The sequence below is a fragment of the Sturnus vulgaris genome, chromosome W (assembly GCF_052056855.1).
Source record: "Sturnus vulgaris isolate bStuVul1 chromosome W, bStuVul1.hap1, whole genome shotgun sequence".
NCBI lineage: Eukaryota > Metazoa > Chordata > Aves > Passeriformes > Sturnidae > Sturnus > Sturnus vulgaris.
In genome coordinates, this window is record NC_142282.1 from 41,834,858 (window position 1) to 41,906,946 (window position 72,089).

Sequence of the window (72,089 nt, forward strand, 5' to 3'; positions counted from 1 at the left end):
CAGTCTTGGGCCCAGTCCTGTTTAATATCTTTATCAGCGATCTGGACAAGGGGATAGAGTACACGCCCAGGAAGTTCACAGATGATGCAAAGTTGGCTGGTAGTGTTTTTTTCTTCTGGAGGACAGCAGGCTCTGCTTCTTCTTCCTCCTTTTCAGAGGTCGCTGCTCCCTCTTCATCCCTCATTAAGTGTGCTGATTTTGTCACTTGGATGAGAAAACAAACAATTTTAGCAACTATACTAGTGGCAGGGTACAAGAAAGGATGAGTTCACATGAAATCCCCCCCCCCAACAACAGACAATACCTGATGGCTCCTCTGCCCATCTTACTGACTACACCCGAACACACTGTCCCCCAAAGATACTCCCTTCTCCCTGCCCCCAGCCATGATGTGAGATGGAATAGAATAACTAAGATTAAGATTCTCCCTATGTAAATCCATCATACTTCGATTCTGGGAAAAAAAATTTCTTGAAGTTCTATCATTTCAGATCATTTGAATTTGAATTCGCATACAAAAAATTCTAGCCAGAAACTCATGACAATATTAATAGCCCATTCTAGAATGTCTGAGATGATATACACTTCTTTCAAGAGCATGTGATACCTCACGTGGCTTCTCCAGAGTTTCAATGAACAGCGGGAGTAGTCTACAAGATTCTTGTTGCCATCTAGATTTCCTGGTATTTGGCTGGTCTATGTAAGCCAATCAGCTATTCAGCAGAGGGAATATTAGTGTGATACTTGATGGTATGTGAGATGGAACACAGTAAGTTATGGCTTTTTGCATAGTGATGAAGCTGTAAAGAAAGCTCCATAATGCTCCGACAAGGAGGCTGCTGGACTTGAAGCAGCAAAGGCCCAACACGAAACAGTGAAAAGGTGTCATTGAAAAAAAAAAAAGCCAGGTGGGGAGCAAAGTGATACTTAAGGGCAGTTGACTGAAAGAGGAAATCGAGTGAAAAAAAAAGTCCAAGAGTGTGTGTGCCCCCGATAACTCTCTACTCCAAGACACACTTGACCTAGTGGTTAAAGTTTTAACCTCTGCTGGATTTGAATTGCAGGAGGACAAAGTCCAAAGGATGCCACCTTGGAAGTACCTGGGCTTGGAAATTACTGCACGGACCATTGTTCCGCAGAAATTGGAAATTAATTGTAATCCAAAAACCTTAGCAGATCTCCATTCCCTGGGTGGGTCATTGAATTGGGTTAGGCCCTGGCTAGGCCTCACTAATGGGGACCTAGAACCTCTCTTCAATTTATTGAAGGGGGAGAGAGAGCTGCTTTCTCCCAGGGAACTGACCCCAGAGGCAAAGGCTGCAATCAAAAAGGTTCAAAAGACTTTAGGAGAGAGGCAAGCTCACGGTTACCAGCCCGATCTGCCCTTCAAATTCATTGTCCTAGGAAAACTACCACACTTACACAAGTTAATATTCCAATGGAGCCAGCTGCAGAGAGAGTCACTCTTAATCATAGAGTGGTTCTTCCTCTCCCACCAAAGATCCAAAACTATCACTAAGCCACAAGAGTTAATAGCTCAGCTGATTCAGAAAGCAAGGATGAGGCTGTATGAACTAGCTGGTTGTGACTTCACATGTATTCACCTCCCTGTTAAACTGTCTGAGGAGGGAAGGAACTCTCCTGAAAGATTGACTAAAGAGATGTTTGAGCACTTGCTCCAGAGCAATGCCAGTCTCCAATTAGCCCTGGACACCTACAGAGGACAAATATCAGTCCATGCCCCGTCTCACAAGCTGTTTAATGAGGAATTCCACCTCATTCCTCAAGAGAAGAGGAGTCAGAGACCACTCAAAGCTCTCACAGTGTTCATGGATGCATCCGGGGCGTCCCACAAGAAGGTGATGACTTGGAAAAATCCCAAGACTCAGCATTGGGAGGCGGATGTTGAGTTTGCGGAGGGGTCACCCCAGATAGCTGAACTGGCAGCAGTTGTGAGAGCCTTTGAGAAGTTCTGAGAGGAAATCAACTTGGTAACAGACTCAGCCTATGTAGTGGGGGTAGTGTCCAGAGCGGAGCAGGCAGTGCTCAGAGACATCGAGAATGAGCAGCTTTTCAGGTTGCTTTCCAAACTAATTTATTTGATTTCTCATAGAGAACACCCATTCTATGTGATGCATGTGAGGTCACACACAGATTTGCCAGGCGAAATTGCAGAAGGGAACTGTCAGGGAGACTCCCTTGCAACTCCCGCAGAACAAGCACACCTTCCTGACATCTTCCAACAGGCAAAGCTGAGCCACCAGCAGTATGACCAAAATGCACCAGGTCTAATGTGTCAGTTCCAGCTAACACGGAGTCAGGCTCGAGCCATTGTGGCCACCTGTCCCAACTGTCAGCTGCACACCATGCCCTCAATGGGCATGGGGGTAAACCCCCGAGGTCTAGGCAGTAATGAGGTATGGCAGACAGACATCACACAGATTCTTAGTTTTGGTCGCCTCAAATATGTGCGTGTTAGCATTGACACATATTCAGGTGCAGTCTATGCCTCTGCCCACGCAGGAGAAAGGACATTGCACGCCAAAAAACACCTAGTGCAAGCCTTTTCAGTATTGGGGATCCCTAGGGAAATCTTAACTGATCAGGGCGCAGCATATAAGTCCAAGGAGTTCCTGGAATTCGTCCAGCAGTGGGGAGTGGAACATAAAACTGGCACCTCCCACTCCCCCACAGGCCAAGGTGTAGTTGAGCGAGCCAATCAGATGCTCAAGCAGGTTTTGGCTAAACAGAGCAATTCAACTGCGTGGATGTCTCCACAGCAGAAGCTCTGCAAAGCCATGTTTACTATCAATTTCCTGAATTGTTCATTTGAGAACATGAGTCCACCTGTGGTACGTCACTTTAACAGTGGTAAACAGTTCAAGTTATCCCAACATCCTCCAGTTTTGATTAGGGACCCAGAAACCTGGGAAATCAAAGGTCCCTATGAGCTCGTAACCTGGGGACTTGGCTATGCGTGCGTATCCACTCCCTCAGGCCCACGGTGATTTCCCCAAATGTGGGTAAAACCGTATGTCCCCAAACATCCTGCTCCAACTGAGGGGAACGATGAGCAGGTGGCTGTGGCTTCAAAAAGAAGACTCTGCCAGAAAAAAGAAAAAGAAATCCTCCTAAAGGATGACATTATGGCAGATAGAGTCTTTTAACAGGTTTTATAATGATTGTCTTTCCTTTTAGAGAAAAGCTTCCCTTCTCTAGGTCCTGTGAGGAACCCCATTCAGTTTGTCTTCCTGTTAACACTGAACAGTTTAGCAGCGGCATCAATCGTCCTTCATCCACGTATGAACATCTGGGTGACCCTGGCACAAACTCCAAAATCGTGCTGCTACAGATTTTCTCCTACTACTGCACGGACATGAGTGCCAGGAATTTGAAGGACTTTGCTGTATGGACCTAACCTCGAAAATTCCTAACATCCATACTACCCTAATCTGAAGATTGGTTCAATGGACTGTTTAAAAGCTGGGGACTCACAGGGTGGTGGGAAAAATCATAATTTGAATGAAACTAATATCCTTCTTTCAACTTTGTAAAACAAAAAACAGGGAGATATTGCATTTCCTGGGTGGATTGTAAATGGTACATTCTGTGACCCCTGCTATGCCCTGTAGCTTGGTCGCTTACCCTCCTGGCCATAGAGGGCTGCCTGGGATCCAATTTCTCCCCACCGAACTTTTCAGACCCTAGAAAAGATCTGTACCCCCTGAGCTCTGTCTCTTTCTCCCTCTCTTTCTCCCTCTTTTCCTCGCTACCCATGAGAAATAAACCCTGCAACTTCATCAGGGAAAAGAGCGTCTTATGTTATCTTATTTAGGTCCCTGAGCTAGACCAGAGGAAAAGCTGAAGACCCCATTTTTAGGGCCAAGAAATAGCCTCAGCACTGCTGCTTGTGCTGCTTCTCGGTTCCCTTGCAGCCCGTTGTGGAAACATTGGTGGTCACTTCTAGGCGCCGAGTTGCAGAGAGCACCACGGTAATGCCGCGGAGAAGGGAAATACAGAGTGCAGCGAGGAGCTGGACGTGGCTTACGTGCAATAAATAGAAGGTGAACCTAGGCACTGCCTCTTCAATCTGGCCCCCTCTGCTCTGGTAGCAACTTTTGCAAGTAGGCAAAGGGAGCTGCAAGTATGTAGAATAGAGGGCAGCAAGACGCCTTGTGTTATGTGCCCTTTCTGGGATGCTGACAGAGGGCTACTTTAAGAACACCTTCTTCTTCCACGCGTCCTTCTCGCTTCGCTCTAGCTGCATGCAGAACACCACAGCGAAGGTGTAAGCAAAGGCACTGCCCCAGGTTTTGCCCTTGGGTGCAACGGCTGTATGCTATTTTCCAAGCAGCAAGAGCGCTGAGAAGTGAAAGCAATTGTGAAGAAACTCGTTGACTGCTCGTGTGCTCTTCGCTGCTCTGCGCTCGCAAGCCCGGTGCCCTGCGGCTTCGTTCTTTGCCTTCATTACCATTTAAAGCAGATTTGAACCCCTTGAAGACTGGTGGGGTGAACGTCAATATCCGTGTGAGGGATTGGGAGAAGATTTCACATGCTGCCACTTCCTCACTGTAAGTACCATTATTGAAGTAGCCCCAGAAACACACACTTAGAGTGCGATAGCTCTGAATCCATGTGGCCATCTTCCAGAGAAAATTAAAAATCCATGAATTCCTCAACTGATCAATCCACAAAGTGAACCGGATAATAGCCACAGTAACCTTGGTTATGAGACTCATGTTTAAAAAAGGGCTTGCAAATGGGAGAGATATAGCAGTGACCACATGGAGGCCAATCCAGGGTAAGCTGGACAGCATGGTGTCACCTACCACAAGCTTGGGTAATTCAAGAACTGTTATGCCCTTTTCTACCCCTCTCTCAATACCCTAGGGAATGCCTCACGTTCCGGGCGCCAAAATATGTCTTGGTTTGAAAGACAGGTATGGTCTAAGGAAAGGCAAGACCCCCTTTCCTGTGATGCAGAGTGCAACCCCCCTCCCTTTTTATTATTTTAGTTTTAAATCAGAGGCCTTCAGGCAGGAGATGTGGGGATAAGGGTAACAGTTCTTTACTGATATCTAACAAGGCAGAAAACAACAACAGCTATAAAAATTGACAACAGAACAGTGTAACTCACTTCCAGTCCCTTTTGGCCGCAGGCCATCTCCCTGTACTCAGTTACCGGTGCTGTGGGGGCAGGGCAGGTCCCAGGCAGTTGAAGAGGGCTGGAGTGAAGGCGGCAGCGGCCCAGGGGTCAGAGGGATGGGGAAAGTGTCTCCCCCCTCACGGTGTCGGTCGTGGTGCTCGGCAGAGTGTCCGGAAGTAGTAGGGTGATGTGGGAGAGCAGCAGAGCGATGTCCAAAGGCAGGGAGCGTCGATCTCAGCTCTAGGGTGGCAGGGGAGATGCCAGATCTGAGCACGGGGCGTCCTCTCCCTCCACGAGCCAAACGAGAGTTTTCCATCCCACCTTTCCTTTTTCCCATTTCACCCCCCCTCCCTCCACACCCCTCCCTGGGAGAGAACATTACCTAAAGATGTAGCCAATTAGCATAAAAATGGGATAAATTCCACAGAAAGAAAAGGGAAGCATTCAACCCCCAGCAATGGAGTACACCACAGCGAAGGTGTGAGGAGGGGCACTGCCCCAGCTTTTCCCCTGGCATGCAACACTGTGAGCTACTTTTCCAAGCAGCAAGGGCACTGAGAAGTGAAAGGGATTGTGAAGGAGCTATTTGACTGCTCGTGTGCTCTTCGCTGCACTGCGCTCCCAAGTGGCTTCGTTCTTCACCTTCTGCCGTCCAGACAGAACTCAACTCCTGGGATCAGTTTCAGCTCTGCCCAACAGCCTGTCCTCAGTTCTGCGGGCAAGCACACCCTGTTGTCTTGGCTCCTAGTGCAAAGTCCCTAGCAGACTCTCACCCAGTGCAATGCGCCCAGAAAGACGCTCTCGCTCGTCTTTCAAGGAGCGATTCCTAACAGCAGAAGCAGCAGAAGCACAAACTGGATGACGAGAAGGGACAATGTAGAACACGTCTATGGCCTGACACATTTTCTTGTGGGATTTGTCCCTCCAGGTCTTCGGTCTTGGCGAACCTCTATGTACTGTGAGCGCTGCTACTTGCAGCTGAGAAGGACCGTGGAGCTAGCAGCGAATTCGGAGAGCACTGAGCATGTAGTCAAGGAGCGAGAAGTGCCCCTGCAATGCGGTGCTAATAGCAGCTTCCTCGCGGTGGGGGAGAGCTCCGTCCACAAGACCTTCTCGTCCTGGCAACAGATCTTTGTGAAAGGAGTAGGCGAAAAGCTTTCGTTTTCCATTTGAACTGCGAGAGAGGCAGACTGTTGCACGGAGCTCTGAGAACAAAGGCGCACGCCCTAGGCGGGCTTGGGCAGAAGCAGCGTTCTCGGGCACTTGGCTGTGGGCATACTGCTGGCTGTGTGGCTCCTCTTCAGTGGCTTCTGGCCGCCGGGGAGTGAAAGCGGCACCAGGCGTGGTCGACGGCGGTGAACGAAGACGCACAAGTACTGTGCTTGAGCGCACCACGTTATAGGCTACTAGGAGAGGAAGGTGTCTGCCTTTCGCTTGCCATCCCAAGTGCCCTTAGCAGTCGGAAGGAGCAAGCTGAAGCACTGCTGCTTGTGCTGCTTCTCGGTTCCCTTGCAGCCCGTTGTGGAAACATTGGTGGTAACTTCTAGGCGCAGAGTTGCAGAGAGCACCACGGTACATGCCGCGGAGAAGGGAAATACAGAGTGCAGCGAGGAGCTGGATGGGGCTTACGTGCAATAAGTAGAAGGTGAACCTAGTGTCACGATCCGCTATTAATGCAGAGCGGGGGTCGTGATGGTTCTTTTGATCTCAAAGGTGCAAACAGGCAAAATGCAGGGGACAAAATCAGTTTATTCAACAACAGAAAATCAGTTTATTCAACAACAGCAATGCATTTCATCAAATGCCAACAATTCAGTTACGGTAAAGGGGAGAGGTACAGGATAAGGAAAGGGGAAGGAAAGGAAGGGATGGGAGAATAGCTACCAACAGACGAGACGGGCGTCCTCACGGGTCATCCGATAGACGAGTCCTCGTCCGTGGGGAGATCTCAGGGGTCTTCATCAGTGGAGAGATCTCAAAGGGTCTTTTCCAGAGGGTCGCTCTTTTATAGTCCTTCTCCAAAGCGAGTGGCCTCTAGCCAAAAGGTGGGAAGATTTATGGACCATTGTGTGGTGCTGCAGGAGACAGGTATGGACAAGCAGTCCTCAGTTGATGCAACACAGTCTCTGGTTGGTGCCACGACAGCACGGTCCAGTGAACACAATACACCAGCACACAGTCATGAGCATCCACCTTGGCCCGGCCAGTAAACCATTGTTCGGAGTCAGTCTGGGTGGGGTCCTCGAGGACTCCTTGCGACGGTCGGGAGGCAAAGTTGAGGGGAACTTCGGACCGACCCTTACACCTAGGCACTGCATCTCCAATCTGGCCCCCTCTGCTCTGGTAGCAACTTTTGCAAGTCGGCAAAGGGAGCTGAGAGTATGTAGAATGTAGAGCAGCAAGACGCTGTGTGGTATGCGCCCTTTCAGAGCTGCTTGACAGAGGGCTACTTTAAGAATGCCTTCCTCTTCCTCGCGTCCTTCTCGCTTCGCTCTAGCTACATGGAGTACACCACAGCGAAGGTGTAAGGAAGGGCACTGCCCCAGCTCTTGCCTAGGCCTGCCTGTGCTGCACCTTTAGCTGCACACCAGAACAATGGCATTTCGTACCCTCAGGGTAAAAAAGGCGTTCGTGAAGCCTCAGGTATGGCAAGTGCCTAGGCATAACGTAGAGAGACCACGTATGAGGGAGTCTTTAGAGGATTCCTCCCCCATGGTGCGGGTGTATTCTCATTCTCATGCTGAACTGAAATGTCCTGGCATGGCAAGTCCGGCCTTCCTTGTGCAGGGATGAACACAAATGTGGGGCTATGATCCTCTGTTCCGGAGCTCTGTTTCCGGGTGTGTGGGCCACCATGAGCCTGCAGCTGCCGCCGAGGACACTGTGCATTGTGGATGTGGCTGGGCCGGCTGCCCGACCCCCGTTGGTCTAACAGCTGCAGGAGTGGCAGCTGAACGGCATCGCCTGAGGGCCCCATGGGGGGCGGGGAGAGAGCCGGGAGTGACCCTGAGCGACACTGGAAGCAATATCGGTAGGGCCCAAAAGGCCAGCGGTGGCATCGAGTTTCACGGGGAGGAGGCTGCTAAGCTGCTTTTAAAGCTGGAGCTTCTCTGCTCTAGGACAGACTGGGAGAGCTGTGGGTGTCCAATCTGGTGAACAGTAGGCTCCAGGGAGACCTTCGAGCCCCTTACAGTGCCTGCTGGGGCGCCAAGATAGATGGGGAGGGACTTTCAAAAAGGGTCTGGACTCGCAGGACAAGGGGGAATAGCTTCAAACTGCCAGTGAGCTGGGGTAAATGGGATATTGGAAAGGAATTCTTCCTTTTGTGGGTGCTGAGGCCTGGCACATGTTGCTCAAAGAAGCTGTGTGGGAGCCCCATGGCAGGAAGTGTCCAGGGCCAGGCTGGAGCGGACATGGAGCAACCTGGACTAGTGGAAAAGTGTCCCTGCCCATGTCAGGATGTGGGAAGAAGATACTCTATCATCTCTAAGGTCGCTTCCAGTCAAAACCATTCTGGGATTCTAGGATTCATGGAAGGCCCTTTTCCAAGTGAAGTCTTGTATCTCTTGGCTCCCAGCTTGTAGTTGCCAGTTCTTCTGTAAGCAGGCCTTGCCAAGCAGCTGTGATGAGCCATGGGTTCTCAATAGGACGACTGTGATATATTTGCAGAGAGGAAGGCTGCAGACAGATCTTCAAGGCCCAGGTAAAACAAGCAAAGGATTGAATAAAAGCCAAAGTTTGGTTGTGTTAGTCAGTTTGCTGGCTGTTGAAATGGCCCCAAGTCATTTTCAACATTTCTAGTTTGGATTTGTTTGAGTAAAAAATGAATGTGTTACCTCCAGCGTAGGCTCTCCAATGCATCTCCATGTGCTCCCATCTCTTTGTTGTATATCAGGTTCTATTAACTGAAGACAGAATCATAACACAGTAGTAAAACATTTAGAGGTGTAGTTAGCCAGCTTCAGGAGTTTTCAACTCTGCTGTTGACTTTTCTGGTAACTGTAAGCAAGGCAACACAATCAGGTTACTCCACTTTTCCTCTCTGAGGAAAAGATGATTTTTTTTTTTCCTCATTTCGAAAATAGGCTAGAATGAAGAGTGTTATGTATTTGGCATGTAGGATTCATTATTTTACCTTTCTCTTCTGCTGTCTTTCGCGTACTAGTTTTTTTAAATTTTTTTTGTGGCTGTTCTCCATTCAGTAGATTTGAAAGAATTCTAATTGTTGAGATGATGGTTCTTTGAAGGCTCACTTAGCCCACCTTTTGGGTGAAGGAAAGAAGAAGACAAGGTCCTCTAAGAAGAGTAAAAAGCATACTTTAAAGAGACATTAAGATATGTCTGCTGATGCCATGCAATTACCGTGTAATCAGCAGAAATGTGTTGGAAAAACACCCATCAGTGTCTTCACAAGAAAGCCACACTCAAGAGAGGTAAAGAACAGAAGCATAAAACCCCAAAGGTATGAAATGGACAGATTTTCATTGGGAATGAGCAACTCCCGAATACTTGGTTCTAGAACTAGGGGCTTATAATAAATAGACTGTCTCCTCGCCAAACGTAAATATGGTGTAATGAACTGCTCACTGCCCGTTGAAGGGCAGGGCTAGTAGACTAACATTTGCCATGGCAGGCATATTGTATGGCTTTCCGGTTAAAAAGAAATTGGTTTTGCTCATAGCAATCTAGATATGTACCCAGTCTGACACCTATTTTTTAGGCTATATTTCCAAGTAAATGGTTTCCGTGATGATGCAGTAAGTTTATGTCATGAACAGGAATGAAGTGATTGCATGCATCCTTTTTTCCCCTAAGCCAGTTGCTGAATGAGACAGAGACTCTCACTGACGCCAAGGAGTGCCCAAGCTTTTGGGAAAAGCACTGGGCAGATAAAGCCTATTTCCACATTTCTTGCTAGCGTCTCCTTCAAAGTTCATGGGTTTGTTCATCTTTTAGAGCTGTTCTAGATGTCTTTGTAGTTTACATGTACTAAATGTAGCAGGTATTGCTTTCATGCCGTCCTAATAGATTTGTAGTTGGGATATACTCAGTCTTCAATGTCTCAGAAGAAGCAACGTTGATTCTTTGAATTCTATTCTTGAACGTGAGAATGATACTTATGTAGTTAATGAATTAATTAAATTGAATTCACTTGAATGGAAAAATTGTCTTGTACATGTAGATTTTAACTTGGGAAAGTGATATTTGAGTTCTACTTTTCATTGTTGTTGCTTTTCTGTATTCTTTGATTGCACAGATAGCAGATGTACTGACCAAGTATTCTGTGAAACTGGAGGAAATGTCCTTCCTCTTGGCAGCTGATGTTCACAAGCTCATTAGCACTAAGGCTATGGTAAATGTTTTACCTGGGGCAAGACAGCAGTCTGAATATTCCTAGAATGTCGTTCTATCCCCAAATGAAATTCATTTTTTCTGCCCATCAATCACTGAAATATAGAAGAAATTTTTACTTGGCATGGTATTGGTTATCATTTGTGTTCTTTTCTCCCCTCATTTTCTGTAGAAGAGACAATTTTTTGTTTGTTTTTGCATGTTGTATGCTGCTTCTACTTCTGGTTTTCTTTTTAAATACACAGAATGTAAAGAGAGCACTGCTGGATAATGAGAGGGCAACTGCCAAGCTACTCTTGAATCGAATGAAATCAGAGCTTGAGAAAGAAAAATGGCATCAACTGAAATGGCAAGGGAGAGTCAAGGACTGGAAGCTCATGCAAAAGAAGTGTGTAGTTCAGAGTTTCAGGTCAGAAATGTGGCAGTCTTCTTTTGGACAATGAGCAACACAAAGTGGCTAGTGTTCACTTTTGGTTTTTAACAAAGTAATACTTGATCATTATTTCTTTCTACGTGATATCACATATGATATCACATATATCTTGTGATTCCATTCTACATATCTACTTTCCGTCCTGCAGAGGATTTATGGCAAGTGAAGAAATACAGAATCCCCCAACTGTGAATATGGAAAAGTTGGTAAAGGAGCAGATGTTACTTGCATTTATTCATCACTGCTATGCTGCTATACAGACAGATAGTCTGTTTATGATTCAACAATTCAATGGGACATCAAGTAAACAGCAAAACAAAACTAACTACGGAACGCACTATAAGGGCCAGAGATTAGCTTGGATCAAAACAGGTATTCTCATAGCATTGTTTACAAACAAGTCAGCATGTGAAACAGATGGCACAATGTGGTTTGTGCCTTGTTTTGGGCATGCCTGGAAGAAGGACATTCTGATTTCACATATGGGAAATGAAATGTTGACATTTGAATGAGATTGTTCATACCCCAGAAAAGGTTGCTTTGAAAGGTTGTGGAAGTCCTGTTAGGAAACATGGCTTTACAAGTCCTTTCCACCAGGAGACAACAGCTGCAGAACATCTCGGCGTGCCAGTGTTGAGAGCACCAGCAAAGATCAAAGTGGAGAAGTTGGTGAACAATGGCAGTGGCCTGGGGGAGAGCAAGTGGGGTGCTGGCTGTGGGACCAGGGGAGTCCTGACTGATTTAGGAGGCATGTGATGGTCTGTGCCAGCAAGCGGAGTAGTGCTGTGGCCTTGGGACACTGCGAATACTGGAATTCAGTGGGGTCACTGGGCAGGCTGAGTGTCGGAGCTGCTGGAGGGACCCAGTTTGCCCACATGTAAACATCCAGTCTCACTCTTGCCAGCCACAGAAAGGAGCAGGATGTGGCTGCTGGCGATGCCTGTCATGTATATGTAGTGTATACGTGTGCTATCCCAGCCTGCTGGGAACACTTCTTTGTGACTGCTTGGGCTGAGGGAGAGAAAGCAGTGGTAGTTTCTGAGGTTTCGAGTTTGCTCCAGTTTCTCAGGCTGTTTCTGGAGCCATCCAGAGTTCTCTTCCTTGAAGCATTTCAATTCCTGGTAATTTTCAAAATTCAAACAGACACAGCCCTAAGCTAGTGGATCTGACTTCAGAGCTATTCTTACGCTGAGCTGTTGGATGATCTGATCTCCTGAGATGTCTTCCATCTCAGTTTATGACCAGGTTCTTGTGAAAAGTAGGATCTCTTAGCCTGGAGAAGAGAGGTTCCTGGAGAGACAGTATGGCGGCCTTTAAATATGTAAAGAGGGTATAAGACAAATGGAGAAAGACTTTTTAGGAAGGTTTGCAGAGACAGGACAAGGGGCCATGCTGTCAAACTGAGACTAGGTTTAGATTGGCTAAAAGGAAAAACTTTTCTACAATGAAGCTGGTGAGACACTCAAACGGGTGTTCCAGAGAAGTTGTGGATGCCCCATCATTGAGAGTGCTCCTTATCAGTTTGGCTAGTCTTGAGCAATTTGACCGACTGTAAGATCTACCTGGCAAGGAAGTTGGACTAGATGATCTTTAATCACAGACTGTTGTATGATTCCGTGAAAGACAGAATGCAATAAAGTTCATATTTTAGATTTTGGCGCAGACATATTTATTATTTCTCACTTTATGCATCATTGCAATGACAACTTGTTAGCTTCAGAAATGATGAGCTGAGATTGATTTCCTTCCTTAGTTTCATTTTTCCTGTTATTCCTTCACTTGTGGACTTTTTTTTTCACCAGATTTCCTCTTTCAGTCAACTGCCCTTAAGTATCACTTTGCTCCCCACCTGGCTTTTTTTTTTTTCAACGACACCATTTCCCTGGTCCGTTTTGGGCCTTTGCTGCTTGGAGTCCAGCAGCCTCCTTGTCTGAGCATTATGGAGCTTTCTTTACAGCTTCATCACTATGCAAAAAGGCATAAATTACTGTGTTCCATCTCACATACCATCAAGTATCACTCTAATATTCCATCTGCTGAATAGCTGATTGGCTTACATAGACCAGCCAAATACCAGGAAATCCAGATGGCAGCAAGAATCTTGTAGACTACTCCTGCTGTTCATTTAAATTCTGGAGAAGTCACGTGAGGTATCACATTCTCTTGAAAGAAGTGTATATCATCTCAGACATTCTAGAATGGGCTATTAATATTGTCATGAGTTTCTGGCTAGACTTTTTAGTATGCAAATTCCAATTCAAATGATCTAAAATGATAGAACGTCAAGAAATTTTTTTTCCTAGAATCGAACTATGATGGAGTTACGTAGGGAGAATCTTAATCTTAGTTATTCTTTTCCATCTCACATCATGGCTGGGGGCAGGGAGAAGGGAGTATCTTTGGGGGACAGTGTGTTCGGGTGTAGTCAGTAAGATGGGCAGAGGAGCCATCAGGTATTGTCTGTTGTTGGGGGGGGGGATTTCATGTGAACTCATCCTTTCTTGTACCCTGCCACTAGTATAGTTGCTAAAATTGTTTGTTTTCTCATCCAAGTGACAAAATCAGCACACTTAATGAGGGATGAAGAGGGAGCAGCGATCTCTGAACAGGAGGAAGAAGAAGCAGAGCCTGCTGTCCTCCAGAAGAAAAAAACACTACCAGCCAACTTTGCATCATCTGTGAACTTCCTGGGCGTGTACTCTATCCCCTTGTCCAGATCGCTGATAAAGATATTAAACAGGACTGGGCCCAAGACTGAGCCTTGGGGACCAGCTGGATGAACTCTATTTCCCACCACTCTGTGGGCCTGGCCATCACCCAGTTTGCCACCCAGCAAACAGCCCACCCATCCAAACCATAAGCAGACAGTTTCTTCAGGAGAATGATGTGAGACTCATTGCAAAAAGGATCAGGGAGATGCCTAGGAAGAGTCTCAAGAGAATCCAGGAGACTATAGTGGAGGACTATTCAGTTTTCCAATCAATTTGTGTAAAAAACTCTACAAAACCCTTAATAAAAAATCAACCAAACAAACAAAAAAAGCAGACCAAAGAAACACACAAAAACCCCCAACCAATTATCCCCAAAGAGACAAAAAATCCCACAAAAAAACCCACCCTAAACTGAAAAAAAACTCCAAACCCAACACATCAAAAAATCAGGGTGAATGTTTTTAGTAACTTTAAAAATAACAAAACAAAACAAAAAAACCCCCAGAAAGTCACATTTCTAAAGATGCTGACCCAGCCTCTTCTCTCAGCAGGGACGACATCCTGAAGTGGAGCCAGTTGGAAGAAAGCGGGACAGGGCAGCACCCGGGCCATTGTCACAGGACGGCCCTGTGGCTGCCCCATTGCCAAAACCTGGTCACATAAATCAAACACAGGTATGCACATGTGCTTAGACACAGCAAAAATATATTTGTCTGAAAAGAATACTGGTCCATTTATATCACTGGAAAGAGCATAATGCCTCGTCTCAGCTTTCTTTTCAGTCATTACAAATGCTTCGAAAATATAGGAGTGCAGAAAATGGAAATATCCAAGATCAACATGAGGACCAATAACAAAGATTCCATTTTTGAAACTGCATTGGGAATCCTCTGCAGAAATTGACTCAGAGCTCTAAGATTTACAAAAAAACACCAAGACTATTGGAGTCAATACAACACAGTGTCTGGAGACTTCAGCTGGTTGCCTTGATTTCTCAAATATGATGGAGGAACACTTTAGCAACTACAGCTGCCAGTTCTCTCAGGGCCCTGACATGCCTCTGGGTGGGTCCCATGGTCTTGCATGCTCAGGTTCCTCAAGTGGTCTGAAAGCTGACCTGCTACTAGGGCTTAGAATCAAGTCCACCAGTCCAATAACCTGAGAGATGTGGAAATGGTGACTGGCAGTAAAAATTGAGACCAACACTTGTTGAGAACTTCTGCCTTCTCCTTGTCTGTTGTCACTAGTCCTGTCTGGCTTATGGGGGTGGGGGTTAATAGGGGAGGTGTGATAGGTTTCTTTTCATCTTCCTTTTCCCACTGAAATACCCGTAGGTACTTTTATTCTTCTTATTTTTCGCATGCTTTTCCAAATTCAGCATCAACTGAGCCTTAGCTATACTGATCCCATCCTCACACACTCATGTGTTACCACTGTATTTTTCCCATGATTTGTCTCGCTGTGTATTGTCTGCATATTAGCTACTTGCATCACATCTATTAATTATCAATAACCTTCTGGCTTTAATTTGTTGTCAAAAAAAACCTTTTTGAAGCTTTTCACCTCAGAAATTCACCTGGGAAACCCAAAATCCCCAAAATTCACCCCGAAGTCCCCCCTGGGATGCCCAGCACTCGCCTTGCAACTCCCAGAACTCCAGAAATTCACCCCAAAAATCACGGGGAATCACCCAATCCCAGGGCTTCACCCCAAAATCCCACCTGCAACCCCCAAAATCTCTCAAGTCACTCCCAAGACCCAGTCCCCCCAACACCTCCCAAATTCACCCCAAAATCTCTCCAATCCCCCTCAAAACCCACCCAGATACCTCCAAATCCACCAAATTCGCTCCAAGACCCATCTGGGACTCCCAAAAATCACCAAATTTCCCCGAAAATCCACCTGCATCCCCCGAAATTCATCCCAAAATTCTCCCACGACTCCCAAATGCTCACCTGGATACCCCAAAATCCGCCTGGCATCCCCAAAACTCACCTGAGAACCCTAAAACTCACATGTATACCCTGAAATTCACCAAATTACCCCCAAACTTCCCCTGAGATCCCTAGAATTCCACAAATTCCCCCTAAAATTCATCTGGGACACCCCACATTCTACAAATTCACCCCTGTCCTGGGGTACAATGCAAAAATCTGTATTCTATCAGCATCTGTTAAAATGTGGGAGGGGTGGTGATCCTTATCTCTGTGGGAGATATCCTCTGCTGATGTGCCATCTGAGAAGATCAGGGGGATGATCATCGTTATCTTTTCACAACCCATCCTTCCTCCAGAAGACAGATTCTGTTAATGGGCCATTAAGTCCTATTGTGTGACTGATAAGATTACATCATCCCATTGGGAGATGCTCCAGCCAGGGGGAGGAGCCAAACATTTCCTACCTAGATATAAACTGAGATTTGGAACACCAAAGCAGTCCTTTCCACTGGATCCCAGAGGAATGTCGCACCGTTTTCCACATCATCACTGGATCTTCGGAGGAAAACTGCACCTTCTACAGGAGCACTGCTTCAACTGAACCACATCTGTCATCCAGGAGGACTGCAACTGTTGTAAATAAATTTACAAGTTAACCAAGTTCCACCTAAAAGTTATTGTTTGTTAGTTCATAAATTGTTAATTGAGTTAATGTTAATTTAATTACCCCAGTTTAGCTGTAATGTTAGTTCCCCTGTTGCTCGGTCCCTTGGTTGTGTACCTCCCTTTTGTCCATTGGGTATTGCTGCTGCTGTTCCGGCATGGCACCAGAGAAGGTGACATCATAGGACTTCTATGCAAAGTGCGGAACTAAGGAATTATGGGTACCATTCGGGTAAATAAATCCCCTATAAAACGAGCCAGCTGAAGTTCCAACGAGCTAAGATGGTTTATCTGTGTCGGGAACTGTCTCCTGGAACTGCACACACATGACACCCAGGATCCTCACCATGATAAGAACAGTGCCCGGTCGGAAATGGGACCCTAGACAATGAGCCGAAGATTGTCTTCCTAGGGGACTCCTGTGAGGACGGAAGCCCCAGCTCTGCCCTTCGTGGACAAAGCTGCACTGAACCTCCTCCTCGGCATCGTCATCGGGGAGCAGCGGCGGTGTGTGCGCACCCCACGAGTACCCCCACCCACAAAAGAGCTGATTCCTAATAAAGGCCTTTCAAAGGGAGCTGGTCTCCTGGCCCATTTACTTCATTTTGGGGGCTCGTCCGGGATAGCCACACCCCTGAAGAGGACCGGGACGGGAAGGCGCCTCCTGTTCTACTCAGCCTCTGGGGGACGTCGGATATCCAGGACTCGGAGTCCGGACTTGGAGTCAGCGTGGGACGGACAAACAGACGACGTAGCGGAGCGCCGGAAAGGGTAAGTACCTGCGGCGGCGGGAGTGGGAAGCGAGCGAGTGGAGAGTGAATGAGACGGGGGCCGGCAGCTCAGACTCCCGAGGCGAGTGTGGACCCCTAAGTACCGCGTTTCCGGACTCCCGCGAGGGGGCCGGCCGGGAGCAGGGGGAAGCGTAAGAAATACTGAGTGAGTCAGGCGCTTCCCAGGGGTAGGCCCACCTCCCTGGGCTATACAGCTTGGGTGGCCCCGGGCGCGTGGGGCCCCAAGCATTGTGTGAGTCACGCGCAGGCAGGGTACCCCCTAGGTACCGCCGACACCAAGCGCTCAGAAAGGCCCTAACTTCCCAGGGTCGGGCCAGAAGTGTCGTAGGTAGTGTAGGGAGTCTCGGCCCTAGGGAAAGGGCAGGTAAACCCACGGCCCGTGAGCACCGGGGTGGGGAGTCCCCGAGGGGGGGGCAAGGCGGACACTACACATACACACACGCATCCCTACTGCTGAGGCTATTTCGTTAGGGGAGAGGTAGCCAAATCAAGTTGGTGGAAGGCAGAGGGGTCGGGCCCCGTTGGATTGATCCCAGCGGTGACGCTAACTAGGGGTAGGTCCTCTTTCTTTCAGTAAAATTACAAGGTGCTATATTCTGTTGTCTTATTGTGTTTCTAAATAGCTTTTGGGTTTTCGTTGTTTTAGGGTTTATTTCTTATTAGTGTTAGGGTTTAGTTCGTTTTTGGGGTTAAGATATCTCTAGTTTGTGTCAGGATTTTTGTTTGTTTAAGGAAATTTGTTTGTGGTAAGGACCTATCCCTAGGTGTCCATAGGAGCCGGGAAGGGATATCCCCGGGTAACCCCTGCGGAGTCTCCTCACCCTCCTACCTCCGCGTCAAAAATTCAGTGAGGGTACGGCACCAGAGCGGGGCGGTTGCAGTCCGGGGTGCAGACTAGTGGGTCCGGCTCGGCGGGAGGCTGGCCAGGGAAGGCTCCGTTGTCTAGGGAGAGGCCTCTGGTGCTAGGGACCCCGTCGTGCGTCGAAAACTGTGCTCAGGAGTCCCGCTGGGGGCGAGGCGCGGGGGTACGGGGGGGGTGATAGCCAAAGTCACCCCCAAGGGGGTCGGTAGGGAGTCCGATCCCTGTGTGTGAGTGGCGTGATTGGCCAGCCAGGAGTGAGTGAATGTCTAAGGAGTAGGCGTGAAAGGTAGTGTGAGTGAAAAGGAACAAAAGAGAGGTTTTAGTTGTTTTGAGAGTTTGTGTTGCCCGTCTGTAGTCTTCTGTTTGGGTAGGGGCACCTTAAGATTTTGGATACCTGTTGAGTTACTAAATTTGTGTTAGGTGTATGTGTTTTGTTGCCCGTCAGTAGCTTTTTGCTCGGGTAGGGGCACCTTAAGTTTTCAGTTAAGAGAGAGTCCCCTTATTGAGTTGTTAGAGATTTGACTTTCTTGATTGAGCAAGGGACTCTGGAAGATAAGGAACTATCATGGGAGAGTATGTGAGTAAAAGGAAGAGATCTGGGAAGGATCAGGACCATAAGGTAAAGAATATTCCCCCTGATAGCCCCCTAGGGCAAATGTTAAATCGATGGGACGTTTGGGAGGCCACAAAGAGTTTGGATAGAATCAAAATGATCCAATACTGTATGGAAGTCTGGCCAAGGTTACGTCTTCAAGGGGAGTGGCCATGGTATGGAACACATGATTTATGGATGTGTTCCCAGTTAAATTATCACCTAAAGACCCAAGAAAGTCCCGATGCTGAGCAACTCTTATATGCTGCCTGTTGGCAAGAGAAAGCTACAGGTGAAGGAAGTATAAAAATCTGTAAGCTAAAAGATAAAGAAAAGAGTGAGGAAAGCAAAGCAGTAAGGGAAGATAGAAAGGATTGGGATCCCTTGGACTATCTACCACCTCCTCCTCCTCCAGTTTACCCAGAAGTACCCCAACTCCCTCTCCCAGCTCCCCTAGTAACTTCTTCAATTTCTCCTACCCCTTCTATCGTGCCCCAACCGGCATTCCCAGTTCCTTCCCCAACTTCCCTTTCCCTTCCACCAGTAACCACATCACCACGTCTTCCCGATATCCCAGTTTCAAACCCAAATCCCTCACCTGTCCTGACCAACATTCTTCCACCTCCCTCTAACCCCACTATACCACTAACTTCTCAATCACCATCACCAATTCCATCCCCGGTGTCCCTGGCCTCAGGTTCAGTTTCTTCTCCCTCAACTGCATCGATCCCCTTGCCTCCTCCCAGTTGGGAGTTGAGGTTATCCCCTACGAATTCCAGCATGTCATCAAACTTTCTCTTTACCCCTCTACAGAAATCTCTACCCCAAGCAGTTTTCCCAGCTAATCATCCTTCTGAAGGTCCCTACTGCAACACTAGGTCACGGGCTAACAAAGCAGAGAAGTTATTTCCCCTGAGAGAGGTCCCTATGGGCGGAATTCTGGGAGGTGTTGGGTTTGTGAATGCCCCATTGACAGCCTCTGAGGTGAGAACCTTCAAAAAGGAACTAGGAAACCTTGTAGAAGACCCGGTAGGGATATCTAATCAGGTAGATCAGTTCCTCGGCCCCAATATTTACACCTGGGGGGAACTAAATTCTATACTCAATATATTGTTCAGTCCCGAGGAAGTAAGGATGATTAGGACTGCAGGTATGAGAATCTGGGACAGAGAAAACAGATCAGGGCCTCCTGGGGATCACAAAATGCCTATGGCAGACCCTGGCTGGGATCCCAATGAAGAGGAGGGCAGGCAGAACATGAGGGACTATCGGTCCCTGATAGTAAAAGGCATAAAAGAATCTGTCCCCCGAGGAACTAATACAAAGTTGGCCTTTGATGGTATCCAGGAGAAAGATGAGACACCGGCAAACTGGCTTAGTAGGCTAAGGAGGAATATTCAGCTATATTCTAACATTGATCCGGATAGTCCGGAAGGCCAAGTACTTCTCAAAGTAAATTTTGTCACCAAATCCTGGCCGGGCATAAGGAGAAAGTTAGAAAAAATCGAGGATTGGCAAGAAAAGGGAATTAATGAGTTGCTGAAAGAGGCTCTGAAGGTTTACCTAAGGAGGGAAGAGGAAAAAGCAAAGAATAAGGCTAGGATTATGGTAGCTGTGGCTAGAGAAAGCGTAGGAGCCGAACAAGGTAAATCTGCTTTGTACCCATCAAGGCAAGACTGGAATAGATCAGAACTTGAGAAGGATCATGGTAAACCAAGGAAGCCAGGAGGCATAGTAAGGGACAGGAAATGTTTTTACTGTGAAGAGGTGGGACATTTCAAGAGAGAATGTAAGAAACTCCAGCGAGATGAGCAGATTCCCCGGGAGCAGGAGGCCCTGGAGAAGATATTAAGGGGAGAAGATTAGGGGTGTCAGGGGCTTTATGTGTTAGGGGACCCAATGCTCCACCAAGAAGAGCCCCTGGTAAACTTTGAAGTGGGTCCCCAAAGTCAGGACTTCGAGTTCTTAGTAGACACAGGCGCAGAAAGATCGAGCTTAAAGGTTCTCCCGGTAGGTGTAAATATTGGAACTAGACTCTGTGAAGTGATGGGAGCAGAAGGAAAACCATTTAAAGCCCCCATAGTGGAAAATGTTGAAATCAAGGGAAACTATAAGCAGTGCGTGGTTGATCTTATTTACTTACCACACTTGGAAAATAATTTGCTAGGAAGAGACTTACAAGTCCAGCTGGGAGTAGGAATTATTCCAAAGAATGGGAGAATGATAGTTCAAATCATGACATTGACCTCAGTGGACATCGAAGAAGTAAACCCAGAGGTGTGGGCACAGGAAGGAAAATATGGCTACTTGGATATTCCACCTATAAAAATAGAAATGCAAAAAGATACCCCTTCTATTCGGGTACGTCAATACCCAATATCCCCAGAAGGCAGGAGGGGACTAGCTCCCGTGGTTGAACACCTTTTGAAGGAGGGCATTTTAGAGCCTTGTATGTCCCCACATAACACCCCCATACTAGCAGTCAAAAAGGCCGAGGGGAAGTATAGATTGGTTCAAGATCTGAGGGAGGTGAATAAAAGGACAGTTGCTAGGCATCCTGTAATGCCTAATCCCTACACATTACTGAGCCAAATCCCAAGGGAGCATGCATGGTTCACCATAATAGATCTGAAAGATGCCTTTTGGGCATGCCCTTTGGCTGAAGAGTGTAGGGACTGGTTTGCCTTTGAATGGGAGCACCCAGACAAGAGTAGGAAACAGCAACTGAGGTGGACACGCCTACCGCAAGGTTTTACAGAGTCACCCAATTTGTTTGGGCAGGCCCTGGAAGAACTATTAAATCAGTTCACCCCTGAGACCGGAATACAAATCTTGCAATATGTTGATGACCTGCTTATATCAGGGGAGGAAAAAAGCAGAGTCAGAGCAGTTAGCATCCGACTACTGAATTTTTTAGGAGCAAAGGGGTTAAAAGTATCCCGGAACAAATTACAATTTGTGGAATCCGAAGTCACATATCTGGGCCACATAATTGGGGAAGGATATAAAAAACTGAGCCCTGAAAGAATCTCTGGGATCCTGTCAATTACAGCTCCTAAAACTAAAAGAGATGTGAGAAAACTTCTTGGTCTATTCGGGTACTGCAAATTGTGGATAGATCAGTATACACAGAGTGTAAAATTCCTCTTCAATAAATTAGCAGACCAGGATCCAATAGAATGGACAAAGGAGGATGACAAACAGCTACAGGATCTAAAAGATAAATTATCTTCAGCTCCGGTCCTAAGCCTGCCCAACCTTAAGAAAGGATTCGATCTGTTTGTAAATTCTGAAGAAGGAGTGGCGTATGGTGTGCTAACCCAGGAATGGGGAGGATGTAAAAAGCCAGTTGCCTACCTTTCCAAATTATTAGACCCAGTGGCAAGGGGATGGCCAACTTGTTTACAGGCAATTGCTGCTGCAGCTGTCTTAACAGAGGAGGCCCAAAAATTAACCTTGCAAGGGAAGATTAAAATACATACACCCCATGATTTAAGAACGGTTCTAAGCCAAAAAGCTCAACAATGGCTAACTGATTCCAGGATTTTGAGGTACGAAGTTATCCTAATGGCTACAACTAATTTGGAATTAATTACCTCCAAATGTCTAAACCCTGCGCAGTTTCTCTCAGGGGAACCTGTATCTAAACTAGAACATAATTGTTTAGAGCTAATAAACCTACAAACCAAAGTGAGGGAAGATCTAGAGGATATACCTTTGCCTTATGGAAGAAAGTTGTTTACAGATGGGTCATCAAGGGTAGTGGAAGGAAAGAGAATGTCTGGGTATGCTATAATTGAAATCACTGAGGGAGAGAACATGAAAATAGTAGAAAAGGGCAAATTACCATCTAACTGGTCAGCTCAATGCTGTGAGATTTACGCCCTAAAAAGGGGACTTGATGTATTAGAAGGAGACCAAGGAACCATCTATACTGACTCGCAGTATGCCTTTGGGATTGTTCATACCTTCGGGAGGATTTGGGAAGAACGGGATATTTAAATTCAAAAGGAAAGAACTTGATTCACACAGAGTTAATAAAGTCAATCTTAGAGTCCCTGCCTAAGCCCATAGAAATAGCAGTAGTACATGTTAAAGGACATCAGAAGGGGGATACCATCCAGGTAAAAGGTAATCGATTGGCTGACCAGGTAGCCAAAGCTGCAGCATTAAATCCAGGGGAGCCAGTGAAAGTTCTCAAATTTAACGAAATACCAGAAAAAGAAGAAGAAGAGAAACCAATATTTAGTGAAAAAGAACTAAAAATAATAAAAGAACTAAAAATGCAGCCAGGAGGGCAAGGGGGATGGGTAACGCCTGATGGGCCCAAATTTTTAAATAAGGCTCTAGCCCGCAAGATGCTAACAGAAATACATGAGCTGACCCATTGGGGAATTCAAGGACTGTGTGACCACTTTCTAAGGGAAAACTTCTGTATAGGAGTATATAACTTAGCAAAAGCAATAACAAAGGGATGTCTAATTTGTCAAAAAGTAGACCAGAAAGTAATGAGAAAGACCAAACCTGGGGGAAGGGAGCTAGCCCTAAGACCATTCCAAAATATCCAAATAGACTTTACTGAAATGCCCCCAGTGCAAAAATACAAACATTTGCTAGTCATTGTGGACCATCTAACTCATTGGGTAGAAGCTTTCCCAACTGTAAGAGAAACAGCAGATGTGGTCATAAAAATAATTTTAGAACAAATTATTCCCAGGTATGGTCTAGTTAATAACATTGATTCAGACAGGGGTCCACATTTTACTTCCCAAATTTTGCACAAAGTGATTGAAGCACTGGGGATGAAATGGAGGCTACATACTCCATGGCATCCCCAGAGCTCTGGAAGAGTAGAAAGAATGAACAAAACTTTAAAGAATGTGTTAACTAAATTAATTGAAGAAACACAAATGAATTGGCTTAGATGTTTACCCCTTGCTCTTTTACGAATCAGGACAAGACCTCGATCAGACATAGGAGTCTCCTCTTATGAAATGATGTTTGGACTCCCCTTCCTAATAACTCCCTATAGCACAGGGAGCTATTTAGAAGGAGAAGAAGCTACCCAAAAATATCTTGAAGCCATTGGAAAGACCCTAGAAGGGCTCAGAAAAAGAGGGTACCTCCCCCAAACTTCCCCTCTAGATTCAGATGTACATGGGATAAGCCCGGGAGATTGGGTATTGATCAAGTCATGGAGTGACACCCCATTAACCCCCAAATTTGAAGGTCCCTTCCAGGTGCTACTTACAACACACACTGCCGTGAGGACCCAAGAAAAGGGATGGACTCATATCACCCGAGTCAAAGGCCCAGTATCACCACCAAATAATTTGCCCCAACCATCTGTGAGGTCAACAAAGGAGACCACATCTACAAAACCATCAGGGTGGATGGTGGCTCAAGGACCGGGAGACTTAAAACTAACTTTGAAAAGAAAGCCAAAGGTTGGATCGAACTGAAAGCAGACTTTTGAAAAATTCTATGAACTGATAGAAGGACTGAACTTTTTGGTGAATATTAAGTTAATAAGTTATTATAATAGTTGTGTTGTTTACAAGCTCTAGAGTTAATAAGTGTTGGGTTGTGTTAAGTAAAAGGATACCCCCTCAGGAGTCAGTACAAATCTCCCGCGGAACATTCCTCAAGAGGCAACTAAAAACAGTAGGGAAAGGGAGTGAGTTTGCCGAACAGGGAAAAGGACTCGATTAAGACCCCTGAAAAACCTCTCTTACCTAAGAGGCAAGACCGGGTGAGCAGGATCCGAAAGGGATGGCCCATACCGGACTCTTAGGAGGGCTGGTGTTAATACTGTTGGTCAGTAACACCATCGGTACTGACACAAATGCCTGTACTAAGTGTTACCATCCAATATATGAAGGAGAGGACCCCAGGTCTTTGTTAAGAGTCCATACACACTTGAACCCTGGCTGTTACAACCACTCCAAGTTGGTCACCTGTCAGGAGGACGGGAAAATTTATTGGCTTGTCAGAAATACCGCCTCTTATAGGCAGCGCCTGCTTGGGGAGTGTCCCGTAGGAGATGCCTGGCTCTGTTTTGAGGGCAATGATCATCGAGAGGGAATGGAAGACCTAGTTAAAGAAAAGCAATTGATAACTGCCACTGAAGGAGATGAACCAGAAATACCGGTGGGGAAAAATTTATTCATAGATTTAGTGGAAAAGATCAGCAAAGAATTAAATCTCACCAACTGCTGGGTTTGTGGAAACACCAAAATGACAGAAGTTTGGCCTTGGGAAGGAACCAGTCTGGGACCATTGGAAATTCTGAGATGGGAATTATCAGGGCAGAAACCTCAGATTATGGGACAAAGAAGGAAAGAACAGTGGGACTTAAAATCCAAGGTGATTGGAGAGGAATGTATCATGAGAACAGGAAAGAGGTACAACACCCCAGTGGGAAGAATGGCTTGCAGGAGGTATTTAGTAATTAAAGACCTAACCACCAAATGGGTTCCACAAAAGCCAAGTCACTATTGGTCTATTGGAAAAAAGGAAAAGGGTTGTATCCACCATGAGGGGTACAAACTACACAAATGTGTGGAAAGGGGGATAAACCCCTTCTGGGGAGTGAGACAGATCTCAAAATATTGGGAATATCCTTGGGAAACTCGAGACACATTTTGGGAGGCCCCCAATTACCTATTCTGGATTTGTGGAAATACCGCCTACACCAATCTCCCAGGGGACTGGACAGGGAGCTGTACAGTAGGCATTATTAAACCTGCTTTCTTTTTACTACCAAAGGAATCCGGATCAAGCCTAGGAGTCCCGGTATAGGATAATTTAAGGAAGACCAACAGGAAAAAGAGAAATATAATGGACATAGGAGGTAACCAAAAATGGAAGGGAAAGATCTGGACCCCAGAGGAGATAATTAAGACCTATGGACCTGCAACTTGGGCACAGGATGGGTCTTGGGGGTATCGCACTCCAATTTATATGCTTAACAGAATCATTCGACTCCAGGCAGTACTCGAAATAGTATCCAACAAAACAGCACTCACCCTCGATCACATTAGTAATCAATTGGCACAAACTAAAACAGTCATATATCAAATTCGGCTAGCAGTAGATTATCTATTGGCTGATGAAGGAGGCATATGTGGAAAATTCAACTCATCAGAGTGCTGTCTGGAAATCGATGACAAAAGTGAAGTAATAAGAAACATCTCCAGTGAAATAAGGAAAATAGCCTATGTTGGTAATCAAGAGTGGACCCCCATAATAGATACCAGCTGGTGGGATGATTTCTGGTCCTTAAAAAGCAAGTGGTGGAAGAAAGTAGCCTTTGTGGCAGTAGTAGCCTTGACAAGTGTATTGTTTCTACCTTGTCTACTCCCATGTCTAATAAAAGTTATATCCTCCACAATCCAAGCTAGTACCCACATTCCTGGAATCACTGCCCAAACCCAAGCTAAGTTAATGATAATGGAAAGCCAAGAAAAAGAGCACAAAACAGCCAAAGAAGCATATAATCAATACCAAAAAATAAGAAAATTCTACTCCCAAGAGCCAGAAACAGCGGGTTGATGCGGGCCACAGGCCGATCAAAGAAATAGAGGGGGGAATCTGTTGTAAATAAATTTACAAGTTAACCAAGTTCCACCAAAAAGTTATTGTTTGTTAGTTGATAAATTGTTAATTGAGTTAATGTTAATTTAATTACCCCAGTTCAGCTGTAATGTTAGTTCCCCTGTTGCCCGATCCCTTGGTTGTGTACCTCCCTTTTGTCCATTGGGTATTGCTGCTGCTGTTCCGGCATGGCACCAGAGAAGGTGACATCATAGGACTTCTATGCAAAGTGCGGAACTAAGGAATTATGGGTACCATTCGGGTAAATAAATCCCCTATAAAACGAGCCAGCTGAAGTTCCAACGAGCTAAGATGGTTTATCTGTGTCGGGAACTGTCTCCTGGAACTGCACACACATGACACCCAGGATCCTCACCATGATAAGAACAGTGCCCGGTCGGAAATGGGACCCTAGACAATGAGCCGAAGATTGTCTTCCTAGGGGACTCCTGTGAGGACGGAAGCCCCAGCTCTGCCCTTCGTGGACAAAGCTGCACTGAACCTCCTCCTCGGCATCGTCATCGGGGAGCAGCGGCGGTGTGTGCGCACCCCACGAGTACCCCCACCCACAAAAGAGCTGATTCCTAATAAAGGCCTTTCAAAGGGAGCTGGTCTCCTGGCCCATTTACTTCACAACCACCATTTATACGGACTGCTACCAACACCCTGACTGACAGGGTGTCAGGTTGTATTTCTGACTTTGTTGGTGGTTTTTCTTTTATATTATTGCATGTATTTTATTTTTTCTCTTTTCTCCTATAAAATTGTATGACTGACTTGGAGTCTCGCACTGGTTTTGCTTTCAAACCAACACATTTATTGGCGCCCAACGTGGGGCACGAAGGGTACTGAGAAAGGTCAGTATTACAATTTTGTATGCACCATGATTCTCAACATGCTTACATGGGTTTTATATCTTGTTCTCTATATTTTTCCGCACATGGGGGACTATCTGCCAGCTGTAATGCTCCTGTGTAGACCAGGATATGGTATAAAAATTGCTTTATTGGCCTATTATGTCTACTGCATGATAACCTCTGAGGCAATGAACATAATTCGGAATATATACTCGACTTTGTTTGCTTGTCCTACTCTAGGTTGCTGCATCCGGGGTTTTAACAATCACACCCAGCCCTTGGGAGGGGTAAAGAATGATTTTTTCCAATCTTTCCGGCCTGATTCAGTAGTTTTTGGAAATATTGAGTTCCCTCTGGATGCTAAGGACAGCATAATATTGTTGTTAGTTCTGCTTTGTCTCCTCTGCACAGTCTACAACATGCTTAGAAATAAAACACAACATGGTGTATTGCTGCATATTCTTGAGGAAGAGGAAAAAAGAAACAAATCAACTTCGTCCACGTCTGCACACATTGTCACAAAGAGGAGAAGAACCAAACCCAAAGCAACAGTGTCTGTGTCTACGCAGACTGCCACAGAGGAGAAAAAAAGCCAGAAGCGCCATCAGAATCTCCACACAAACCATCACTGCACCAGAACAGCCTAGAGCAGTAGCAGTTGCCCCCGTTCAGAAGAAGAAATCAAAGAGCAAATCAGTCCGCATAGTGACTGACAAGGACGTGGCAGGACCTTCGCACCCAGCGGAAGAGACAGAGCCAGAAATCATCACTTGCTCTCTATCCCTGGGTGAGCTTCGTGACCTGCGGAGGGAATTCAACCGCCAGACAAATGAGTCCATCTTGACCTGGCTGCTCCGCATCTGGGACGCTGCAGCCAATGACACCATTCTGGATGGATGTGAGGCCAGGCAACTGGGATCTCTGTCCCGGGATGTGGTCATTGACCAAGGGATTGGGAGAACCCAAGAAACTCTCAGCCTCTGGCGGCTACTGCTGACAAGTGTGAAGGACAGATACCTTTGTAAAGAAGATCTCCAGGTGCACCAAGGAAAATGGAGCACAATAGAACAAGGTATCCGATGCCTGAGGGAATTGGCCGTGCTGGAGATCATTTTCTCAGAAGATGAGAGATTTCCTAAGAGCCCAGACTGTGTCCGGTGCACGTCACAGATGTGGTTGAGATTTGCACGGCTTGGACCAGAGATGTATTCCCGTTACCTGGCAACGCTGCAGTGGAGGGAAGGTGAGGACATGGTAGGCGTCTTGGCCAATAAACTAAGAATTTATGAGGACACTGTCACAGCTCCATTTCGTACCCATGTCTCATCCGTGGAAACAAGGCTGGTGGAGCAAGTCTGAAGATTGATTGAAGAGGGCCATCAGAAACTAAAAAAAGAACTTAAGGAAAACAACTACCAGATCTCTCCTGAACCAACAAGAGTTTCTGCCATTAGGAGCCGGCGTTCCTCAGGCAGGGAGAGAGGACACACTCCACGAGGTAACCTCTGGTTTTTCCTTCAGGAGCATGAAGAAGACATGAGGAAGTGGGATGGAAAACCCACCTCCTCCTTAGCAGCCCGGGTACGTGAGCTGAAAAGAGGGACACCTACCACAAGAAGCTCATCTAGAGTCAATGCTGCTCCAGTCTCTCATGTACAGAACTCCAGACAGTATCAGAATGATGATATGACTGATCCTCTTGAAGGGACCTCAAGAACCTATTTACAGGAAGAGAGCGACATGTACCAAGATCAGGAATAGAGGAGCCCTGCCTCTAGCCAGGTAGAGGAGAGGGATAATCGGATCTATTGGACTGTGTGGATCCGATGGCCTGGCACATCCGACCCACAAAAACATAAGGCTTTGGTTGTCACCGGCGCCCAATGTACTCTGATGCCATCAAAGTATGTAGGAGAAGAATCCATCTCTATTTCTGGGGTAACAGGAGGATCCCAGCAGCTGACTGTAGTGGAGGCCAAAGTGAGTTTAACTGGGAACAGGTGGCAGAAACACCCCATCGTGACTGGCCCAGAGGCCCCATGCATCCTTGGCATAGACTATCTTAGAAATGGATACTTCAAAGACCCAAAAGGACATCGCTGGGCTTTTGGGATAGCTGCAGTAGAGACAGACGACATTAGAAAACGGAACACCTTGCCTGGTCTTGCAGATGACCCCTCTGCTGTGGGACTACTGAGAGTTGAAGAGCAACAGGTACCAATCACCAGAACAACAGTACACCGTCGGCAATACCGTACTGACAGAGACTCGGTGATTCCCATCCATGAAATGATCCGTGAGCTGGAGAGCCAAGGGGTGGTCAGTAAAACCCACTCACCCTTCAACAGCCCCATCTGGCCTGTGCGTAAATCTGAAGGAGAATGGAGATTGACCGTAGACTATCGTGCATTGAATGAGGTGACTCCACCGCTGAGCGCTGCTGTGCCGGACATGCTGGAACTCCACTACGAGCTGGAGTCCAAGGCAGCAAAGTGGTACGCCACCATTGACATCGCCAATGCATTTTTCTCCATTCCTCTGGCAGCAGAATGCAGGCCTCAGTTTGCTTTCACCTGGAGGGGAGTGCAGTACACCTGGAATCGTCTGCCCCAGGGGTGGAAGCACAGTTCCACCATCTGTCATGGACTGATCCAGGCTGCAGTGGAAAAAGGTGAAGCCCCCGAACATCTACAGCATATCGATGACATCATTGTATGGGGCAGCACAGAAGGGGAAGTCCTCGAGAAAGGAGAGAAGATTATCCAGATTCTGCTGAAAGCTGGTTTTGCCATTAAGCGAAGTAAAGTTAAGGGACCAGCTCAGGAAATTCAGTTTCTAGGAGTCAAGTGGCAAGATAGATGTTGTCAGATCCCAACAGAGGTAATTAATAAGATCACCTCTATGTCTCCACCTACCAGCAAGAAGGAAACACAAGCTTTCCTAGGTGTCATAGGCTTTTGGAGAATGCACATTCCTGAGTACAGTCAGATTGTGAGCCCTCTCTACATGGTCACCCGCAAGAAGAACGATTTCAACTGGGGCCCTGAGCAGCAGCAAGCCTTTGCCCAGATCAAGCAGGAGATTGCTCATGCAGTAGCCCTTGGCCCAGTCAGGACGGGACCAGATGTGAAGAACGTGCTCTACTCTGCAGCTGGGAATCATGGTCTGTCCTGGAGCCTTTGGCAAAAGGTGCCTGGTAAGACTCGGGGTCGACCACTGGGATTCTGGAGCAGAAGCTACAAAGGATCTGAAGCCAACTACACTCCCACAGAGAAGGAGATCTTGGCCGTCTATGAAGGAGTTCAAGCGGCCTCAGAGGTGATTGGCACAGAAACACAACTCCTCCTGGCACCCCGACTACCAGTGCTGGGTTGGATGCTCAAGGGAAAGGTGCCTTCCACACATCACGCCAGTGACACCACATGGAGCAAGTGGATTGCCCTCATCACTCAGTGCGCCCGTATTGGGAATCCAAATCACGCTGGAATTCTGGAAATAATTACAAACTGGCCTGAAGGTGAGACTTTTGGATTGTCTTCTGAAGAAGAAGAGGAGCAAGTGGCACGTGCTGAGGAAGCCCCACCATATAATGAGCTACCGGAGACTGAAAGACGATATGCCCTCTTCACTGATGGTTCCTGCCAAATTGTAGGCACTAACCGGAAATGGAAAGCTGCAGTATGGAGCCCCACACGACAAGTTGCACAAGCTACCGAGGGACAAGGTGGATCGAGTCAGGTCGCAGAGCTAAAAGCCGTCCAGTTGGCTTTGGATATTGCTGAACGAGAGAAGTGGCCAAGGCTTTATCTCTACACTGACTCATGGATGGTAGCTAATGCTCTGTGGGGATGGCTGGATTGCTGGAAAAAGGCCAAGTGGCAGCGCAGAGGGAAACCCATCTGGGCAGCTGAGATTTGGCAGGACATTGATGCCCGAGTAGAGAAATTGACCATAAAGGTTCAACACGTGGATGCACATGTACCCAAAAGCTGGGCTAATGAAGAACATCACAACAACGAGCAGGTGGACCGAACTGCCAAAGTGAAAGTATCACAGGTGGATCTAGAGTGGCAGCACAAGGGAGAATCATTCCTAGCTCGTTGGGCCCATGATGCCTCTGGTCATCAGGGGAGAGATGCAACATACCGATGGGCCCGTGACCGAGGGGTGGACCTTACCATGGACAGCATCAAACAGGCCAAGCGGGTGAAGCCTCTGTGGTACGGTGGACGATGGTCAAAGTACAGGTATGGGGAAGCCCGGAAAATTGACTAAATCACCCTTCCCCAAACCCACCAGGGCAAGCGCTACGTACTGACCATGGTGGAAGCAACTACAGGATGGTTAGAAACCTACGCTGTGCCTCATGCCACTGCCCGGAACACCACCTTGGGCCTAGAAAAACAAGTCCTTTGGAGGCATGGTACCCCTGAGAGAATTGAATCAGACAAGGGAACCCATTTCAAGAACGGCCTTATCAACACCTGGGCCAAAGAACATGGTATTGAATGGATATATCATATCCCTTACCACGCGCCAGCGGCCGGGAAAGTTGAATGGTCTAATGGACTCCTTAAGACTACTTTGAAAGCACCAGGTGGTGGAACCTTGAGAAATTGGGAAATGAACTTGGCCAAAGCCACCTGGATGGTTAACACCCGAGGGTCCATCAATTGAGCCGGTCCTGCCCACTCTGAACCCCTGCACACAGTGGATGGAAACAAGGTCCCTGTGGCACACATGAAAGGTATTTTAGGAAAGACTGTTTGGATTAATCCCACCACAGGCAAAGGCAAACCGATCTGTGGGATTGATTTTGCTCAAGGACCTGGTTGCACTTGGTGGGTAATGCAGAAAGATGGGGAAACCCATTGTGTACTGCAAGGAGACCTAATTTTTAGTGAGAACTGTAAGGTTTCATTTTGTATTATATATCTGTAACAGGGTATCCGTTTGGGTATGATGTAGATGGCAATAGAATAAGGGGTGGATTATGACCTTGGGAACAATGCAAAAATGTGTATTCTATCACCATCTGTTAAAATGCGGGAGGGGTGGTGATCCTTATCTCTGTGGGAGATATCCCCTGCTGATGTGCCATCTGATAAGATCAGGGGGATGATCATCGTTATCTTTTCACAACCTATCCTTCCTCCAGAAGACAGATTCTGTTAATGGGCCATTAAGTCCTATTGTGTGACTGACAATATTACATCATCCCATTGGGAGATGCTCCAGCCAGGGGGAGGAGCCAAACATTTCCTACCTAGATAAAAAGTGAGATTTGGAACACCAAGGCTGTCCTTTCCACTGGATCCCACAGGAAAGTCGGACCTTTTTCCACATCATCGCTGGATCTTCAGAGGAAAACTGCACCTTCTACAGGAGCAATGCTTAAATTGAACCACATCGGTCATCCAGGAAGACTGCAGCCACGATTTATACGGACTGCTACCAAGACCCTGACTGACAGGGTGTCAGGTTGTATTTCTGACTTTGTTGGTGGTTTTTCTTTTATATTATTGCATGTATTTTATTTTTTCTCTTTTCTCCTATTAAATTGTATTACTGACTTGGAGTCTCACATTGGTTTTACTTTCAAACCAACACAACCCCAAACCTCGCTACCCAGGATCCCCCAAAATTCCACAAATTCTCCCCCAAAACCAAACTGGGACCCCTCAAAACTCACCTGGATCTCCCCAGATTCCCCGCCCCAATTCACCTAAGAACCCCCAAATCCCCAGAATGCAACCCAAAATTCACCTGGGACCCCTAAACCCTACATATTCGCTCCAAAATGACTGGCAACGTTACACACTCCATTTTCCCACAAAAGGATCTAGAGCCCTGTGCGCTTCGTATACAAACTAAACGGAAAAAACCTTTCTATTCATTTTCAGCAAAGAGACTTCCTATTCCTCCTTCTTTTGGAAAAAACTGCCTTCACTTTCAAACTTATTCCCTTGCTCACTTAGCTGTATAATGCTTAGTCCCTGTTCTGCATGCTCATTTTCTTCACTTTTACAAAGAATCCACTGCTCATCTTCTTCCTCTGCTTCTTCCATTTCCCGTGCCAAGATCACCTGGTTCTCTGTGAGATTTGTTTCTCCAGCTGATTTTTGACAACTGTCCCTATCTTGTGGCACCGCTCGCTCGAGAGAGGTGATTGTCCTGCTCTGCTCTGGGCTGGGACTGGGATCTCTTCAAGCCCTGGGGGCAATTTTGGATGCCACAACGTCAGAAAAACCCAGGCTATTGGAGAAATGGCCAAAGGAGGGACATAGAGACCGTGAAGGGGCTGGAAAGAAGCCATATGAAGAGTGGCTGAGGGCATTTGGTTCAGCTGCAGAGAGGACACTGAGCTCACACCTCACTTGGGACCTCTCAGCTCCTCTCAAGGGCAGCTCAGGGACAGCTTTGCTCTCTGCTCTCTGCGACCAGGGACAGGAGCCAAGGGAATGCCAGGAGCTGTGTCAGGGGACGATTAGGCTGGCTATCAGGGAAAGGTTTTTTTCCTCAGAGGCTGCTCAGGCACTGAATACGTTTTCCAGGCAATGGGCACAGCCCCAAGGCTGCCAGAGATCCAGGAGCGTTTGGCCAATGCTCTTAGGGATGCAGAGGGTGGGACTGTTGGAGTGTCTGTGCAGGGCCAGGAGTTGGACTTTGATGATCCCTAGGGGTCCCTTCCGACTCAGGAAACTCTTACCATTTTCCCCTCTTTCCTCTCCTTGCACAATGCTCTCAGCTTACTGTTCCACCGTATGTTCCACTTCTGAAACCTCCGCTACTTCTTTCCAGTTCAAGCACAGTTCTACTGGTTACAATCCAAAGATATACAGATTGAAAAACAACCAAAAAAGAAACACCGGCTTGGAATGTCGTGGTCTTATTTGGATCTCGAACTATGAAGTCGATTGTGCCTTGCAAGTTCTAAAAGCTAAACAACAACCAAAAACACCCCCTACACCATTTTAACATAGGGATTTGCTTTCTTCTAAGAAATCCATAGCCCTTCTCAAAATGGATCTATTTCAGTAAGAGATCATCTTGAATAGATCACTTACTATCCAAAGAAGCTGGAACACTCAAATCTGTAATGATAAGCCTGTTACCTTGTCGTTTTCTGTTCCAAAGGCAAATGAATTTGCTCAAGTGCCGTTTGTAACAAGGACAGAGTGCAAAGTGTGTCTCTGAGAAATGTTTTGGTTTCCCTCGCCTATCTCTATCAAAAGCACTTTCTTCAATGGCTGAAACAATACTTGATATAGTCTGAATTTTAAAGGTCATGAAAATTTTCTCAAAAGTGAAAAATTAATGTAGCAGTCAGGTTTTAAACCAACGGGAATTTTTGTTTTACCTGTTTGAAGATTTCCTTCACACTAAAATGCTGGCTGATGGATACCTAGAAGAAATCAATTCCCACAAAATGCTTCTGGGTAAGCCATTACATCATCCATTACAATTTGCTTCAGTGCCCCGTTCCTGTCCAATTGAAGGTCCCTGTTTAAGAGACTCAAGTACGGAGAGAAATAAAATTAAATTTGACTACAGTGCCTTTAAATCTAAATCGAACTTCCTGATCAATCTCATAAAACCTTTAGGCTAAATGTTGCCATTGATCTGTTTCTACTGAACATAATCACGTCCTGGCTTGTTAGAGATTAGTTCATTACAAAGAAAGAAATGCACAGAAGTTGAAATATTTCCAAAGAAGCATTTGACATCTTTCCTTTTGGATGCGGAACCATTCCAACACTGCTTACATAAGAGGTCAAATTACTGTCTTCCATGTTAGTTCTGCAATGTGCTCAGCGGAGCCTTTCTGGTTTATTGGCCTTTGACTTGGGTATAAAGCTGAGTCTTGATTCAAGAAAAATCAATATTCACAATTATTTTCATTTACACGGACATTGGCTTGGTCTCCTAAACAAAGAGAATGATGGGGAATTTAGGTAGGTGTTCAGATAGGTAACATTCTCTTTCTGCAACCTGGCACTGTATTTTCACTTGGTCTGTTACCTCTGGCTTTGTTTTAACGACTCATATTATCAGGAAGAATATCAAACCTCCAGCTCTAGCCACAGTCCCACTGCGAAGTCTGTGAAGGTATGTGCATCTGCCCCTCAGGTCCATACTGCTCTTCTAATGTACCTCTGATCGAGCAGGTAGGAAAGACTGTTGCATTTCCTAGATGCATTGTAAATGGTACATTCCGTGACCCCTGCTATGCCCTGTAGCTTCGTCCCTCTCCCCTCCTGGCCATACAGGGCTGGCTGGGATCCACTTTCTCCCTGCCACCCTTTTCAGACCCTAGAAAAGATCTGTGCCCCCTGACCTCTGTCTCTTTTTCCCTCTTTTTCTCTTGCTCCCTCTTTTCCTAGCTACCCACGAGAAATAAACCCTGTAACTTCATCAGGGAAAAGATCCTCTTTTGTTATCTTATTTACGTCCTTGAGGCCAGGGCCCCGGGAGCCATCACCCTTACAGCTGGGCTCGACCGGAGGAAGGGCGAAGAACCTCATTTTAGGGCTGAGAAAAAGCCTCAGTTGGCGCCCAACTTGAATGGTCTCTACAGAGCACCACACATTCAGCTGTGACTCCTATTTTCGGGATTCAGGAAGCCTTGGAGCTGATCAACTAGCTTAAATTTCTTTTAGCTGCATTTTGTGCAGTTTGAAGACTTTTAAGCACGAACCGGGAGCCTGTCAGAAGCCCAGGCAGGTCGGTTCTGGACGTAGACCCACTACAGTTACTCAGACGCCTCTGCCTGCAAGAAAATAAAAGGTGACTGGAAGCCTCCTTTCGCAGCGGGTGGGTTCCTGGAGCTCCACGTGGGGGTCTCACTGGTGGCATTTGGTTGGCGTGGCGCTGTTCTTGAGGAGAGACACGGCGTGGTGGCAGGCAGGCAGCTTTGATCGGTTTCATAGCGGTGGCACAGAGGTTTTTTGCGGTTTTTTGCGGTTTTTGTGGTTTTTTGCTGCAGGGTCGGTCCCTACAGCGGCGTGGGCGCCACGTGGGTTTTACCGACAGAAACAGCGAAATTAACATCGGCTCCGCATCCAGTAAAGCCTGAAAACCGTAGTGTACCTGGCACGTTTTAACAACTAACTCTCTTCCTGTGTTTTTAACTGTAGTGGGCTAGATATAGTGGCAAATTGATAAACATCATGGGCTTACAGCAATCTGCCTTACAAAAGAGTATAAGAAACCAACTCAGGGAAATATTAAGTTCAGGAAATGTTTTAATATCGAAGAAAAAGTTAGCCCGTTTTGCCAGCTAGCTGTCTGTTGAAAAATCTGACCTTGAATTGCAAAATATGAATTCGATTTCGTTTTGGGATGAAATAGGGGATTTATTAACTTTAAAAGTGGAAAATAGAGATAAAACAGCTTCTGTATTCCTCCCGATTTTCTTACAAATTCAGAAACTTTTAATTCAGCCAGAAAACAACAGACAGCAGCAGCAAAACGGTTCAGACTCACCTTCCCTTTCCCAAAAACCCTATAACCCGGACCTGGAGGGGACCCACGGGTCTCCCTGGGGGGGTGCAGGGCTCCCAGCACTGCTGTGGCTGCTCTGAGTCCCTGGGTCCTCCCCGGTAACCCGGTTCTGACAATTTTTCGAAAATTGTCAGCACTCCTTTCTTGTTCCCTTCCCCTCTGGGCAACGGCCACGTGGCTACACCTGAAGGTGTCAGGGTCCCAGATAGCTCTGGCCATGCGATACAGCCCGTAGCGGAGGGTCCCATATGCTGGCAGCCACGTGTCTCCTCCTTCATCCCGCAACCCCCTTCACCCTCTTGTCCCTGCCCCTAAGCCTGTCCCCTCCCATAACCCATCCCCGCCCTCGGCTCCACTGTCCCCTCCCCCCTCCAAGACCCCTCCCTGCACGGCACCCAGCGACCCCGCCCACAGGTGTTGCAACCCTGGATCCCAGCACCCCTCCCCGCTCCGGTTTCACATTCCTTCCCTCCAAGCTGCTGTGGGGTGGGGGAGGGCAGTGGAGCCCCTGCTGAGTTCAGTGCCGGTGGGGGTGGGGAAGGATCAGCTCACAGCCCCTGCGGGATGGATGGTGTCCCCGTGGTGGGGGGGGTGGGCAGCCCCCGGGTCCGGGTGGGGGGGGGATACACAGCCCTGAAAGTCAACACCAGGAAAAAGATATATACCATCAGTTGCTCCTGTAGTTTATCTTGGTAAGAGGAATGGTAGAAGAAGTTATCAACCTTTGTCCTATCAAGATAAAAAAGGAAATTTGTAAAGTACAGAGAGAATTTCGTAGAAATAGTGAAATCTTTAAAGGGATGATGAGCGGCACCTTTAACTCAAACGAACTGGTTCCATATGAGATCAAAGAGCTTTTCCGATGTCTGTTAACTCCTTCAGAATATGATCTATGGGAAAGCCTGTGGAAAAGATCTTTGAAAGTGCTTTTTCTAGAGCTTTTAAAAAGCTCAGATGATGCAAAAGATGCTGATAATAATGACATAACATATGAACACCTATGTGGGGAAAAGGATTGGCATTGCCCCGACAGCCAAACCAGAGTACTATCCAAGTCTGTCCTGGATAAAATATGCAGTGTTGCAGAAAAGGCTTTTAATCAATTACCAACAGTAGATACTAAAGGCTGTTATGTTAACATTAAACAGTTTGCTTCTGAGAATTTCTTACAGTTTGTGGACCGCCTTCGTGCGCAAGTGGAAAGACAGGTGTCTGATCCCGGGGTACAAGCTGAATTAATTAAAGAGATGGCTCAGAGGAATGCTAATGAAACCTGCCGTAGGGTTATTCTTGGCCTTCCCCTCGAGCCAGCACCTAGCTTAGCACGGATGATAGAAGCCTGCGCCAGGAAAGCAGAACTGCTCAGTGGACACAAGAGAAATCCAGGACTAGCACACCCAAGGACCATGGCAGCTGTAACACCAGAAGCCAAGAAGCAACCAATGTCACCAGAGCAGCTGCAGCACATCATCTGCTTCCAGTGCAAGCAGCCAGGACACTTCGCCAGAGACTGTCCACACAACCAGAAACAGAAGAAGACCAACAAACAAAAAAACTAGCTTTACAGTGCATACCGGCCATTAACACAATAGCGCCCTCGGCTATAAATGCGGCGGGCTCCACACTCGCAAAGGACTCTCTCTTAATAAACAAAAAGGGGGAGGATGGGAGAGAGGGTGTGAGGATGCATGGCAATCAAAATATTAAATGTTCAATTAACAAGGTTTGGAAGCCACTAGGCCGTTTTAGGCTTGTGACTACCAAAGGTTTTCATTTCAGGTCACCTGATTGGACAGTCATTACAGTGGACTTACCTAACAGTACACAGGACGTGACGTTAAACCACATGAAACTGGACAGTGAGTGCTTTGTTGTCGGGGACACAGCACACACACACCCAGAGATTGAGGTAGCTCCCATGACCATCAAGGGAAGCAGAACTGGCCTCATTCTCCTGGCACAATGTCCTCTACCACCACATTACCTGGTTGAGGGACAAATCCTTGCCCAGGCCATTCCTGTTCCACAGGAGGTCCCAGTAGATGGAAAATCACCTGAAGTCTACTGGGCAGAAGTGGTGGGTGAGGACAAACCTTCTCTGGCATGCAACCTTACCCGGGGATCAGATCAGCTCCATGTGGAGGGGGTACTGGACACAGGTGCTGATGTGACTATCATACCCGAAAGGATGTGGCCGTCACATTGGGAACTTCAGCCTGTGGCAGGCAGAATCCAAGGTGTAGGAGGAGTAAAATTGGCAAAAATATCAAAAAGCATCGTACAAATTGAGGGGCCGGATGGAAAATTGGCTAGCATCCGTCCATTTGTTACAGACTATAAATGCCCTCTATGGGGGAGAGACACCATGTCCCAGTGGGGGGTAAAATTGATTATTCCTAAGATTCCTTGGGATTTTTAGAGGCAGCCACTGTAGAGCGCCCTACCCAAAAGTTGAAATGGCTAGATGATACCCCAAAGTGGGTAGCACAGTGGCCGATGAGTAAGGAGAAGCTCAGGGCGCTTGAGGAGCTTCTGGGGGAGCAATTGGCTAAAGGCCACATAGAGGAGACCACAAGTGCGTGGAATTTCCCGGTTTTTGTGATAAAGAAACCGGGGAAGGACAAGTGGAGACTGCTCCACGACCTCCGGGAAATAAACAAAGTAATTGAAGTCATGGGGTCTCTCCAACCTGGAATGCCTTCTCCAACAATGCTTCCCAGAGATTGGCAATTGGCTGTTCTAGACATCAAGGACTGTTTCTTCCACATTCCCCTACACCCAGAGGACGCCCCTCGGTTCGCCTTCTCAGTTCCTACCATCAATCGAGAAGCCCCAATGAAGCGCTACCACTGGAAGGTTTTGCCCGAGGGATTAAAATGTAGTCCCTCCATCTGCCAGTGGCATGTGGCCTCATTGCTGTCCCAGGTGCGTGCCCAGAGAGGGGAGGCCATCATCCTTCATTACATGGATGATATGCTAGTGTGTGCCCCCGATAACTCTCTACTCCAAGACACACTTGACCTAGTGGTTAAAGTTTTAACCTCTGCTGGATTTGAATTGCAGGAGGACAAAGTCCAAAGGATGCCACCTTGGAAGTACCTGGGCTTGGAAATTACTGCACGGACCATTGTTCCGCAGAAATTGGAAATTAATTGTAATCCAAAAACCTTAGCAGATCTCCATTCCCTGTGTGGGTCATTGAATTGGGTTAGGCCCTGGCTAGGCCTCACTAATGAGGACCTAGAACCTCTCTTCAATTTATTGAAGGGGGAGAGAGAACTGCTTTCTCCCAGGGAACTGCCCCCAGAGGCAAAGGCTGCAATCAAAAAGGTTCAAAAGACTTTAGGAGAGAGGCAAGCTCACTGTTACCAGCCCGATCTGCCCTTCAAATTCATTGTCCTAGGAAAACTGCCACACTTTCATGGGTAAATATTACAATGGATCCAGGGGCAGAGAGAGTCACTCTTAATCATAGAGTGGGTCTTCCTCTCCCACCAAAGATCCAAAACTATCACTAAGCCACAAGAAATTATAGCTCAGCTGATTCGGAAAGCAAGGATGACACTGTATGAACTAGCTGTTTGTGACTTCACATGTATTCACCTCCCTGTTAAACTGTCTGAGGAGGGAAGGAACTCTCCTGAAAGACTGACAAAAGAGATGTCTGAGCACTTGCTCCAGAGCAATGCCAGTCTCCAATTAGCCCTGGACACCTACAGAGGACAAATATCATTCCATGCCCCGTCTCACAAGCTGTTTAATGAGGAATTCCACCTCATTCCTCAAGAGAAGAGGAGTCAGAGACCACTCAAAGCTCTCACAGTGTTCACGGATGCATCTGGGGTGTCCCAAAAGTCAGTGATGACTTGGAAAAATCCCAAGACTCAGCATTGGGAGGCGGATGTTGAGTTTGCGGAGGGGTCACCCCAGATAGCTGAACTGGCAGCAGTTGTGAGAGCCTTTGATAAGTTCTGAGAGCAAATCAACTTGGTAACAGACTCAGCCTATTTAGCGGGGGTAGTGTCCAGGGCGGAGCAGGCAGTGCTCAGAGACATCGAAAATGAGCAGCTTTTCAGGTTGCTTTCCAAACTAATTTATTTGATTTCTCATAGAGAACACCCGTTCTATGTGATGCATGTGAGGTCACACACAGATTTGCCAGGCGAAATTGCAGAAGGGAACTGTCAGGGAGACTCCCTTGCAACTCCCGCAGAACAAGCAACCCCACCAGAACAAGCAGGCCTTCCTGACATCTTCCAACAGGCAAAGCTGAGCCACCAGCAGTATCACCAAAATGCACCAGTTCTAATGCGTCAGTTCCAGCTAACACGGAGTCAGGCTCAAGCCATTGTGGCCACCTGTCCCAACTGTCAGCTGCACACCATGCCCTCAATGGGCATGGGGGTAAACCCCCGAGGTCTCAGCAGTTGTGTGGTATGGCAGACAGACATCACACAGATTCTTAGTTTTGGTCGCCTCAAATATGTGCATGTTAGCATTGACACATATTCAGGTGCAGTCTATGCCTCTGCCCACGCAGGAGAAAGGACATTGCACGCCAAAAAACACCTAGTGCAAGCCTTTTCAGTATTGGGGATCCCTAGGGAAATCTTAACTGATCAGGGCGCAGCATATAAGTCCAAGGAGTTCCTGGAATTCGTCCAGCAGTGGGGAGTGGAACATAAAACTGGCACCTCCCACTCCCCCACAGGCCAAGGTGTAGTTGAGCGAGCCAATCAGATGCTCAAGCAGTTTTTGGCTAAACAGAGCAATTCAACTGCGTGGATGTCTCCACAGCAGAAGCTCTGCAAAGCCATGTTTACTATCAATTTCCTGAATTGTTCATTTGAGAACATGAGTCCACCTGTGGTACGTCACTGTAACAGTGGTAAACAGTTCAAGTTATCCTCTCATCCTCCAGTTTTGATTAGGGACCCAGAAACCTGGGAAATCAAAGGTCCCTATGAGCTCGTAACCTGGGGACTTGGCTATGCGTGCGTATCCACTCCCTCAGGCCCACGGTGATTTCCCCAAATGTGGGTAAAACCGTATGTCCCCAAACATCCTGCTCCAACTGAGGGGAACGATGAGCAGGTGGCTGTGGCTTCAAAAAGAAGACGCTGCCAGAAAAAAGAAAAAGAAATCCTCCTAAAGGATGACATTATGGCAGATAGAGTCTTTTAACAGGTTTTATAATGATTGTCTTTCCTTTTAGAGAAAAGCTTCCCTTCTCTAGGTCCTGTGAGGAACCCCATTCAGTTTGTCTTCCTGTTAACACTGAACAGTTTAGCAGCGGCATCAATCGTCCTTCATCCACGTATGAACATCTGGGTGACCCTGGCACAAACTCCAAAATCGTGCTGCTACAGATTTTCTCCTACTACTGCACGGACATGAGTGCCAGGAATTTGAAGGACTTTGCTGTATGGACCTAACCTCGAAAATTCCTAACATCCATACTACCCTAATCTGAAGATTGGTTCAATGGACTGTTTAAAAGCTGGGGACTCACAGGGTGGTGGGAAAAATCATAATTTGAATGAAACTAATATCCTTCTTTCAACTTTGTTAAACAAAAAATGGGGAGATGTTGCATTTCCTAGATGCATTGTAAATGGTACTTTCCGTGCCCCCTGCTATGCCCTGTAGCTTGGTCCCTCTCCCCTCCTAGCCATACAGGGCTGGCTGGGATCCAATTTCTCCCCGCCCCCCTTTTAAGACCCTAGAAAAGATCTTTACCCCCGACCTCTGTTTCTTTTTCTCTTTTTCTCTTTCTCCCTCTTTTCCTCGCTACCCACGAGAAATAAACCCTGCAACTTCATCAGGGAAAAGAGGCCCTTTTGTTATCTTATTTACGTCAATGAGGCAAGGCCCCTGGAGGCTTCATCCTAACACATGAGCTAGACCGGAGCAAGGGTGAAGAACCCTATTTTAGGGCAGAGCAAAAGCCTCAGTACACCACAGCGAAGGTGTGAGGAAGGGCACTGCCCCAACTTTTGGCCTGGCCTGCCTGTGCTGCGCCTTTAGCCGCACACCAGAACAATGGCATTTCTTCCCCGATAGGTAAAAAAGGTGTTAGTGTATCCTCAGGATTGGCAAGTGCCTAGGCATTAAGATGAGAGACGACGTATGAGGGAGTATTTAGAGGTTTCCTCCCACATGGCACAGGTGTATTCTCATTCTCGTGCTGAACTGAAAAGTCCGGGCATGGCAATTCAGAGCCGGGAGTGACCCTGGGCGACACCGGAAGTGATATCCATAGGGCCCCGAAGGCCAGCCGTGGCATCGAGTTTCACGGGTAGGAGGCTGCTATGCTGCTTTGAAAGCTGGAGCTCCTCTGCTCTAGGACAGACTGGGAGAGTTGAGGGTGTCCAATCTGGAGAACAGAAGGCTCCAGGGAGACCTTCGAGCCCCTTGCAGTGCCTGCTGGGGCTCCAAGATAGCTGGGGAGGGACTTTGGAAAAGGGTCTGGACTCGCAGGACAAGGGGGAATAGCTTCAAACTGCCAGTGAGCTGGGGTAAATGGGATATTGGAAAGGAATTCTTCCTTGTGTGGGTGCTGAGGCCTGGCACATGTTGCTCAAAGAGGCTGTGTGGGAGCCCCATGGCAGGAAGTGTCCAGGGCCAGGCTGGAGCAGACATGGAGCAACCTGGACTAGTGGAAAAGTGTCCCTGCCCATGTCAGGATGTGGGAAGAAGATACTCTATCATCTCTAAGGTCGCTTCGAGTCAAAACCATTCTGGGATTCGAGGATTCATGGAAGGCCCTTTTCCAAGTGAAGTCTTGTATCTCTTGGCTCCCAGCTTGTAGTTGCCAGTTCTTCTGGAAGCAGGCCTTGCCAAGCAGCTGTGATGAGCCATGGGTTCTCAATTGGACAAGTGTGATATATTTGCAGAGAGGAAGGCTGCAGACAGATCTTCAAGGCCCAGGTAAAACAAGCAAAGGATTGAATAAAAGCCAAAGGTTGGTTGTGTTAGTCAGTTTGCTGGCTGTTGAAATGGCCCCAGGTCATTTTCAACATTTCTAATTTGGATCTGTTTGAGTAAAAAATGAATGTGTTACTTCCAGCGTAGGCTCTCCAATGCATGTCCATGTGCTCCCATCTCTTTGTTGTATATCAGGTTCTATTAACTTCAGACAGAATCATAACACAGTAGTAAAACATTTAGAGGTGTAGTTAGCCAGCTTCAGGAGTTTTCAACTCTGCTGTTGACTTTTCTGGTAACTGCAAGCAAGGCAACACAATCCACTTACTCCACTTTTCCTCTCTGAGGAAAAGATGATCTTTTTATTTTTTTTTCTCATTTCGAAAATAGCCTCGAATGAAGAGAGTTATGCATGTGGCATGTAGGATTCATTATTTTACCTTTCTCTTCTGCTGTCTTTCGCGTACTAGGTTTTTTAATTTTTTTTTGTCGCTGTTCTCCATTCAGTAGGTTTGAAAGAATTCTAATTGTTGAGATGATGGTTATTTGAAGGCTCACTTAGCCCACCTTTTGGGTGAAGGAAAGAAGAAGACAAGGTCCTCTAAGAAGAGTAAAAAGCATACTTTAAAGAGACATTCAGAGATGTCTGCTGATGCCATGCAATTACTGTGTAATCAGCAGAAATGTGTTGGAAAAACACCCATCAGTGACTTCACAAGAAAGCCGCACTCAAGACAGGTAAAGAACAGAAGCAGAAAACCCCAAAGGTATGAAATGGACAGATTTTCATTGGGAATGAGCAACTCCTGAATTCTTGGTTCTAGAACTAGGGGCTTATAATAAATAGACTGTCTCCTTGCCAAACGTAAATTTGGTGTAATGAACTGCTCACTGCCCGTTGAAGTGCAGGGCTAGTAGACTAATATTTGCCATGGCAGGCATATTGTATGGCTGTCCTGTTAAAAAGAAATTGGTTTTGCTCATAGCAATCTAGATATGTACCCAGTCTGACACCTATTTTTTAGGCTATATTTCCAAGTAAATGGTTTCCGTGATGATGCAGTAAGTTTATGTCATGAACAGGAATGAAGTCATTGCATGCATCCTTTTTTACCCTAAGCCAGCTGCTGAATAATGAGACAGAGACTCTCACAGACGCCAAGGAGTGCCCAAGCTTTTGGGAAAAGCACTGGGCAGATAAAGCCTATTTCCACATTTCTTGCTAGCGTCTCCTTCAAAGTTCATGGGTTTGTTCATCTTTTAGAGCTGTTCTAGATGTCTTTGTAGTTTACATGTACTAAATGTAGCAGGTATTGCTCTCATGCCGTCCTAATAGATTTGAAGTTGGATCTACTGAGGCTTCAATGTCTCAGAAGAAGCAACGTTGATTCTTTGAATTCTATTCTTGAACGTGAGAATGATACTTATGTAGTTAATTAATTAATTAAACTGAATTCACTTGAATGGAAAAATTGTCTTGTTCATGTAGATTTTAACTTGGGAAATTGATATTTGAGTTCTACTTTTCTGTATTCTTTGCACAGATAGGAGATGTACTGACCAAGTATTCTGTGAAACTGGAGGAAATGTCCTTCCTCTTGGCAGCTGATGTTCACAAGCTCATTAACGCTAAGGCCATGGTAAATGTTTTACCTGGGGCAAGATAGCAGTCTGAATATTCCTAGAATGTCTTCCTTTCCCCAAATGAAATTCAATTTTTATCTCTCTCAATCATTGAAATATAGAAGAAATTTTTACTTGGCAGGGTATTGGTTATCATTTGTGTTCTTTTCTCCCCTCATTTTCTGTAGAAGAGACAATTTATTGTTTGTTTTTGCATGTCGTATGCTGCTTCTCCTTCTGGTTTTATTTTTTAATACACAGAATATAAAGAGAGCACTGCTGGATAATGAGAGGGCAACTGCCAAGCTACTCTTGAATCGAATGAAATCAGAGCTTGAGAAAGAAAAATGGCATCAACTGTAATGGCAAGGGAGAGTCAAGGACTGGAAGCTCATGCAAAAGAAGTGTGTAGTTCAGAGTTTCAGGTCAGAAATGTGGCAGTCTTCTTTTGGACAATGAGCAACACAAAGTGGCTAGTGTTCACTTTTGGTTTCTATCAAAGTAATACTTGATCATTTTTTCTTTCTACGTGATATCACGTATGATATCACATATATCATGTGATCCCATTCTACATATCTGCTTTCCATCCTGCAGAGAATTTATGGCAAGTGAAGTAATACAGAATCCCCCAACTGTGAATATGGAAAAGTTGGTAAAGGAGCAGCAGGTACTCAGTGAACAGAGACTGCAGGTTTTGCAATATATCGGGTATGGCAAAAGTAGGTAGAGCATAAAGGAAAACAATTGTTGCTGGAGTTAATGAAGGACTTGGCTACAAAATGCACTTTGCTTCCTGTCAATGTGCGATTGCTAAATGCAGCAGTAAGGCAGGGTCTACATCTATTTCTGTACAGCTCTTTTGAATGGAAAAAATGCATTCTTGATTTTCAGTGCCCCAGCTACACTTAATAGGTGGCGATCAGGCTCTAAAAATGGAGGAATGCAGAAGTAAATCTTGAAACATAGTAGAAATGGGCAAAGATGGGTGGAGAGCTAGAACTTGGTGCTTTTGTCAAGGCATTTTTTCCCATGGCGTGGGATTTTATTTGCCTAATAAATTAAGAGAGGAGTCTGGATAGAAATCTAACGTTGCTACGTTTGAACATCCATCCTGAACACAAGACGCATTGGTGTGGGTGCAATGCATTTGGATCTTTAAAGGGAGGTTTTTTACGGTGGATGTAGGAAAAAGGTAGATGACAGTTAGTTCCTTATCTGGCAGTAAACAGTTGGCCTTGAACAACAACAATCTCAGGATTATTTTCATTGCCAAGATGGCTGTAAATAAAAGAAAGCCCAGTAGTATGGATATTTGGATTCATAATTTTATATTTGAAGTACTGAGTGGTTTGTATTTTAGGATACCTGACTCTTGTTTCCTATTTTGATAGCACCTTGTTGCCTCCAACACATGCCAAATCTGATGGAAGCGAATGGTGCAGAACTCTGGAGAATTGAAACAAAAGTCTAGGTAGGTCGGGAAATCCTAGAAACAGTCTGGAATTCAAGCAATATTTTCTTTACTCCCGGGCAACGATGAGGCAGACAGTTGCTTTGAGAGTGCATGTTTGCGTTATTCTTTGTTCCGTGTGTTCCCACATCCCTTCTCAGTTGCTTGGAGGTGGCAGCAAGAGACAAAGAAGCAGCCTGTGGCATGGCTTTCCTTTGGCCAGTAGAAACAACTGTGCATGTTGAGATCTAGCAGGAACTGGCTTGGTTAGAATGAATATGGGGGAAATCAAAAGTTAATTTTGACATGGATCCCTTCTCAATCATACAAAAATACTCCTATTTAACTCTTGCAAAAGAAGAGGGGAAGTATTGGAGATACTTCCTTTCTCTGTGTCCTTGCAGCATGCCTTCCCTCTCTGTGTCTGGTGTCTGTAGGCAAAGGTCTGTAGGCACTGCTGGCATCTGTTCCGTGTGCTGAGATTCAGCACATGGCCTCTGTCATGTTTCCATGTCACACTGCACTATGAAAGATGGGAATTTTGACTGTGGTCTGTTCCATATCATTCAGACAGCCCTAATGTGGAGTGCGTGGAGAAAATGAGCATGCAGTATGAGCTGGTCGAGGGCAAATGTCAGGAGAAAGGACAGATGTGCAAGTTGAGTGCCACAGCTTTTGCTGTGATAGTCGTGGTCGAATGTGTCATTAGAGTAAAATGCGTCTGAGGATGCACCAAACATTGAGATAACAAGTGGAATTCCTTTTTAACCTCCGCCTTACTCTGTTCAAAAAGTAAGCCATCCGTTTGGTTTCACAGTAGTAGTTGTTATTTGTACTTGAAATGTGGAAAAGTTGTGACAAATGCCGGTAATGAAAGGAGTGCTGTCCTATGTGAATGTGGAAGATGCAAGGAGCCTCAGACCTTGTGCTAAATCTGTCTTATCTTGGGAAAGAAATTCCACCTCTGCCTCGATTTCTCCCTTTGTGTCCAACCAGTTGGTATTGTTTACTAATCTAATATGGCATGTAGGAGGTTGAATCTATCTCTGTCCATCACAAGAAAAGAAACACTACGTTTAGCCAGGCTCTCTGAAAGCCACACAGTATTTCTTCTGTGCATGTCAATAATTTGTTCTTCTTTTCCTTCAGATGACCCTGTTGGATATGAACATTTGCACAGCGGAAGATGGGGAAGTTGTGCACTCCAACATGCTTCAGATGACTGAGAAACTAAAATGTAGGTTTGAAGAAGAAGTGGAGTACGTGGATGTATTACGTTTCTTCCACCCACTGTCCACCTCACCTGGGCTACCGGCTAGCTCCGGGAAGCCTGCGTCAGTGAGTGGCCCCTCCCCGGCACCGCTCCGGGAGCCGCAGAAGAGGCGTAGCAACAGCTACGCCTGTGCGAGTTGTCACGGAGGGACAAAGAGGCGCAGGAGAGACCTTTTACGGTTCTGGGGGAAGGGATTTATTGAAGGAAGAGGTAACAGGTCAGGAGGTTGGGAGAGGGAACCGCAAAAGGCAGTTTGAGGGGTTCTACACAGGCTTAAGTACGGGGGAGGAGCAAGGGGATGGCACAAAACTCTGGCCAATAACGGTTAACGGGGGGAGGTACAGAAGGCAGGGAAAGGGGTACATTGAGTCAATAAGGTAAACCGAGGGCGGGGATACATACAATATAACCTATCATGAATACAAGAGGGAATGCTTGACACAGAAACTTCTAGAACAAAGGGAGGGGCTACAAAGGATTGACACCCAGTGGGGCAGGGTTTAGGGTGAGGGACAGGGAAGGTTCCAGATAAAGGGGAGGGGTTTAGGATGACTGACTAGGGCAAAGGCAGGAAAGGGAAAAACCATTATGTACTTAACTTAGGGGACAGAAACTGGGACCAACCATCAACACAGAAGGAAAATTAACATTAAACAACACAACACTACATCTCCCCCTTTCTTTTTAAACAGAAGTGTCATTTTCGAAGTCCTCGCCAGAGGTGAGCCCATCCTTCTCTTCCTCAACTGCTTTCATGTCTTCACCAGTTGGGGGATCTTCGAGATCCCAATCCAGGATAGGCCCCACCTCTGCACGGTTAACTTGGGGTGATGGGGAGATGTTGCGGACAACTAAGGTCTTAATAATGGGGATAGCAATACAAACGAGAATAATAACAAGGACAGTAGAAATAATGGTTTTGACAACTGAAGCCAGCCAACCCAAAAGTCCCCAGCCTTTAAAGATGTTTCTCAGCCAGTCTTCGGATTCCTCCTTGATGTTCGTGACAAGACCTCGTATTTGCTGTATCTTGGAGTGGACACTGCTGCTCCGAGATGACAAGTTGAGACAGCAGAGGCCTTTGAAGTCCTCGCAGACGTGGCCATGCGCAAGCAACAGGAAATCTATTGCTGCCTGATTTTGTAGGGTCGCCTGCCTGGTAATTTCCTCATCTGCTAGGAGGTTGCTTAAGGCCGCTGACGTAAGGTTTGCCTGTTTTGCTACCCAGCACTCTAGGCAGCCCAATTCACCTAGGGCTTTAGCCGCTGCCACCCACGGTAAAAAGATGGAGACAGCAACTCTTTTGGACTTAGACCAATGAAAAACATCTGCATTGCAATTTTCGTCCAAATTATGAGCTTCTCTCTTTTGGATTGCCGATTTCGTGTTTTTAGATTTCCAATTCGAAATTTGGGTATGGTTAGGCAAAAACAGGGTCAGTTGTCCAAGGGTGCACAGCCCTCCTATCAGGCGAGAGGAGATGCCTGCCCACGCCCGGTCGCCACAGATCAAGAAGACCCCCTTACCTAGCTGACGAGGTTGGTCTACAGGGGTCCCCTCAATCTGGGCGGTGGCGTTGCACCACGCGGCAGCTCTATAGTCAAGGTTGGGTTGGATAACGTTTGGGTATGATTTGGGGTTGGACCATCTATAATAATTCTGAACACAAAAAGGGGATGGGGCTGAACCAAGTAACTCTAATTCCTGAGGTTCCTCGGGTGCTTTGGGAAGGTCTTTAGACCACTCCCGCCACACCCAGAGGGGGTTGGTCATAGGATAGGAGGCATAGGATGGGTGCCACCGCCAGGGGTTAAAATCATTCCGCATGTTGATGATTGTCTTGGGATATTCGTCAGGCTGAAATGGGATCCCCACCATGCAGGTTGAAAGTGGATTCCCTGTTGCCGCAGTTGATAAGCAGAGATGGTCCTGCTGCATGGCCTGGGACAGGGTGACCCACACATTCTTCCTCGGCTGCGGGACTATCCACTCCAGCGAAGACTGGCAGAGGCACGCCCAGATGACAAGGGCGTACCACATCCTGGGGCTCCGGGTGGCTGACTAAAACAGAACAGGAAAAGGGAATGGGTTACTCAAATAAGTCCTGAACTTCAGGGGGAGGAAACAACTTGGAGAAGGGGCTGTCCCGCCCTCTGGGGGACCCTTGGTGTTCCAGGGAGGGGCGCCGGCAACGACGAAGCGCTGCATATTTGACATCTCCGGAGGTTTGCCCTGACAGATGTCCCTGACTGGCAGTATAGGGCCGGACCCACCTTTGAGGGACCCACCTCAATCCAAAGGGCGTGGATACGCAAGCGTACCCACGACCCCAGGTGACTAACTCATGCGGGCCCTCCGTTTTACCGGTCTCCGGGTTCTTCACCATCACGGGAGGGTGTTTTCTCAACCGTAATGATGAAGAGTTCTCGTACTGCCTCACAATGGGAGGACTCAGCACTTCCAAGGAGCAGTTAAGAAAGTTGATGGTAAAAAGGGCTTTATGCAATTTAGTGTGAGGTGTATCGAATTGAGTATCGCCCTGTTGCTGCTCCAGGACCCGTTTGAGCGTTTGGTGGGCGCTCTCACCCATGCCCTGACCTGCGGGGGAATAGCGGGATGCCAGTCTTATGTTTGATTCCCCACCTCTGCAGGAACTCCCGGAAGGCCGTGGAAGCATATGCTGGGCCATTGTCCGATTTCAATTCCCTTGGGATCCCCAACACAGAGAAGGCCTGTACAAGGTGTTTCTGTACGTCCTTGGCCTTCTCCCCTGTGTGGGCAGAAGCGAAGACTGCCCCGGAAAAGGTGTCCACACTCACATGTACATATTTCAACCTGCCGAATTGCGGAACGTGGGTGACATCAATCTGCCATAACTCACAGCTCTCAAGGCCTCTAGGATTGACGCCAGAGCTCGGGGTTGGCACCCCGAGCTTCTGGCACTGGGGATATGTGGCCACAATGTCCTTGGCCTGGTCACGGCTTAGTTGGAATTGCCATACCAAGCCAGGCGCATTCTGATGGAATTTCTGGTGGCTCAGCTTTGCCTGTTGGTAAATATCAGGAATCCTGGCCATATCAGCTGGTGCGGCCAGGGTGTCCGCTCTCTGGTTACCCTTGGCGATAAAGCCTGGCAGGTCTGTGTGCGATCTTATGTGCATCACGAAGTATGGATGTTCTCAGTGGGAGACAGCATATATCAGCTTCGAGAGCAGACCGTGGAGGTTCAGATTAGAGACTTCTTTCAAAACAGCGTTCTCTGCCCTTGACACCACACCCGCCACATAGGCCAAATCTGTAACCATATTAAGTGGCTCTGAGAACCTCTCGAAAGCTCTAACGACTGCATCTAACTCAGCAATTTGAGGGGAACCCTCAACAACCTTAACATCTGCCTCCCACTGCTGAGTCTGGGGGTTCTTCCAAGTCATTACTGACTTGTGCGAAGCCCCAGATGCGTCTGTAAAAACAGTTAGAGCTTTGAGCGGCACCCGGCTCAATTTTTCTTTCGGGACCAGATTGAAATTTGAATTAAATAATTTATGACTTTGGTGTTGGACAGATGTTTGTCCTGTGTAGCTATCAAGGGCAAAGAGAAGAGTCTCATTCTCCTGGAGCAAATGCTCCAAAACCTCATTAGTCAGCTTGCCTGATGATAAGGCAAGTGGTACTCGGATGAACGCAAAATCGCAACCCGCCAGCTCTCGCAAACGGGCTCTGGCCTTCCTGATCAGCTACGCCATCAGCTCCTGTGGCCTGGTGATACTTTTCGACCTCTGATGACTGAGGAACACCCACTCTATAATCAAGAGGGGGTCCCTCTGGTCCTGGTCCCACTGGTAAATGAAGCCGTGGAGGTGCGGCAGCCATCCCAGGATAATAAACTCAAATTGCAGGTTCGGCAGGTAGCGATGGGCTTGTCTCGTCCCCATCGCCTTCTCTACCTTTTCCAGAGCTGCCCTCGCATCTGGGGTCAGCACCCTAGGAGAAAGTAACTCAACTCCCCCTTTCAATAAATTGAAAAGGGGAGCTAGGTCCTCGGTGGTCAATCCTAGACAGGGTCTGACCCAGTTCAATGACCCACACAGCTGGTGGAAATCCACAAGGGTTTTTGGCTTGGTGTTAATTGCCAATTTCTGTGGGACAATAGTCCTGCTGTTAATTTGGAGCCTGAGATACTTCCACGGGGGCATCCTCTGAACTTTCTCCTTCTGGAGCTCAAACCCTGCAGAGATCAAAACCTCCATGACAAGGTCAAGGACATACTGCAGTATCTCATCCGTGGGGGCACAAATTAGCACGTCATCCATATAGTGCAGGATGACGGCCTCCCCTGCCTTGGCGCGGACAGGAGACAGCAATGAGGCCACGTACTATTGACAGATACTGGGGCTGTTCTTCATGCCCTGAGGCAGTACCCGCCAATGGAAGTGCCTCATTGGGGCTTCCCGGTTGATGGATGGAACCGAGAAGGCAAACCGTGGTGCATCCTCGGGTTTGAGGGGAATTTGGAAAAAACAATCCTTGATATCTAGGACTGCCAGATTCCAATTTTGCGGCAGCATTGAGGGTGAGGGCATACCTGGTTGCAGAGACCCCATGTCTTCTATCTTTTTATTTATTTCACGAAGGTCGTGAAGGAGCCGCCACTTGTCCTTCCCCGGCTTTTTGATGATGAAGACCGGAGAATTCCAAGGGCTCCAGGTTGGCTCGATGTTACCTTTGGCTAACTGCTCCTCCACGATTTCGTTGAGCGCCTGCAATTTCTGTTTGTTAAGCGACCACTGATCTATCCATACTGGTTCATCAGATAGCCAATTCAGTTTCTGGACAGGGCGCTCCACAGTGGCCACTAAGAAAAATCCCGCGGGGTTTTCGGGATGTCAATACGAACACCCCATTGCGACATGGCATCTCTGCCCCACAGGGGAGCTTTATACTCCATAACAAAAGGGCGGACTTTAGCCACCTGCCCTTCAGGTCCCTCAATTTTAATTACGCTTTTTGACTGCCGAGCCAATTGGGCCCCCCTGACTCCTTGTATTCTGCCAGCCACGGGTTGCAACTCCCAATGTGATGGCCAATTTTCAGTTGGTATAATTGTCACATCTGCTCCTGTATCGAAGAGTCCGTCGAGGTAAAAGTAGTCTTCACCCCGACGGAGTCCGCATCCAATGATTGGTTTATCCTCACCAATGACTTCCGCCCAATAGACGCAGGGATTAGCCGGTTTCGCCACGATGGTGTTGGGCACCAGAATCGCCTGCGCTACTAGTTCCTTTGGCAGGAAGTATGGTGACTGGATGCACCGTGCCAGGAGACAGAAACGGTCCGGACACAAAAGCTGCGTCTGCGGCATGATTTCAATCTCCGGAGGGGTACCCATTGTATCCCCAAGCACGACATACGTGCAGTCGAGTCCAGCGAACAAACCCGGTGATGTGGGCTTCACCGACACCAACCGCCAGTCCTGTGTTTCAAAATAAGTGTTATCTGTCAGGACCAAGCTCAGGGGAGGACGAGGAGTCCACCCTGGCGCTATTCGTCGTGTTCGGTAAATGTCAGATCCGGTGGGAATGTCACATCCGGTATTAGTTTTGTCCCCCCCAAGGTCCCCCTTGGGCTCTCCTCACTTTTGTTTTCACGTGATGCGGGGTCGCTCTCCCCAGTTCATTTTTTTTTGCTTGTTTGTTTCCTCCCACCTCCCCCTGCCCCTGCCTGTTATCGATTTTATTTTTAAGAGGGCACACGCGCGCGATGTGACCAAGCTGGTTGCAGAGGAAGCAGTGCACAGGGAAAGTCTTTGCAGCTGTATTCATCGCCGCCATCTTCACTCCTCCTCTGGTGGGAATAGGTGGCGCTGTCACAACTGCGCACTTGACACAGGCCTCCAGTATAAGCTGGAGAGACGGGTCAGGGTAGAGAGGTAGAGATGTTATAACCTGTTTACATGCATCGTTAGCATTTAACTTTATCATTTCCATTATTAGTTCTTCTAGGGTGTCCTGGTTTTTCATTTGCTTTTTAATTTCTATCTTTAGCCTCTCCACGAACTCAATAATAGGTTCCGCCGGCCCCTGTTTGATGGAGGCATAGTGGACACGGGGCTCGGTGGTCGGCATCACCATGAATGCCTTCTCGGCAGCAGCTTGAATTTTTAAGATCACAGGCTTTGGGATTTTTTTCTGCCTGTGCTTCTGCCTGGGACCACTGCCCTTCGCCTCACAAATGATCCATCGTGATTGGTTTTTTGTCTGCGTCAATGGCACACTCGGGGGTCTATAAGAGCTCAGGCAGGAGTTCCCCTAGCATCCTTTTCCATGTGTCCTCCCACAATCTGTACTCAATTGATAGGAGGAGACATTTAAACAATCCTTTCAAGTCGCTAGGGACCACGATATTGGAGGAGAAAGTAGCTTCCAATAAGCCTTTAAAATATTCGCTCTTTCTCCCAAACTCCTACTGTGCCCTACAGAGCTCCTTTTTATGGGAGTATTCAAATGGCCGCCAATTTGGAATACCCCTTTGCCAAGAATAAAAAACCGGAGAGGCAATGAGTGTGGTCTCCAGTTCCGGGTTCAGATCCCCTGGCCTGTCACTTCCGGTTTCCGGAGCGTGGGAACCGGAAGGAGGGGCGTGGGAATCAGAAGTCGGAAGCGGAGGGGCAGGACCGCTTACCGAGGAGGAGCCAGAACACTGGCAACATTCATGGTGATGGGTGGGACCTGTTGAGCTCGGGGACCGCCTCTCTGCGGGCGGAGTAAGCGGAGGAGTTTTAGTAGGAGGAGGAGGAGGAGGACCCTGGGGAGGACGAACACCCCTCCCGTGGGAGGAGACAGGGGCAGGACATGGGGAAGGAGGCGGGAACAGAAAGGGGTTGGGACAAGGGGTAGGGGGCGGAGCCACAGTCGGAGGAGGGTACTAATCAATGAGGAAGGGATTCTGGGAAGTAAAAGGAGCCAGAGCACAAGGGACCAACCACACCACGTGGCCGGGGCAATCTTGTGTGCCGGAGTCCAGGAGGCTATTTTGTGGCTCCGGGGGGGATGACTGGAACCTGACTGACTTTGGGGTTTTTGGGGTAGAGCCTGGGGGAGGAGCGGGGGAGGGTTTTCGGGGTACATTTACAAACTTTACAACTCTTTAAAACAGTTTTCAGGGTAGAACTCGGGGTGCAACTGGGAGAGACGGAACTGCGGGAAGAGGGATTAGGGGAAGGCTCCCTGACGGCTGGCGCCTTGCCACCCCGGCTACGGTATTGGGAGGACTGAGAGGGGCCAGGCGAGCAGCGGCTGGTCTCCCTGGCCGGGCAGGTGTGCAATCGTTGCCAAGCTGCCCGTCTCGGATCCCCCGATGCAGGGGAAGAGGGATTGGAATGAGGGTTAGGAGAGGGGGGAACAACTGGAGGAACCTGGGATGGCTTGCTTCCCTCCCCCGCCCTCTCCTGGCGGGGTGGGGCCGGGCGCGCGCTCCCCGCCTTTTCTTTTACAGCTGTAGGAATTTGAATGTATAAACTGAAAAGCCGATCCGCGGAGGTGTCGTCCTGATTGCTCAACGCCATGAGCCTTTGTCCTACTAGTTCCCAAAATTGGACTGACTCCATTTGCTGGGGTGACACCCCGGGGAATTGGGAAGCAAGCCATTTTATGAACTTCTTTAACGAACCCCGTGAAAACTTTTTTTTCCCTCCCTCCAGGGTACCCACAACTTAGAAAAACATCTCCCGCTGCTGTGTGGACAGCTTTGCACCCATTATGGTGTGCCTACCCACACAGCAGAACTCACTCTATCACTGCAGCAAAGGAAAACTGAAACAACTGAGAATAAGGGTCCCAGGGCCAGTGAGTCCCCCACCCTCAGGGACTAAAGAAAGGGGTGTTTTTACGGGCCCCCACACCTAGGGCTGGACACCCCGCCCCGCCTAATGGTAAGCCTCCCTGCACCCCGTTGGGGGATACTTACCGGCTCCATCGGCCTCTGGAACAGGAGCTGCAACAGGAGGTCCCTCCCTTGAAAGTGGTCCTCCGGGCGCAAAGGTTTGCCACCTTCTCCCCGGGAGCGCTGCCGACCTGGCCTGCTCCGACCAGAGTAGTCCACGCCCAATGCCTCTGATCCTCAGATCTAAGAGGCTCTTCGTGGGGTCACCAGCGAAGTGGCCCAGCAGTGAGCGCCAAACTGACGTTTCTTCCACCCACTGCCCACCTCACCTGGGCTACCGTCTAGCTCCGGGAAGCTTGCGTCAGTTAGTGGCCCCTCCCCAGCACCACTCTGGGAGCCGCAAAAGAGATGTAGCAACAGCTACGCCTGGGCGAGTCGTCAGGGAGGGACAAAGAGGTGCAGGAGAGACCTTTTATGGTTCTGGGCAAAGGGATTTATTGAAGGAAGAGGTAACAGGTCAGGAGGTTGGGAGAGGGAACCGCAAAAGGCAGTTTGAGGGGTTCAACACAGGCTTAAGTACGGGGGAGGAGCTAGGGGAGGGCCAATAACGATTAACGGGGGGAGGTACAGTAGGCGGGGAAAGGGGTACATTGAGCCAATAAGGCAAACCGAGGGTGGAGATACATACAATATAACCAATCATGAATACAAAAGGGAATGCCTGACACAGAAACTTCTAGAACAAAGGGAGGGGCTACAAAGGATTGACATCCGATGGGGCAGGGTTTAGGATGAGGGACAGGGAAGGTTCCAGATAAAGGGGAGGGGTTTAGGATGACTGACTAGGGAAAAGGTGGGAAAGGGAGAACACATTATGTACTTAACTTAGGGGAACAAAACTGGGACCAACAATCAATACAGAAGGAATATTAACATTAAACAATGCAACACAACAGATGTATGTTACTTTAACTGGTGACACATATTTTCATCACTCCTTGGGATTAGTCTGTTCTTCCTGTGCCCGCACCTGCAATGCCTTCTGCGTGGTAGACTATTGATGTCACCTTAGAAAGGGGTCCATAGTGTGACAAAACACTCCAAAGAAACAGTTTGGTGTGGAAGAGTTTCACGTGGAAGTGTTCATAATTCTTGTGTTTATTATTTGTAATATAAATAGATTGTATGTTTATGATCATTTCTATCTGAAATACATATGATAGCGATGAATGACGGATGGCCCAGTCTGCTTAAGATCAGACTTGAGGAATAGCTGGAAATGATCTCCCAAATGTCTTCCAATCTTTTCTATACATAAAAAAAGTCGGGCAGTTGTTTCTAAAGGGATAAATTATACAATGTGATTTGGTGCTTTATGGTGCCAGAATAAACAGAAGTTTTGATAATCCACATTCTTACCAGTTTACTTGGAGTTGATTTTTTTTTACTCTCCAGATAGAAGACGCCATGTTGGATACCAGTCATAAAATTCCAGGCAGCCTTTTACCATGTTACATATCCTCTTACTCATTCATTTCACCTTCCAGCAGTTTAGAAAGAACTTGTTCACTTGAATGGTATTTTTGGAGTAATTTTAAGGAGACGGCTAAATGGCCATAATACAGGTAGAAACATAAAAACAAGGGTATGCTATAAAGACAGGACTTCTTAATGATAAGAGCCCTCTGAAATTCAAAATACCTGCTATAAAATTAAAAATGTAATCTTTGACTTTTAGATGGGAATTTCTACTCTTCAGTTTCATTCTGTCAGGTGCATTTTTGCTAACTGCTTGATTCACGCTGAACGGACAGTCCTGTCTTATTCTTGGTATGGCAACAGTGATAGAGATCACTGCTGCTTTCTGTCGAAAGGGGCTGCAAGTTGCTATTACGAGATCTTGTGCAGGTCTAGAGTCTGATTGGATGTGTTGTTTCAACAAGCAACTTGGGGTGGCAGTGTCAGAGGTGTTCATTATCTAGGAAGATTTTCATAGGCGATGAGTTTTGCTGAGGTAGCTTTCTCTTCTGGGTGTAGAATATATGTGCATAACTAACTTCCTTGAATCCTAAATAGTTGGGGAGATTTTAGTAGCTACGAAACCATTTTTACTCGCTTTTTTATGTGGCCTTAGAGGATGAAAGTGATCTGGATACAATTTTAGAAAAAAGGAAAACAGTGAGCTGTGAGGAAGAGCTGAAGGAGTATTTGGAGAAGACCCTTTCTTCTTGAGATCAAATTAGAACAAGGTATGAATTTTGTATCGTCAACTTAAAAGGTAGAGCATCTTTGAACATTGGTTGTACTACTTAGGCCTTGTTTTAATGCTGTTGTGTGAAGGTATGGGAAAAGAGTGCTTTTCACTTCATGTAAGAATATAGAATAATGTCCCTACTGAACAAGGTTAAGGCAAATAATGCCCACGGTTTAGGAATGGGACAAAGGAAGACTGCTATCATTCAAAAACCATAGCACATCACTATTATGGTGCATACCATCACATCCATGCCTTATTCAGAAGGTTAAAGTAGTAGCGCAGATTCTTGGATCACCGGAATCAGAAGTTGGTCTGCACCATCATCTCTTCACTCATAGATTTGATCTCATTCAAAGTTCTAGGAACTCAGATGTTTAAGATAGCCAAGCACTTGCAACTTTAAAAACCATCTAAAAATTGGTACAATACCGCTGTCCTTCCTGAAGATCTTAGCAGCAGCTCTGAAGCCATAGAGGAAGCAGCACTGTTCACACACCCAGGAGGAAAGAGAATGTTACCTATCTGAACAACGACATAAATTCCCCATCATTCTCTTTGTTTAGGAGACCAAGCCAATGTCCGTGTAAATGAAAACAAGTGTGAATATTGATTTTTCTTGAATCAAGACTCAGCTTTATGTCCAAGTCAAAGGCCAATAAACTCCGCTAAGCACATCGCAGAACAAACATGGAAGACAGTAATTTGACCTCTTATGTAAGCAGTGTTGGAATGGTTCCCCATCCAAAAGGAAGGATGTCAAATGCTTCTTTGGAAATATTTTAACTTCTGTGCATTTCTTTCTTTGTAATGAACTAATCTGTAACAAGCCAGGAAGTGATTATGTTCAGTAGAAACAGATCAATGGCAACATTTAGCCTAAAGGTTTTATGAGCTTGATCAGGAAGTTCGATGTAGATTTAAAGGCACTGTAGTCATATTTAATTTTATTTCTCTCCATACTTGAGTCTCTTAAAGAGGGACCTTCAATTGGGCAGGAACGGGGCACTGAAGCAAATTGTAATGGATGACGTAATGGCTTACCCGGAAGCATTTTGTGGGAATTGATTTCTTCTAGGTATCCATCAGCCAGCATTTTAGTGTGAAGGAAATCTTCAAACAGGTAAAACAAAAATTCCCGTTGGTTTAAAACCTGACTGCTATATTAATTTTTCACTTTTGAGAAAATTTTCATGACCTTTAAAATTCAGACTATATCAAGTATTGTTTCAGCCATTGAAGAAAGTGCTTTTGATAGAGATAGGAGAGGGGAACCAAAACATTTCTCAGAGCCACATGTTGAACTCCGTCCTTGTTACAAACGGTACTTGAGCAAATTCATTTGCCATTAGAACAGAAAACGATAAGGTAACAGGTTTATCATTACAGATTTGAGTGTTCCAGGTTCTTTAGATAGTAAGTGATCTATTCAAGATGATCTCTTACTGAAATAGATCCATTTTGAGAAGGGCTATGGATTTCTTAGAAGAAAGCAAATCCCTATGTTAAAACAGTGTGGTGGGTGTTTTTTGTTGTTGTTTTGCTTTTAGAACTTGCAAGGCACAATCGACTTCATAGTTCGAGATCCAAATAAGACCACGACATTCCAAACAGGTGTTTCTTTTTGGTTGTTTTTCAATCTCTATATCTTTGGATTGTAACCAGTAGAACTGTGCTTGAACTGGAAAGAAGTAGCGGAGGTTTCAGAAGTGGAACATACGGTGGAACAGTAAGCTGAGAGCATTGTGCAAGGAGAGGAAAGAGGGGAAAATGGTAAGAGTTTCCTGAGTTGGAAGGGACCCCTAGGGATCATCAAAGTCCAACTCCTGGCCCTGCACAGACACTCCAACAGTCCCACCCTCTGCATCCCTGAGAGCATTGGCCAAATGCTCCTGGATCTCTGGCAGCCTTGGAGCTGTGCCCATTGCCTGGAGAACCTATTCAGTGCCTGACCAGCCTCTGAGGAAAAAAACCTTTCCCTGATAGCCAGCCTAATCGTCCCCTGACACAGCTCCTGGCATTCCCTTGGCTCCTGTCCCTGGTCGCAGAGAGCAGAGAGCAGAGAGCAAAGCTGTCCCTGTGCTGCACTTGAGAGGAGCTGAGAGGTCCCAAGTGAGGTGTGAGCTCAGTGTCCTCTCTGCAGCTGAACCAAATGCCCTCAGCCACTCTTTGTATGGCTTCCCCTCCAGCGCCTTCATGGTCACTATGTCCCTCCTTTGGACATTTCTCCAATAGCCTGAGGTCTTTCTGACGTTGTGGCATCCAAAATTGCCTCCAGGGCTTGAAGAGAGCGCAGTCCCAGCCCAGAGCAGAGCAGGACAATTACCTCTCTCGAGCGAGCGGTGCCACAAGATAGGGACAGTTGTCAAAAATCAGCTGGAGAAACAAATCTCACAGAGAAACAGGTGATCTAGGCACAGGAAATGGAAGAAGCAGAGGAAGAAGAAGATGAGGAGAGTATTCCTTGTAAAAGTGAAGAAAATGAGCATGTAGAACAGGGACTAAGCATTATGCAGCTAAGTGAGCAAGAGAATAAGTTTGAAAGTGAAGGCAGTTTTGTCCAAAAGAAGGAGGAGTAAGAAGTCTTTTTGCTGAGAATGAATAGCAAGTTTTTTTCCGTTCAGTTTGTATACGAAGCGCCAAGGGGTGTAGATCCTTTTGTGGGAAAATGGAGTGTGTAAAGTTGCCAATCATTTTGGAGCGAATTTGGAGGTTTTTGGGGTCACAGTTGAATTTTGGGTTGAATTCTGGGGATTTGGGTGTTCCCAGGTGAATTGGAGGGGGGGGGGGGATTTGGGGAGATCCAGGTGAGTTTTGAGGGGTCCCAGGTTGATTTTGGGGGACAATTTGTGGAATTTTAGGGGATCCCGGGTAGCGAGGTTTGGGGTTGTGTTGGTTTGAAATTAAAACCAATGCGAGACTCCAAGTCAGTAATACAATTTAATAGGAGAAAAGAGAAAAAAAATAAAATACATGCAATAATATAAAAGAAACAACCACCAACACAGTCAGAAATACAACCTGACACCCTGTCAGTCAGGGTGTTGGTAGCAGTCCGTATAAATGGTGGCTGCAGTCCTCCTGGATGACAGATGTGTTTCTGTTGCAGCAGTGCTCCTGTAGAAGGTGCAGTTTTCCTCCGAAGATCCAGCAATGATGTGGAAAAAGGTCCGACTTTCCTCTGGGATTCAGTAGAAAGGTCTGCCCTCGGGTCCCAAACCCCAGTTTTTTATCTAGGTAGGAAAGGCTTGGCTCCTGCCCCTGGTTGGGGCATCTCCCAATGGGGTGATGTAATCTTATCAGTCACACAATAGGACTTAATGGCCCATTAACGGAATATATCTTCTGGAGGAAGGATGGGTTGTGAATAGATAACGATGATCATCCCCCCATCTTATCAGATAGCACATCAGCAGAGGATATCTCCCACAGAGATAAGGATCACCACCCCTCCCACATTTTAACAAATGGTGATAGAATACACATTTTTGCATTGTACCCCAGGACAACTGCCAGTCACCATTTCCACATCTCTCAGGTTATTGGACTGGTGGACTTGATTCTAAGCCATAGTAGCAGGTCAGCTTTCAGACCACTTGAGGAACCTGAGCATGCAAGACCATGGGACCCACCCAGGGGCATGTCAGGGCCCTGAGAGAACTGGCAGCTGTAGTTGCTAAGGTGCTTCCTCCATCATATTTGAGAAATCAAGGCAACCAGCTGAAGTCTCCAGACACTGTGTTGTATTGACTCCAATACTCTTGGTCGTTTTTGTAAATCTTAGAGCTCTGAGTCAATTTCTGCAGAGGATTCCCAATGCACTTTCAAAAATGGAATCTTTGTTATTGGTCCTCATGTTGATCTTGGATATTTCCATTTTCTGCACTCCTATATTTTCAAAACATTTGTAATGACTGAAAAGAAAGCTGAGACGAGGCATTATGCTCTTTCCAGTGATATAAATGGACCAGTATTCTTTTCAGACAAATATATTTTTGCTGTGTCTAAGCACATGTGTTTGCATACCTGTGTTTGATTTATGTGTCCAGGTTTTGGCAATGGGGCAGCCACAGGGCCGTCCTGTGACACTGGCCCGGGTGCTGCCCTGTCCCGCTTTCTTCCAACTGGCTCCACTTCAGGATGTCCTCCCTGCTGAGAGAAGAGGCTGGGTCACCACCTTTAGAAATGTGAATTCCTGGGGTTTTTTTGTTGGGTTTTGTTATTTCTAAAGTTACTGAAAACCTTCACCCTGATTTTTTGTTGTGTTGGGTTTGGGGTTTTTTCCAGTTTTGGGTGGTTTTTAGTGGGCTTTTTTGTGGGCTTTTTTGTCTCTTTGGGGATTATTGGTTGGGATTTTTTGTGTGTTTGTTTGATCTCCTGGTTTGTTTGTTTGTTAGTTTGTTTGTTTTTTTATTACGGTTTTGTAGAGTTTTTTAAGCAAATTCATTGGAATACTGATTAGTCCTCAACTAAAGTCTCCTGGATTCACCTGAGACTCTTCCTAGGCATCTCCCTGATCCTTTTTGCAATAAGTCTCGCATCATTCTCCTGAAGAAACTGTCTGCTTATGGTTTGGATGAGTGGGCTGTTTGCTGGGTGGCAAACTGGGTGATGGCCAGGCCCACAGACTGGTGGGAAATAGAGTTCATCCAGCTGGTCCCCAAGGCTCAGTCTTGGGCCCAGTCCTGTTTAATATATTTATCAGTGATCTGGACAAGGGGATAGAGTACACGCCCAGGAAGTTCACAGATGATGCAAAGTTGGCTGGTAGTGTTTTTTTCTTCTGGAGGACAGCAGGCTCTGCTTCTTCTTCCTCCTGTTCAGAGGTCGCTGCTCCTTCTTCATCCCTCATTAAGTGTGCTGATTTTGTCACTTGGATGAGAAAACAAACAGTTTTAGCAACAATACTCGTGGCAGGGTACAAGAAAGGATGAGTTCACATGAATCCCCCGCCAACAACAGACAATACCTGATGGCTCCTCTGCCCAGCTTACTCACTACACCGGAACACACTGTCCCCCAAAGATACTCCCTTCTCCCTTCACCCAGCCATGATGTGAGATGGAATAGAATAACTAAGATTAGGATTCTCCCTATGTAACTCCATCATACTTCGATTCTGGGAAAAAAAAATTCTTGAAGTTCTGTCATTTCAGATCATTTGAATTTGAATTTGCATACTAAAAAGTCTAACCAGAAACTCATGACAATATGAATAGCCCATTCTAGAATGTCTGAGATGATATACACTTCTTTCAAGAGAATGTGATACCTCACGTGACTTCTCCAGTATTTCAATGAACAGTGGGAGTAGTCTACGAGATTCTTGCTGCCATCTGGATTTCCTGGTATTTGGCTGGTCTATGTAAGCCAACCAGCTATTCAGCAGAGGGAATATTAGTGTGATACTTGATGGTATGTGAGATGGAACACAGTAATATATGGCTTTTTGCATAGTGATGAAGCTGTAAAGAAAGCTCCATAATGCTCAGACAAGGAGGCTGCTGGACTTCAAGCAGCAAAGGCCCAAAACAAACCAGTGAAAAGGTGTCATTGAAAAAAAAAAAAAGCCAGGTGGGGAGCAAAGTGATACTTAAGGGCAGTTTACGGAAAGAGGAAATCTAGTGAAAAAAAAGTCCAAGAGTGAAGGAATAACAGGGAAAATGAAACTAAGGAGGGAAATCAATCTCAGCTCATCATTTCAGAAGCTAACAAGTTGTCCTTGCAATAATGCATAAAGTGAGAAATAATAAATATGTCTGCGCCAAAATCTGAAATATGAACTTTATTGCATTCCGTCTTTCACGGAATCATACAACAGTCTGTGATTAAAGATCATCTAGTCCAACTTCCTTGCCAGGTAGATCTTACAGTCGATCAAATTGCTCAAGACTAGCCAAACTGATAAGCAGCACTCTCAATGATGGGGCATCCACAACTTCTCTGGAACACTCGTTTGAGTGCCTCACCAGCTTCATTGTTGAAAAGTTTTTCCTTTTAGCCAATCTAAACCTAGTCTCAGTTTGACAGCATGGCCCCTTGTACTGTCTCTGCAAACCTTCCTAAAAAGTCTTTCTCCATTTGTCTTATACCCTCTTTACATATTCAAAGGCCACAATACTGTCTCTCCAGCAACCTCTCTTCTCCAGGCTAAAAGATCCTACTTTTCACAAGAACCAGGTCATAAACTGAGATGGAAGACATCTCAGGAGATCAGATCATCCAACAGCTCAGCGTAAGAATAGCTCTGAAGTCAGATCAACTAGCTTAGGGCTGTGTCTGTTTGAATTTTGAAAATTACCAGGAATTGAAATGCTTCAAGGAAGAGAACTCTGGGTGGCTCCAGAAACAGCCTGAGAAACTCGAGCAAACTCGAAACCTCAGAAACCACCACTGCTTTCTCTCCCTCAGCCCAAGCAGTCACAAAGAAGAAGTGTTCCCAGCAGGCTGGGATAGCACACGTATACACTACATATACATGACAGGCATCGCCAGCAGCCACATCCTGCTCCTTTCTGTGGCTGGCAAGAGTGAGATTGGATGTTTACATGTGGGCTAACTGGGTCCCTCCAGCAGCTCAGACACTCAGCCTGCCCAGTGACCCCACTGAATTCCAGTATTCGCAGTGTCCCAAGGCCACAGCACTACTCCGCTTGCTGGCACAGACCATCTCACGCCTCCTAAATCAGTCAGGACTCCCCTGGTTCCACAGCCAGCACCCCACTTGCTCTCCCCCAGGCCACTGCCATTGTTCACCAACTTCTCCACTTTGATCTTTGCTGGTGCTCTCAACACTGGCACACCCAGATGTTCTGCAGCTGTTGTCTCCTGGTGGAAAGGACTTGTAAAGCCATGTTTCCTAACAGGACTTCCACAACCTTTCAAAGCAACCTTTTCTGGGGTATGAACAATCTCATTCAAATGTCAACATTTCCTTTCCCATATGTGAAATCAGAATTTCCTTCTTCCGGGCATGCCCAAAACAAGGCACAAACTACATTGTGCCTTCTGTTTCACATGCTGACTTGTTTGTAAACAATGCTAGGAGAATACCTGTTTTGATCCAAGCTAATCTCTGGCCCTTATAGTGCTTTCTCTAGTTAGTTTTGCTTTGCTATTTACTTGATGTCCTATTGAATTGTTGAATCATAAACAGACTATCTGTCTGTATAGCAGCATAGCAGTGATGAATAAATGCAAGAGAAGCAGCAAGGTGATTGTTTGCTAGACTCTTCCTAGAAACTGAGAAATCTGTTACTTAATGCTGACCACAGCAGATGGAGGAAGCATCCTACATGATGTCAAAGCAATGAAACTGTAATCACTTTTATGATTACAGTCAAGGCACTGCTTTTGCCACCATAAGTGGAGTGCAGGGAATCTTAAAAGACAACACTGTAACTGTTGTCCATGCTCACTGAGAAAATAATGCTTTTACAGCAGAGGAGGTCTCACCGCAGCTAAATCATGGCTTCAAGTGTACACCGCCTTCAAAAAAGCCCACAAAAACACTAATGAAAGGATTTGGAACCTAAGGGAATCTCGGATTGTGACATCAGCTCACTTCGGTTTCTTTCCAAATTCTGAATTCCATTTTTTCCTAGCTAATTATCCCACCTAACCTAGGGATGCAATTTATAGATTTCCAGCATATCTAGTTACCATAGGATTAGATTGCCACTAGGCAATAAGACAGAAACAAGCAGTTAATTTCAGACTGAAACCAAGTGTGTTTAGAACACCAATATTTGGACTTCATAATTCTTAAAAAAACCAAAACTTTTAGGACGTAGCCAAGTATTTTTGGAGGTGGAAAAAGTTTTACATCCAAAAGTCCCTAGTGAGCTCTCACTCAGTGCAATGTGCCTGGAGAGGCACTCTTGCTCATCATTCAAGGAACGCTTTGTCACAGCAGAGGCAGCAGGAGCACAAGATGGCCGACGAGAAGGGGCAGTGTAGAACTCTCTGTCTGTTTCTGTCTCTACGAAGTGTAGAACGTCTCTGCCCTGGCACATTTTCGTGCGCGACATGTTGCTCCAGGTCTTCGGTCCCTGTTAATCTCTATGTAATGTGAGCGCTGCTACTTGCAGCTGAGAAGGACCATGGAGCTAGCAGCGAATTCGGAGAGCGCTGAGCATGTAGTCAAGGAGCGAGAAGTGCCCCTGCAATGCGGTGCTAATAGCAGATTCCTCGCGTCGGGCGTGAGCTTCGGCCACACGACCTTCTCATCCTGGCAACAGATCTCTGTGAAGGGCGTAGGCGAAAAGCTTTCGTTTTCCATTTGAACTGCGAGAGACGCAGACTGTTGCACGGAGCTCTGAGAACAAAGGTGCACGCCCTAGGCGGGCTTGGGCAGAAGCAGCGTTCTCGGGCACTTGGCTGTGGGCATACTGCTGGCTGTGTGGCTCCTCTTCAGTGGCTTCTGGCCGCCGGGGAGTGAAAGCGGCACCAGGCGTGGTCGACGGCGGTGAACGAAGACGCACAAGTACTGTGCTTGTGCGCACCACGTTATAGGCTACTAGGAGAGGAAGGTGTCTGCCTTTCGCTTGCCATCCCAAGTGCCCTTAGCAGTCGGAAGGAGCAAGCTGAAGCACTGCTGCTTGTGCTGCTCCTTGGTTCCACTTGCAGCAGGCTGTGAACACGTTGGCGGTCACTTCGAGGCGCCAAGTTGCAGAGAGCACCACGGTAAATGCCGCGGAGAAGGGAAATACAGAGTGCAGCAAGGAGCTGGACGTGGCTTACATGCAATAAGTAGAAGGTGAACCTAGGCACTGCCTCTTCAATCTCGCCCCCTCACTTATGGTTGCAACTTTTGCAAGTCGGCAAAGGGAGCTGAGAGTATGTAGAATGGAGGACAGCGAGACGCCGTGTGTTATGTGCTCGTTCAAGGCTGCTTGACAGAGGGCTACTTTAAGAACGCCTTCTTATTCCTCGCGCCCTTTTTGCTTCCCTCTAGCTGCATGGAGTACACCACAGTGAAGGTGTGAGGAAGGGCACTGCCCCAGCTTTTCCCCTGGCGTGCAATGGCTGTGTGCGATTTTTCCAAGCAGCAAGAGCACTGAGAAGTGAAAGCGATTGTGAAGGAGCTCTTTGGCTGCTCGTGTGCTCTTCGCTGCACTGCGCTCGCAAGCCCGATGCCCTGCGGCTTCGTTCTTCACCTTCATTAACATTTATGGGGATCTGAACCCCTTGAAGACTGGTGGGGTGAACATCAAAAACCCTGTGATGGGTTGGGAGAAGATTTCACCTGCTGCCACTTCCTCACTGTAAGTACTATTATTGAAGTAGCCCCAGATACACACACTTAGAGTGTGATAGTTCTGAATCCATGTGGCCATCTTCCACAGAAAATTAAAAATCCAGAAATTCCTCAAGTGATCAACCCACAAAATGAACCGTATAATAGCCACAGTAACCTTGGTTATGAGACTCATGTTTAAAAAAGGCCTTGCAAATGGGAGAGATATAGCAGTGACCACATGGAGGCCAATCCAGGGTAAGCTGGACAACATGGTGTCACCTACCACAAGCTTGGGTAATTCAAGAACTGTTATCCCCTTTTCTACCCCTCTCGCCATGCCCTCAGGCAATGCCTCACGTTCCGGGCGCCAAAATCTGTCTTGGTTTGAAAGACAGGTATGGTCTAAGGAAAGGCAAGAGCCCCTTTCCTGCGATGCAGAGTGCAACCCCCCTCCCTTTTAATTATTTTAGTTTTAAATCAGAGGCCTTGAGGCAGGAGGTGTGGGGATAAGAATAACAGTTCTCGACTGATATCTAACAAGGCAGAAAACAACAACAGCTATAAAAATTGACAACAGAACAGAACAGTATGACTCAGTTCCAGTCCCTTTTGGCCGCAGGCCGTCTTCCTGTGCTCAGTTACCGGTGCTGTGGGGGCAGGGCAGGTCCCGCGCAGTTGAAGAGGGCTGGAGTGAGAGCGACAGCGGCCCAGGGGGGAGAGGGATGGGGAAAGTGACTCCCCCCTCACGGTGTCGGTCGTGGTGCTCAGCAGAGTGTCCGGAGGTAGTAGGGTGAGATGGGAACGCAGCAGAGGGATGTCCAAAGGCAGGGAGTGTGGGTCTTAGTGCTGGGGTGGCAGGGGAGATGCCAGATCGGAGCCCGGGCTGTCCTCCGACTCCACGAGCCAACGAGAGTGCCTGCCCGCTCCTGACCCCCCGTCCCACCTTTCCTTTTCCGGTTCCCCCCCTCCTCCTCCACCCACCCCTGTATGAGAGAACATTATCTATTGTTTAGGCGTGTGTTATGCGCCCTTTCAGCGCTGGTGACGGGGCTACTATAAGAACGCTTTCTTCTTCCTCGCATCCTTCTTGCTTCGCTCTAGCTGCATGGAGTACACCACAGCGAAGGTGTGTGGAAGGGCACTGCCCCAGCTTTTGCCCTGGCGTGCAACGGCTGTGTGCTACTTTTCCAAGCAGCAAGAGCACTGAGAAGGAAAGCGATTGTGAAGGAGCTCTTTGGCTGCTCGTGTGCTCTTCGCTGCAATGCGCTCGCAAGCGGCTTCATTCCTCGCCTTCTGACGTGAGGACAGAGCTGTACTCCAGCGGTCAGTTTCAGCTCTGCCCAACAGCTTGTCCTCAGTTCTGCGGGCAAGCACGCCCTGTTCCCTTGGCTCCGAGTTCAAAGTCCCTAGCGAGCTGTCACTCAGTGCAATGCACCCAGAAAGATGCTCTTGCTCGTCTTTCAAGGAGTGATTTCTAAGAGCAGAAGCAGCAGAAGCACAAACGGGATGACGATTAGGGATGATGTAGTACACGTCACTCTCCTAACACATTTTCCTGTGCGATATGTCCCTCCAGGTCCTCAGTTCATACGAAGCTCTACGTACTGTGAACGCTGCTACTTGCAGCTGAGAAGGACCGTGGAGCTAGCAGCGAATTTGGAGAGCACTGAGCACGTATTAAAGGAGCGAGAAGCGCCCCTGCAATGCGGTGCTAATAGCAGCTTCCTCGCGGTGGGGTCGAGCCCCGAACAAAAGACCTCGTCCTGGCAACAGATCTCTGTCAAGGGCGTATGCAAATAGCTTTCGTTTTCCATTCGAACTGTGAGAAAGGCAGAATGTTGCACGGAGCTCTGAGAACAAAGGTGCACGCCTTAGGCGTTGGTATGACAGCTGCAGGAGTGGCCTCCGAGCGGCATCACCTGAGGGCCCCATGGGGTGCGGGGAGAGAGCCGGGAGTGCCCCTGAGTGACACCGGAAGTGATATCTGTAGGGCCTAAAAGGCCAGCGGTGGCGTCGAGTTTCACGCGTAGGAGGCTGCTAAGCCGCTCTGAAAGCTGGAGCTCCTCTGCTCTAGGACAGACTGGGAGAGCTGTGGGTGTCCAATGTGGAGAACAGAAGGCTCCAGGGAGACATTCGAGCCCCTTGCAGTGCCTGCTGGGGCTCCAAGATAGCTGGGGAGGGACTTTGGAAAAGGGTCTGGACTCGCAGGACAAGGGGGAATAGCTTCAAAATGCCAGAGGGCAGGGGTCAATGTGATATTGGAAAGGAATTCTTCCTTGTGTGGGTGCTGAGGCCTGGCTCATGTTGCTCAAAGAGGCTGTGTGGGAGCCCCATGGCAGGAAGTGTCCAGGGCCAGGCTGGAGCGGACATGGAGCAACCTGGACTAGTGGAAAAGTGTCCCTGCCCATGTCAGGATATGGGAAGAAAATCTATCTCTAAGGTCGCTTCGAGTCCAAACCATTCTGGGATTCTAGGATTCATGGAAGGCCCTTTTCCAAGTGAAGTGTTGCATTTCTTGGCTCCCAGCTTGTAGTTGCCAGTTCTTCTGGAAGCTGGCCTGGCCAAGCTGCTGTGATGAGCCATGGGTTCTCAATAGGACGAGTGTGATATATATGCAGAGAGGAAGGCTGCAGACAGATCTTCAAGGCCCAGGTAAAACAAGCCAAGGATTGAATAAAAGCCAAAGGTTGGTTGTGTTAGTCAGTTTGCTGGCTGTTGAAATGGCCCCAGGTCATTTACAACATTTCTAATTTGGATTTGTTTGAGTAAAAAATGAATGTGTTACCTCCAGCATAGGCTCTCCAATGCATGTCCATGTGCTCCCATCTCTTTGTTGTATATCAAGTTCTATTAACTTCAGACAGAATCATAACACAGTAGTAAAACATTTAGAGGTGTAGTTAGCCAGCTTCAGCAGTTTTCAACTCTGCTGTTGACTTTTCTGGTAACTGTAAGCAAGGCAACACAATCCAGTTATTCCACTTTTCCTCTCTGAGGAAAAGATGATCTTTTTTTTTTTTTTTTCTCATTTTGAAAATAGCCTCGATTGAAGAGAGTTATGCATGTGGCATGTAGGATTCATTATTTTACCATTCGCTTCTGCTGTCTTTCGCGTGCTAGTTTTTTTAAATTTTTTTTTTCTCTGTTCTCCATTCAGTAGGTTTGAAAGAATTCTAATTGTTGAGATGATGGTTCTTTGAAGGCTCACTTAGCCCACCTTTTGGGTGAAGGAAAGAAGAAGACAAGGTCCTCTAAGAAGAGTAAAAAGCATACTTTAAAGAGACATTCAGAGATGTCTGCTGATGCCATGCAATTACCACGTAATCAGCAGAAATGTGTTGGAAAAATAACCATCAGTGACTTCACACGAAAGCCACACTCAAGACAGGTAAGGAACAGAAGCATAAAACCCCAAAGGTATGAAATGGACAGATTTTCATTGGGAATGAGCAACTCCTGAATTCTTGGTTCTAGAACTAGGGGCTTGTAATAAATAGACTGTCTCCTTGCCAAACATAAATTTGGTGTAATGAACTGCTCACTGCCCGTTGAAGCGCAGGGCTTGTAGACTAGTATTTACCATGGCAGGCATATTGTATGGCTTTCCGGTTAAAAAGAAATTGGTTTTGCTCATAGCAATCTAGATATGTACCCAGTCTGACACCTATTTTTTAGGCTATATTTCCAAGTAAATGGCTTCCATGATGATGCAGTAAGTTTATGTCATGAACAGGAATGAAGTGATTGCATGCATCCTTTTTTACCCTAAGCCAGCTGCTGAATAATGAGACAGAGACTCTCACTGACGCCAAGGAGTGCCCAAGCTTTTGGGAAAAGCACTGGGCAGACAAGGCCTATTTCCACATTTCTTGCTAGCATCTACTTCAAAGTTCATGGGTTTGTTCATCTTTTAGAGCTGTTCTAGATGTCTTTGTAGTTTACATGTACTAAATGTAGCAGGTATTGCTTTCATGCCGTCCTAATAGATTTGAAGTTGGGATCTACTGAGGCTTCAATGTCTCAGAAGAAGCAACGTCGATTCTTTGAATTCTGTTCTTGAATGTGAGAATGACACTTATGTAGTTAATGAATTAATTAAATCGAATTCACTTGAATGGAAAAATTGTCTTGTTCATGTAGATTTTAACTTGGGAAATTGATATTTGAGTTCTACTTTTCATTGTTGTTGCTTTTCTATATTCTTTGATTGCACAGATAGCAGATGTACTGACCAAGTATTCTGTGAAACTGGAGGAAATGTCCTTCCTCTTGGCAGCTGATGTTCACAAGCTCATTAACGCTAAGGCCATGGTAAATGTTTTACCTGGGGCAAGATAGCAGTCTGAATATTCCTAGAATGTCTTCCTTTCCCCAAATGAAATTCATTATTTCTGCCTATCTATCACTGAAATATAGAAGAAATTTCTACTTGGCAGGGTATTGGTTATCATTTGTGTTCTTTTCTCCCCTCATTTTCTGTAGAAGAGACAATTTTTAATTTGTTTTTGCATGTCGGATGCTGCTTCTCCTTCTGGTTTTATTTTTTAATACACAGAATGTAAAGAGAGCACTGCTGGATAATGAGAGGGCAACTGCCAAGCTACTCTTGATTCGAATGAAATCAGAGCTTGAGAAAGAAAAACGGCATCAACTGAAATGGCAAGGGAGAGTCAAGGACTGGAAGCTCATGCAAAAGAAGTGTGTAGTTCAGAGTTTCAGGTCAGAAATGTGGCAGTCTTCTTTTGGACAATGAGCAACACAAAGAGGCCAGTGTTCACTTTTGGTTTCTATCAAAGTAATACTTGATCATTTTTTCTTTCTACGTGATAACACGTATGATACCACATATATCATGTGATTCCATTCTACATATCTACTTTCCATCCTGCAGAGAATTTATGGCAAGTGAAGAAATACAGAATCCCCCAACTGTGAATATGGAAATGGAAAAGGTGATAAAGGAGCAGCTGGTACTCAGTGAAAAGAGATTGAAGGT